The sequence below is a fragment of the Lacerta agilis genome, chromosome 14 (genome assembly GCF_009819535.1).
Source record: "Lacerta agilis isolate rLacAgi1 chromosome 14, rLacAgi1.pri, whole genome shotgun sequence".
Classification (NCBI taxonomy): domain Eukaryota; kingdom Metazoa; phylum Chordata; class Lepidosauria; order Squamata; family Lacertidae; genus Lacerta; species Lacerta agilis.
The window spans coordinates 31,806,699-31,871,403 of NC_046325.1; the positions used below are offsets into that span (position 1 = coordinate 31,806,699).

At 43.6% G+C, this 64,705-nt stretch overlaps 5 protein-coding genes across 6 annotated transcripts; all 5 read right to left on the reverse strand.

Annotated features, from left to right (window-relative positions):
- Positions 1–2,400: 2,400 nt before the first annotated feature.
- On the reverse strand, positions 2,401–5,134 carry HOXB4 (homeobox B4). The gene is made up of 2 exons (XM_033168991.1): positions 4,587–5,134; positions 2,401–2,779 (listed from the first exon to the last, which is right to left on the reverse strand). Exons 1-2 carry the CDS (start codon positions 5,005–5,007, stop codon positions 2,439–2,441), a joined length of 762 nt encoding a protein of 253 aa, XP_033024882.1. The 5' UTR covers positions 5,008–5,134; the 3' UTR covers positions 2,401–2,438.
- Positions 5,135–25,749: 20,615 nt separating this feature from the next.
- On the reverse strand, positions 25,750–28,837 carry HOXB5 (homeobox B5). Its single transcript, XM_033168990.1, has 2 exons — positions 27,722–28,837; positions 25,750–26,310 (listed from the first exon to the last, which is right to left on the reverse strand). Exons 1-2 carry the CDS (start codon positions 28,365–28,367, stop codon positions 26,063–26,065), a joined length of 894 nt encoding a protein of 297 aa, XP_033024881.1. The 5' UTR covers positions 28,368–28,837; the 3' UTR covers positions 25,750–26,062.
- Positions 28,838–31,634: 2,797 nt separating this feature from the next.
- Positions 31,635–35,551, reverse strand: HOXB6 (homeobox B6). Its single transcript, XM_033168994.1, is given in 3 exon segments — positions 31,635–31,987; positions 31,989–32,020; positions 34,234–35,551. Coding segments are annotated over 3 exon segments (681 nt in total). The 5' UTR covers positions 34,655–35,551; the 3' UTR covers positions 31,635–31,759.
- A 10,441-nt stretch (positions 35,552–45,992) lies between these two features.
- On the reverse strand, positions 45,993–51,442 carry HOXB7 (homeobox B7). The gene is given in 4 exon segments (XM_033168995.1): positions 45,993–46,303; positions 50,899–51,187; positions 51,190–51,251; positions 51,254–51,442. Coding segments are annotated over 4 exon segments (651 nt in total). The 5' UTR covers positions 51,300–51,442; the 3' UTR covers positions 45,993–46,049.
- A 3,262-nt stretch (positions 51,443–54,704) lies between these two features.
- HOXB8 (homeobox B8) lies at positions 54,705–56,708 on the reverse strand. Of its 2 annotated transcripts, none has more exons than XM_033168993.1 (2): positions 56,012–56,708; positions 54,705–55,077 (listed from the first exon to the last, which is right to left on the reverse strand). In XM_033168993.1, the coding sequence occupies exons 1-2, from the start codon at positions 56,436–56,438 to the stop codon at positions 54,773–54,775; spliced, it is 732 nt and encodes a 243-aa protein (XP_033024884.1). In that variant the 5' UTR covers positions 56,439–56,708; the 3' UTR covers positions 54,705–54,772. The 2 variants fall into 2 exon arrangements, with proteins under 2 accessions (XP_033024884.1, XP_033024883.1); XM_033168992.1 differs by having other exon boundaries at positions 54,705–55,080.
- Between the last annotated feature and the right edge of the window lie 7,997 nt (positions 56,709–64,705).

Here is a 64,705-nt window from a genome sequence, read left to right on the forward strand (position 1 = left end):
AGGTGAGCATGGCGGATTGGGCCATCGGTATTTACCCCATCGAGATATATGTTCTGATAGTACAATAAAGCAGTAACGTAATCCACGATTTGAGTAATGGATAGCAAGCGACCTAAGGGAAGGTTCCTGGAGTATTTTAACCTTCATGTGGAAATTACTTCCTGCGCACTGCTAAAAGCAAGACCCAGCAGGAGCTTCTCCTGCACGTGCTCCACTGAAATGAATAGGACCTCCATTGCAATGGAGCGTCTGCAGGAGAACATCCCGCTGGATTCTGCCCCAAGGTACAAACCGTGTTAAGACCGTAATAGGGACAGGAGTGGGGATTTTTAAAGAGAAAATTACTATTTTCTTTGCATGGTCTCTAATCCGTCTCCAAACACACACACACACACACACACACACACAATTTGTAACTTAGAACTGGAATGCTATTTCGTCCTAAACAGTATTTTCGATACTTTGTATGAGAAAGAAAATGAAAATTAATACAAGAGCTATGGAGCACAAAAGAAGTCATTTGTCTTCTTGATTATCTATTTGCTTGTCAGAGTTTGAGCTATTGCAGCGGCTGGCTCCTTTGTAATATAAAAATACACAGAAAACCTGCAAACACCGAGAAACATCTGTGCGAAAATTATGGTCATTAAATGCATTAAATACCTTGAAGAAGGTAGCTTTTCTCGGGACGGGGGGAGAAAATAAAAGACAGAGAAGAAACATCTCTTGGAAAACACACTGCTGCTTTATAGTCTCAATACCCAGGTAGAAATTTAACGATCAGACTACTATTTAGTTTGAACCAGTTTGGAAAGCAAAATGTAACCACATTAATGCATGCTTAGAGGAAATAAATCACCTCATATAAGGCTTAGCTGTAGTTAAGGAGGATATACCCTATGGTCAAGCATCTTTTGTTTCCATTAGGGGAGTGCAGGCTTGGAAACTGACAACAATAAAAACCTGGTCGAATCTAAAAGGGGTCTGCAAAAGTATCAGAACAAAGGAATAGTGTCGCGACTATTTCAGATACTCTGAAAGAAACGGACAACCGTATTCACCATAAATGCTTTATTTCGGGGTTGTTGGTTTTTTTTTCCACCGTGGCTGCTGCTATATACATGTTCTTATGGGTATCACACAAAACAACAAGAGGTAATTATACAGAACGAAAGGAGGGGAGTGTTATATCCCACCTCCCTGAAGTTCTCTGGAATCACACCATTTCGGAATGTCATATACTGTACAGTATAGGCGAGAGAATGAGGGGGGACAAGAGAAAGAGAAGGAAAGTGGGGGAGGGGGAGAGAGAGAGAGAGAGAAAGCGAGAGCAGAGAATACCCATATCCCTTTCCTCACGCCTTACTTCTCTGGGGAATTTCCTGAAAATTCATCTTTATCTTCACATTCATTTCAAAAACTGAAGCGAAGGCGCATCCTTATTTACAAAGGAACCCGCCCCCTCTACCCGTTCCATTTTCATGGCGGCTGGAACCCAGATGGCCTTATGCTATAATCAACTTTATAGAGTGAAATGCACTGCCCTTCTCCGCTTCCCAGGTCTTCCAGGTTAGATAATTAACCTGAAGTACTTCCCTGCCGCCTTTAAATTACATTGCTTCTTCCTTTTTTGTGTGTGTGTGTCCTTCCCCGATCCTCCCCCCCTCGCCGCCGCCGCGTGATGCCCTTCCTTACTTGCAATATTGCAATATTTATCATCCAGTAAAGTCCTTAGAGGGCTGTGAGAATTCTATTTTCCCTTTTCCAAGCCCTCTCCCATCTAGAGCTGTGTTAAGCAGATGCCAACAACACTTTTCTGTCGCCTTGTGGGTAAATGGCTGGGTTTAAACAGGGGTTTCTGGCTAGTAAGGTGGGTAGGGTGGAAGAAGGGGGTGTTGGAAAGGGGAGAAAGAGAGAGAGAGAGAGAGAGAGTCCAGTTCTCCTTAGGTGAAACCGGGCCTCATTTATTAAAGACGACTCTAGCTGTCGCGCTAATGGTTGGCATAAGGTCCTTCGTTTGTACGCGAGAGTAAACATGACAAATGGGCCCGAGTTTGGCTTGATTAAGGATGAAAAAGGGATCCATCTTAGCCAAATCTGAAAACCCCATCTCAGAGGAGCTACCCCCCAAATACAGCAACCCTGCTTTCCGGCCAAAGAACTAATCCCCCCTCCCCCGCAAAAAAACCCTCTTATCCTTCTTTGTTTCTTCTCCCCTCGTATAAATAGTGGTCCCAGTTCACCCACCCACTTATCCCCTCCCCCCCTAACGCCCCCATGTTTCTCCCCCAGGAACAGGAAAACTACCAGGCTTCCCTCCCTTTCACACATCAGTCCCTAAGCACACAGATCCGCGCGCGCGCACACACACACACACGCACGCGCGCACGCAAGCACACACACGCACACACTCGCGGGCCGCCACACTCAAAGGCCAGTTATAGGGTGGCGGTGTTTGGGGTGGCGGTGGGGTTTGGGGTTGGTCCATTGGTTCGGTCCTGGGCACCTCCTCCCGCGCCTTGCGCCGAGAGGCTGGCGGCAGAATTGGAACGGATCTTAGTATTGGGCAATTTGTGGTCCTTTTTCCATTTCATCCTCCTGTTTTGAAACCATATCTTGATCTGGCGCTCGGACAGGCAAAGCGAGTGGGCGATTTCCACCCTCCGCCTCCGGGTGAGGTAGCGGTTGTAGTGGAATTCCTTCTCCAGCTCCAAGACTTGCTGCCTGGTATATGCTGTTCTGGAACGCTTCGGCTCCCCTCCCGCGTAGTTGGGGTTGACTGAATGTAGAAACACAAAAGGAGGAGTGGGGCAGGGGAGAGAGAAAGAGAGCAGGAACAGGGAGGGGAGCAGGGTTGGGGGTGGGGGGAGGAGATGGTGGGGAGCGTTACTCTTCTTCTGCCCCTTTAAAACGAAACAAAAACCACGACCTCCTCTTGGAAAAAAAAGCTCCTGGAAGACGCCACAGCCCTTTACAAAACCAGTCCCCCAAACCACACCCCTCCCCCAGCGACGCTCTAAGAGTCTGGATCTTTGCCTCCTACTCGGAAAGGAGACCCCTTTTTGCTCCCATCTAAACGATCGTAGGAATGAGTCCCATCGAACTCAGTGGGACTGTAAGTTTCTAATATCTATCCACACAGGAGAGGATTAGAGGTTCCGTTGAGCTCAGCGGGGCTTACCTCTGGGTAAAGAGGCATAGGATTGGACTGCCCGAATGCCAGCCATTCCTGTGGGTGTATCCAGAGTTTACTTTTAGAACTTTGAGGGTTACACAAGGTTGATTCTGATCGCTTGAACGACTGTCTCCCTGTCTGACCTTTCCTAATACACCCCATTCACTGCCTAAATCTTCCCGTCTACCTTCCTGCTTCGCTGCATCTATGTTAAGCCTTACACAGCTCTTTAAAAAACAAAACAAAAAAACAACCATTACTGTATTCTATTAAAAGCCAGACTGTTCTACTGGTCCAGAGGTCGCCGAAGTCCTCCAAGCTTTCAAACAGCTGCGCTTAAACGGCAGTGTAGAGTAATCCCACTGGAATCATTGTGGTTACTCCAGAGTGTTAGATCACAGTGTTAGGTGAGAAAGGAAGAGAGTGATAGTGAGACGAGGAGGGGGGTTGCATTCAGCTATGAACCCTAACATCACATATCAGCCCTGCACTCCGTTTTACAGCCTCTGAGTGTTACTAGCTTGTGGGTAACTAAATGTGAAGAGAGGGAAGGAAGGCCGAATGCATATATATGCCTATCAGAACCCTAATAATGCATCAGAGCCTTGAGTGCGAAATAGATCTACAACTTGCTCTGCAGTTCAGTTCAGCCTTAATGCTTGGGCTGAACTAAATACAGTCAAATCTCTGTCGCTAAACAGGCATAAATTCAAATACACCGACTTAAGCGTCTTGAGGATCGAGCTAGCGAGCTGCCTAAGGCTCCTGCACGTGTACGAAGGAGTTGCCTGTGCACCTCAAAGTTCTATAAAGTTTGCCCCACATGTAAGACAAACAAACCCCTCGATCGTAAGACCTTCTTTTCCCCCTCTGGGAAGTCATTCCCATTGAAACCCACAAGACATCCTTCTCTGAAACGTTGCTCTGAAGGGACCATCTAAAAACAAACAACCCCCAACCCCCAGCCCCAAGCCTTGGAGAAAGGCAAAGTAGAAGTTTGCGGAAACTCTCTTCTTCAATACAATTTAAGCCGACAATGAAAATAAAAGACCCCGTACCTCCTTCAAACTTTTCCTGGGGAACGTTCTCCAGTGGAAGGAAAGGAAGAAAAGAATAAAGGACGGGGGTGGGGGGGGGGGAGGAAGGAAGGGAAAGAAGGAAAGAAAGAAAGAAACTGGAGGAGGATGTTAACAGGGACTTCAAAGGCAGTTGGCCAAGAAGAGCAATAAAAATTTATGGAGGATGTAATTATAGCGCTCTGCAAACAGGGAGACCATAAATCTCCAAGGGGAATGGTTCTTTTACAACGGGGGCAATAAGCTTTTCTCTCTCTCTCTCTCTCTTCTTCTTCCCAACAAGACTTTGAGGTGCAGGTTAGTATAAAGCGAACGGCACTTTAAGGTTCACTTACCCGTGCTAACATGAACCTTCTTCATCCAAGGATAAACTACCGGTTCTTTGCAAGAGGACGGGCTTTGGTTGAGAGAGTTTTGGCTACAGGAAGGCGGTGGGCTTGGCGTGATGGATTCGCAAGTGTGGTTTGGTTCGGAGAGATGGTTTTGAAGTCCAGCTGGAGCATGGACACGCTGACTCCTGGGAGATAGGACCGATGCTGGGTGCCCAGAGCCCTGACATGGAGGATAGGATGGTTGGTTACAGGCGGACCGCGCTGGGTACAACGCCTCGGGTTGGAAAGAGTTCTCCTCTCGCCTCTGGCCGCCGAAATATTCCGGAGAATGACTGGGAAGGTAATCGTGCTGGGAATATTCTTCGCATGGTGGGAATTTGGGGTCCACATAGTTGGAGTTGATCAAGAACGAACTCATGGCCATTAATTTTGGAATTGCAAAAGGGCGCGCGCGCGCCGGCACGCACACTCCCGCTCACTCACTCACACGCACACCCCAAAAAATATACTAAAATTTATTCCTATTTCTTTCGGGGCCCCCTCCCCTTCCCCCTTCTCCCTTCCTTCCCCTCCCCTTCTCACTCGTTTTCCTGTTTCGAAGAACCCTCCTACTTTTGCCGTCAACTGAACAAAGTTAGATGTCCATGTGACCCCAGGAACCAATGGAGAGGTTGCCTGGGATTCCCGGATAAGGAAATAATCAAGAAGGGGGAAAGGGGGAGGGAGGACGCTTTTAGCCTTTCCGTTGCCAGCACACAGTCAACTTGGAAGCAGGTTGTTTTAAAGTAAATTGGACTTAACTTTACATATAAATGCACTCAGAAACCTAGGTGGGACTCCGCAATGCGGAACAGTTATCATTATTTACTTTTTAAATATCAGGATTTACATAATTTCATATGCCGAAGAAATCTAACATCCCATAGCCAAGAAGGCACCACAAAATCTAAGTGCCCCCACCCGGTGCATTGACTGAATTAAAATCACTGTCGATACTGGCGAGCGTGCATGTGAGAGTGTACACACACGATTCCCCATGGCAGAGTTTGCCTCGAAGTAAAAAAGCAAAATAACAGTACATGTAGTCTGAACAAATAGGAGACTGGGAGGAAAGGAAATATTCTCCTTGGTTTGTGATGCATTAATCTTCTAGCTCCTGCCTAAATTTTGGTGATAGAGCCCGGCCGGTGGCAAAGATAGATAGAGCTCGTTTGAGATCGATAGAAACGTCATTAACTAATTCGGGTTACCCATCCCTTTAAAAGACAGGTTCTGGTTTAGACCGGTTCTCCCCTCCCCCCAGGAGGAGAAAATATATTTTAAAAAGCATGGGGACAGAGGAGCAGGGAGAGTTAGGGTTAGTCTACAATACGATGGATTAAAAAAAATCCAGCTGCATAAATAGCTTTTTAAAGAAGTATTGAAGTAAGGGAACATACCCTGCATTTTCCTGTCTATGTCCTAAATGTCCGTTTTCATTAAGACGCAATGTATCCACCCCTTTTGGAAGCCCTCGGGGCAGGGACCTGTCTCTTCTGAGTGCTGAGTGGCGCCTGCGCACAGATGGCACCAAACAGGTAATCTTTAGAGACCTGTTTTCTCTCAGCCCGATTTACAGAAAGGCACGGTTCTAGAGCAATTTCTGCAAGCATATGAACACAGAAAGGAAGAACTTCTGTTCTCTTCCTGTGATTTCCTGTTCCGCAGAAGATACCTGATGATTTGAATCAACCTGTCTGGATGCTTAAAAGATGGTGGGGGGGGGGCTGGGCGGGGGGACCCACTGCCATTAAAATAACACACCACCAACACGGAATAGTCTTTGAAGGGAAAGTCTTTTAACGATTTGCTTCGTCCTTTTCTCTCTCTTTCTTTTCCTCCTCCTTCGTCTTGAGGGATGCGTTCCGTAGCGTTTGTGTCAACTACATATTCCCCTAGATGCGAATTTGTGACGCAGCTTCTTTTACACAAATTCGGATCTACAGGGTACATACAGAAGACAGAGAGAGATATTCTCCTTTGACTTTGGCTAGAAGTCTTCCGCTCTGGCTTACAGCGAAGAGGAAAGGTGCTTGGCAATTGGGGCGAAATAAAATAAAATGAAAAAAACAACAACTACAACAACAAATAACCCGCTTTTCAGGAGGAAGGTATGCCTGCAAATATTTGCTTGCAACACACGTCGCAAAATCGCGTGGTTGTTAGCCCAACTCTGTCGCGTAATCCACTGTTGCATCTTCCTCCGCAGAAGGAATACTGTTGCAGAAAGGTAGTCCAGAAAAGTTGGGAGGGAAGGAAGGAAGGAAAGTCTGTTGGAGGATCTAAGCAGAAACAAAGTCACTCCCAATCCACTTCAGTGAGATTTATCGTTTAATTAGAACTAAAACGACCCTGTTCGCGCGATTTCGTTGTAATAAGGAATAACATTAGGCTTATTCCGTTAATTTGGTTGTCTAACATACATTTACCCAGGAATAAGTCCCACTGAACGCAATGGGGCTTAACTCTGAGTAGGCACGTATAGGATTTTATTGTAGGGAGGGAGATCTTAAAACAAATACAAATATAAACAGGAAAGCAGGGTGTGGCTTCCCCCCCCCCCCAACACACATAGGGCAATTCAATCCCTTTTCACCCTAGGGAGGAGGAATGGGGGAGGATCAAAGGAATTTCACTTCCGAAAAAAGGGGGATATAAAGCAATAAAATATGCAGTTTGTGTAAGTAATGAACCTTTTGCGGTAGGAAGTCGGGAGCAGCGCGGTTTTATGGGGTAGATAGCTGTTAAGGCTGCTGGTCTGGAAAAATGAGAAGCGTTGGAATTCGTGTTGCGATTTTTAAAAATTAAAAGAAAGGAAGCGGTCCCAATATTATTTTAGTGTAGGAATATGGAAACCTTCTGGTTACACATAATTCTTCATCATTATTGTTCATTATTTACTCAGCAGTTGGCACTGGACTACCTATGAGGTGTCTTCACGCTGGATGAAACTGTATCAGAGCAGAGCAATAGATTATGGCCCTATTAGTGAGTATAGTTCGTTTCTCCTATGTATCGAATATACTACCATAGGCAAAAGGTTATTGGTATTACTGTTTTGAACCGTTTAGCTGGGGAGCGAAGGAGGAGGAAACGCACGTGCTTCGAGACCAGCCTCCCACATGAGTCAAAAAATAGTTTGGGAAAAGTCAAAGCCGGCACTCAGACATTCTTGTTGTCCTCTTTCCACCCCAAACAACCAAACCCATGGCATGAAGGCTGCGTTAATTCATGTCTCTACACCCGCTTCCTACAACAGATGCTGGTTAGATAACAGACAAGGCGTTTGGGTTTTAATTCATAATGCCATATTAAGCCTATACCCCTGAGAGTCCATGCCACTGGAATGCAAATCTCCCAACTTCCAGGTAATGGACCGTGAGAGCACACCCTCCAGCACTGAAGGCATCAGTTTTGCAATACGGGCATCCCGAACCTGAATGTATTTACTTGGAAGTAAGAGCTGCTGATTTCCATAGGGCTTGCTTTCAAGTCAGTAAGGAGGTTCCCGGGATTCAGCCACCTCAACCCACCCCCACCTTCCATGAATTTCATCAGGTGCACCGTTTAATTCAACTAATATGTCGCAACCTATTTGTAAAGTGCGTCACCCCGGTCGGGCGGGGGGAACCCATAACTGCCCCGGTTGTTTTAGTGGGGCTAATATATTGTCGGGCGACAACACAGGAAATTCGGGATCGCAGCTGCAGATTTGTCTACTAAGAACAGAGACAAGTCTGACTTGAAAACACACAATACTCGGAATAATTTGTTTCAATGGGAATCATTACCAAATTTAGGACTAAGGGCACTTTTGCAGAGTTGCAGGCCAACTCCAGTGCGCGGAGAGAAAGAGAAAGAACTTTCCTTACACGAAGCCTAGGAGACTATACTAGTTATACACCTTTGAGACATCCGCTCTCCTCTTTCTCCTGACCTTGATCGCTTCCATTTTTCATTTTCCCCGCCCTCTCCTGTTTCATCTGTATTCCATCCAGTCTTGTCTCAAGACATGAGTTTTTCGGGAAAACGAATAGCTAGGCCTACTCTTTTATTTATATATATACATATATCTTTTTTTTAATTTAAAGCGCCACAGCCGCTTTTTTAGAATGCCTTGCGCAAATAGACAAAGGGGGGTTTCATCCTAGTATCACCAGCACCCCTAGCGTCTAGCAGAAATGTTCGATTCTTTCCACCCTCTCCAAAAGTCCCTCCCCGCACCACGCACACAGAGAGGCATGGACAACAGCCTGCTGTCCCCAAATCAAAAGATACCCCTCCCCCCCCCACACACACCCAACCATCCGTGTTTTGTTTTTTTTGGTTTTGGTCACTCTCGATTGCTCTAATAAAAACGTCTCAACTTTTCGGAAGTTTGCAAAGACAGATTTAGCCCAGGCGTTCTCTGCATTTCAAAGAGGCAAGTTAATGAAGCCCTAAAACGACAGTGTTTCCAAGCAGATGGGACCCACAATACATTGTTTGTATACTACAATAAAGTTCAAACAGATAGAAAAGGACGACTAGGCAATTGTTTGCCACAGAGGGTGCACACCTTTCGGACACTACGCGAGCATCCCAGTAATGTGTGTGTGTGTGTGTCCCCCTCCTCGCACAACATCAAACGGAAAGCACCTGCCAATATATGCAAATATTATTACTACTAAAAACTGTTATCTTCTGGCTACCTTCAGTATAATCATCGCGTGAATCCCGTTCCTCGCAAGGGGGGCTTGCGCAGGAGAACTTCCCTCTCCCCTCTATATTACTTTCAGGACCCCCCCCCCAATCTAGGTAACTGCTGCTCCTGCCTCAGCGTTCAAGGCTGCTTTTCTGCACGTTGACCAAGCAGATGAGCTCCAGTTTACTACGGATACACTTACTTCCGAGGAAATGCGTTAGGGATCGAGCCTCCCCCCCCCAATCACAGCACCCTTCTCTGGATTGAGAGCAAAAAAGCCTGGAGGTCTTCTCCTTCAACTCCTGTACCTCCTCTCCCCACACACTTTCCCCAAGGGTACAAAAACTGAAGCGTTTACAATCTCCCTCCCCTTGTTCGCGCAGTTAAAAATAATCATCCCGTGCAAGACAGGATACAAAATGCAGCAGCCTTTCCCAAGCGTCCAGCCACAACCACAATAAAAAGAACCCAAAACACCAACCGGAAAACTGGATCCTTCCGTCGTATCTCTCCTTCCTCCATGTCAAAGATTATTATTATTTTCCACGATAGAAAATCTCTTCCTTTTCCTTTCCTCCCCCTCCCACTGCGATTGCCTTTTAAAGCCTACGGAATAGCTGGCTACCAGCTTGCAGGGAGCCGTAGGCCTAACTGAGCGTTTTCGGTTCGGATACCCGCAAGTTTTCGTATTAATCTCCATACTTTGTCAGTCTTTGTTAAACAGCTAGGCGTGTCCCCAGCGCCTCCAACATTTTAATATTTGTTAGACGCGCTGACCTGAGTTTCACCCCACTCCGGGGCTCTCCCTCTTGCATTTTCTATAATACGCTTGCATAGTTCTCTCGGTCATATTGAATTTTACCCAGGTCATTACTTGGAGGGGTGGGGAAAATGCCACGGCAAGGAATTTTAATGCAGGCTTTCCTCTCTGTAGCGCCTGCGACTTTTTCAGTCTCTTTGTAAGTTGCTCTTTTGCCAGTAGATGCTTATGCAAAAGAGAAATGAGCGAGGACATATGCGCGCGCGTGTGCAGATAGATAGACAGATGAATTTACGAATATGTGCACGTCACTTGAGTCTGTTAATGCGTGCATCTAGATATGCATTAAATAAACACATGCATAAATTATTATTCGGCTGATGTGCCCCTTTTTTTGGCTTCGGGACCAAAACTTTTTTCATTCCAAATTAAAACTTAAACACACTTTCCTCACGCATTAATAGGATCTATTCCTCCCCCCCCCCGAAAAAAAGAAAAGAAACAAAACAACGACCACTGAATAAAACACAACACAGAGAAAAAATACGGGGATTCAAAGGGAGAAGGGGAAGGGAAAGAAGTACATGTACATGTTCCCAAATCCCTGTGCCTTTTCTCATCACGAGCAAAACTGCAGTTGAATGTCACCTACGCTTATGTAATATATTTCCCCCTCCCCTCCCCTAGTTAAAGTAATTCCGGAAGGAATTTTTTTTTTGAAAGAAACTCTACATTTGAAGCCACCAGAGGTGTTACCCTAACTCATCAAACGTCTAGCTTCAAGAATGTAATGGATTGTGAAGGCTTGAGCTTTCCAGGCCCGTAGCTGCCTATTGTTCGATGTATGTATTGTTCACCATCTATTCTACAGGTATGTGTGTGTGTTTGTGTATATATATACACATACATACAGTACACACACACACACACACACACACACGGTGTGCTGTAGAGCAGGTTGCCTGCTGCACTTGACAGAGGCATGGCATGAGAAGTCTATCGAAAAGTCAATTGGCATTAAATTATTTCTATTAATAACTCATTACATAGATTGTCTTGTAGGGGGCGGCGGACTTGTAGAAATAACCTCTCGCTCTCATTTTCGCCACGAAAGGGTTTTAAACCTCGTCCAATAACAGCTTATCCCCTTGTTCTCTCGGATTCTTTATCCCTGACGGCTCTTTCCTAGAGGGCTGGGCTATGGTGGCAAATTGACTCTTAAACGGGAGGATACACGGGGATCCGTACTGGGAGCAAAGGAAGCGTGTGCTTGTGTGAGCCATGGAAATTCATATCTACCGAGATGATTTTAACCTTCTGAAAACAAGCGGAGTTGTTACCCACTCATATTCCCCCTCCCTTATTATTGCACAAACCTGGAGCAGTGATGACTGCGCTTCAGAGATAACTGTATAATTAGAGAAGCCTAGAGATGGATCGCCCAAGTTACGCTTAAAATGTAACCCATTTGTAGTGATCTTTCATAAATACCAAGCAAAAAAAGCCTCCAGAGTTCGTTACAATTAACCTGTATTGCTTTATGGGAGAGTACGCACGCAAATACCCACCTTGAAATGCTAATATTATTGTTTTTTGCTTTTGCATTTCAACCCATTTGGGATTAGATTTCCGAATGGAGATATATGAAAACCAACCATTTCTATGCGACGCACCTCTCAAGAAATGCATTTTGGATGTAAAAATACCCTCTTGCTTAGGATCGGGTGTGCCTTTAAACACGGGGACCACAACCTCCTTAAACCTCCTACTCCAAATTAGGGACAACCCAGTTTACAACTCAGTAACTCTGTTTAAACCTCCATCCTAACCACTTTGGTTTGGACTCAGTCCGAAGCTTACGCCCAAGCAACTAAGGTAAGACAGCAACTTGTCACCCCTGGTTCTAAATATTTACACTTAAAACAATAGGGTCTTCTTGACCTTTAACAAGACTTTATATCCCGGATCCTGAACAGGCTTTATTGTAAACGAATCTCACTCTTTTCAGTGGGGCTTGCTTTTGATAGTCAACGTGTTTAGGATCTGCGCACAAATAAATTAGTTGGTAGCCAAATACGTGGTTCTGATTCATGGAGGTTCTGCAGTGAATCGCTCCTTTCCACCTACATCGTGCAACAAGGCGGGGGGAACTGTTCTTCATATAGAATCGACTGACGCTAAATCCAATTTAATCCGCTAAATGTTGAACAGGAGAATTAAAAGAAAGGAAGAACAGGATCTCAGGTGCTTCTGCAGTCTGCGTGTGTGTACTTTGAATGGTTTCATAAATTTCCCTTCCAACTGTACCATTATCTAACTGCTGACATCAACCCCTTCATTTGAAATTAAAATGATTTATTTATTTTACTGTCGACTTTATCCGGTCCGTTCTTTATTGTTGCCGAATATATTCTGCACCAATAATTCGAATGAGGAATGATCCCCAAACACACACCCATAAATTTAGAGGAGATGCATGTCCTAACACTCTTGCAACAGAGTTTTAGAAATTAAATCTGTCAGCCAATCGAATATTCGATTCCTCTCAGCCATTTGACCGAGCAATGTATTAATAAGTAGAAAACAGTTAATTACCACTGCATTGCAAAGCCTCTGTGAAGACACCGTTAAGACTCTTAACTTCAGTTATCTTCTTAATTTCAGTGGATCCTGAAGTAAGTGGACAATCCCTCCTAAATATGAGATGATTTGCAATCGACTAAACAAAAGGCACTTTTTATCGGAAGGAAAAGTAAACGTATTAAATGCTATTAATCAAATTCGGGAATATGGAATAGCCTCTCTTCGAATACTCTGATGCTGAAGGACAGTATATCATTATCTAAAGAAAATGAATATAATAAAGTGAATCAAACCCCAGATTCCAAATGCTTTAAAAACAAGCAAGCTCAGAACCCATCAGTATTGTGGAAGATCCAAGGTTAAGTAAGATACTATCCGACAATTTATTTTAAGACAATGTTGGTACTGCTTTCCAGTTTTAAGAGGCAAAGTCTCCACAGCAATTAATTCCCTAAAAGACAAAGTCATATTTATTAACCCATTAATCGCTGATAGTTAATCTGTAAAACTTTACAGAACACCCCAACAGGAAGTTGCACAGGAGAACTTCCGGGATGCTTCACATTTCCTATATTATTAGAGGATTAAGGCTGAAATTTATCCTGCGCAAGACCGAAATGAATGGGCGATGAGCAAAACCGAGGTAGTTAAAAAAAATCAACAGGGTTTGTTTGCATATGGGAAATGGATGCTGGACTCTGCCCTAAATCCCCTACAGTTTGGAGATTATGATAAAATCTTTTAGAAGCATTCTTTCACACATCCTATATTGTTTCCAATTCCTTTGTTTATTATTCATTTTAACCACGTGATACGTATTTTTATAGTTATTTGATTTCTGAAAAGCATACATCTTTACCCTGGGAACACCCCTCCAACTTTGGTTCAGTGTTTATTTTCCCCATGGGGATGTGTGGAAGATTACAAAGATTATTTTAATTAAAATATTATGTTATAAATGTTCGCTGTGTAGCAAGGATTTATTATGCTTTAATAATAATAATAATAATAATAATAATAATAATAATAATAATAATAAACCATGTTATTGAATTAATATATTATATCTCTTTAATTTATAGTATACATAGATGATCACAGCAGTTAAAGAGCTTGTGCAGAAAAAGAAACTGTTCTAAAGAATAAACGTGTTTATTCTAAATCTGTGCGAACTAGAAGGTTGTGATCCAGCAGGAAGCTCTTGTGCGCAAACGCCATTGTGGTGAATGGATGAAAGCTCTGCCCCGATCCTGCGTAGTGTCCATTCACTCTAATGGCCCTTACCCAGGAAGAACTGCCTGCAGCACTGAGTCCAAACTGTTCGGTACAGTAGTTAGTTAGAAAAAGAGAGGGAGAGAGAGAGAGAGAGAGAGAGAGAGAGAGAGAGAGAGAGAGATCCAAGGCACCCCCAACATCAAGCTCAAAATACTACCACCTCATCATCCCAGCTAACCTGCCTGCCCCCAGCCTCCCAGCTCCACCTTGTCTCCCTTTCATAGACAACAGCTTTGTAACATTTTGAGTCGTCTCTCTCTACACTTCCTAACTCTTACCTCGCGATCGTATTCTCTCATCTCTAGCCAGTAAACAAGCAAGGTCTCTTCCTCCCCTCCCCCCCCCCCACGCTACACCATCACCCCTCTCCCTCCCCCTCCCCTCCCCCTCTCCTCTTTAGCACTGACATCCAGTCTATCAGCCTCAAACACAAGACCCGGTCTCGCACCGCCTAAACTTTTGACCCTCGCCTTTTTGACCCCTCAGAGCTATAATGGCGTTCTATCCAATCTACCAGCGACCACATTCACCTCTCCTAGTCTTCAGAACCTGCACAGTCTTTCTTTCTTTCTTTCTTTCTTTCTTTCTTTCTTTCTTTCTTTCTTTCTTTCTTTCTTTCTTTCTTTCTTTCTCTCTCTCTCTCTCTCTCTCTCTCTTTCTCTCTCTCTCTTCTTTCTCCCCACATTTCACTCAGCATTTGCAACCCATGATCTCCAATCCCTATATCCACCCCCTCCTCCCAAACCACACTTTAAAAGGGTGCTGCGTGCGGGGGGTGGGGAGGGAACGGGAAGAAAAGGACAGCTGTGCTCGACGCCTTGAGAACCAGTTTTTTCTTTTATTTGCCCACTTGAGGGTTACCCGCTGCAATAGTTGAGCCCCCTGTTTTCGCCGTTTTAGTGCCGGGGAGCTGCACGGTTGCAGAAGGTGGCTCGCGGCTTCCCCCACCCCGCAGTGGGGAGGGCGGGGTTCGCCGTGCATTTGGGCGAAGCTTCCAGGGGGATAAATGAAGACTTCTTCAAAGACCTCGCCAGAAAGGCTCAGGAAGTAACCTTGGATAGCTGCGGTGGATTGGTCTGAAGCGGGCTCTGCTGGTTATACTGAGTTGTTACAAGCTTTTGAGATTTCCGCCCCCCCCCCACAATTCCAATCTCGCCACCCCACCCCCCTCTTTCGTACACCAATATAATACTATATAATACTTCGCAGAGTTTATTTTAAGGGAAGTTTGCCTTTTTTGTGCCTCCATCTGCGAAACAGCAGCAGGACCTTCATTAAACCGCGTTTTAATAAATCCCAGAAGATCAGGTACTGTTAGTTTGCACCCCAGCCAGGAACAACAACAACCCGAAATAAAAACTTGCGGAGTTGGGGCCCTTTAGAGTCCAGAGCTGAACTGGCTTAGGTTGCAATCCTACGCACAGTTGCGAGGCATTCCCATTGGGTTTCACTTGGGCTTAGTTTCTGGGGGCAACCACGGAACATGCAAGAACCCACTTCATGAGATGCAATACTTTGAGGTGGATTGAGCCACACTCAGGATAAACACTTAAATTACTAAAGTCCACTGAATTTAGTGGGTCTACTCTGAGTATGACAACCGTTGGGTAGCACCCAAGAGTTGCGCCTTTTTTGTAACGTAATTGCCTCCCCCGATTTATCAAAGCAGAATGAACATTTCATTCTCAATTTCACTGTTGTTGTTTTAAATAAAGCAGCCCAAGAGAGGAAGGCCATAATCATGGAAGGAAGATCTTCTAAATTTCTTTAAGACATCCACCCCTCACACACATATATGGATAAACTTGTGGCTGTGAGACGAAGTGATATACTTGGGAAAGAGTATTAAAACTGTTCAGGAGCTGTTGATTTCTTATGAGACACAAATCAAAACTGTCATCTACAAAGTTAACGTTTATTTCATGTGTGGAAGGAACAGAGGGCTATGACCTTTGGATGAAGAATATGCACGTGCTGATCAATTACCCTGTTAACAGATGTTGGTACTATCATGTCATCTGATCAAACCTTCATCTCCCAGAAACCAAGTCGGCAACGTGTTTCTATAGGTCAAATGATTTATTAGGGAGTAATAAATATATAATCTCATATAAACGATACCTCAGTCTTACTTCTTTCTTTTGTCCATCCATCCATCCATCCATCCATCCAACCAATCTAACAACCAACCAACACATTTATATAGCAATGCCAATGCAGTCAAAGCCTTTACAATGGTAAGGAAAAATAGAGGAGGAGGGAAGAAGAAAACAAGCAAACTCAAGCACTAGTTGGAATCAGCTCTACCACCTCTATTTGCTTGGGTATAGCTCCCATGAATATTTTAAAGCGTGTTTGAAGCAGTCAGGAAAGTGTTGGTATTCCTTTCCTCTTCTAACAAGACGTGTGCGGGTAAAACACCTATGAAAACTTGCTTCTCCACGTCATCTAGTCGGCTATATCTTCTCCCCTTAACACTTTCCCCCCGGGCAAAGTATTTTTCACTTCTCACCTTTTCAACAACATCCCAGACTATCATCGTTGTTCCCCTTTCTACAGACTGGAGGGAGACTAACGCTGAGTGACAGCGGCTTGCCAGGGGCTGCCCAGAAAACAATGTTTGAGATTAGATCCTGTCCAGGCCATGCCACCCATCCTCTCGACTATGTTCTTGTCTGCATGTACTTGGTCAAACCAGAATGGGTACTCGTTCGTTTGTTCTTAATTGCAGTTGTGTCTTTTTTGTCTTTTTTTTTTTGCTTTGTTTTACTTTAATTTCAAAAAAACCGAACGTGGTTCCGAATTGTGGAAATTTTGGAAGGAGAGCTTACAGAAGGCGTGGATGGTTGTGAAAGACCACTAAAACATAAGCCTTAAAATGAGACTCTCCCCAAGTACTTGAGGAAGAGTCACCCACTGCATTTTGATTTGGGGCGGGCAGGCGGGGCGCGGGGGTGGGGTGGGGGAGAAGAAGAGCTGGTTCTCCTATATAGATGCTGCTCTTTACCTCTCTGTCTGCTGACCTGGGAATGATCCCGAGTTCCTATGAATTATTGATGAGCTATAAGGACCGTCCCCCCCCTTCTTTCAGTATGCAAACCCCATTACACTGTTAAAATGGCGATTTAATCGTTTAGAATAGCTTTGCTTTGCTTCCTGCTCGCGCCCCCTCCCCCGCCCCTCAAGACAACTCATTTGTGCCCCCTTTTCATTTAATTTTCTTAATTAAAATCCTTTCACAGATTTTAATCCCTCTCCTTTTCTCTTCTGGTAAAGGAGAGAGAGAGAGAGAGAGAGAGAGAGAGAGAGAGAGAGAGAGAGAGAGAGAGAGAGAGAGAGAGAGAGAGATACAGTTAAAACAGCGAAACTGCTTTTTAAAACAAGCTGTTTTAAACAATCGTAAACCAGCCAGTTTCTATTATTTTTAAATCAAGAATAATAGGGGAGGCATTTTTCTTTGGTGTTTTAATCCAGATTACAGTGCTTTTGAAAAGAGGGGGGTGGGGCGGACAAACTCAAGACAATTCAGCAACCACTCCTGCACCATCAGATGATGCCTAGTTGGGCAAAGGGAGATATACTAATGAACATTATGTGGGTGGGTGGGAGTGTAGAAATAGCGAGACAGACAGAGACACCTATGGCATCCTACAGCCAAAGTTAAGATCACTTATGCAGTGCAATCTCGTATATGACTCCCACTGTGTTCAGTGGGGCTTACTCACAGGTTGGCATTGATAGGATTACACTTTAAGTCCCGTTGGTTTTATTGATGGAATGATGCAGGTGCCTGAATCTCTCCAGTTGAACTAAATGGCATTTTAAAGTGCTCAGGTTGGTGGAATCGAGGTCCTGTTTTATTTCTGCTTCTAGACGGTATTGTGCCTCTGGCCGGGCACCTTTTTCCTTTTTTTAAATTTAACGTCCCCTCATATATCCGAATTAAAACAGTTTTTAGCAACATAATGTGGGCTTAAACTCCTCATTCCCTCCATTAGTACCTCTGGAAGATCCATTCTGTTATTTGACTTGGCGGTACATGTAGAAGGCAGAAATCGGGAGCAAACATAAATTCTTATGCGATTGTCTGCATCCTTTTCTCTGCCTCTTGCTTTTCTAAGGGTGCAGTCCTAGACACACATACCTGAGAGTCCCACTGAACTCAGCCGGAACTACTTCTGAATATGTATGGATAGGGTTGCACTGCAAGAGAAGAGAGACTGTCTCCACCATTGCTATACAGTTTACTAAAGGAAAGGAAAATAACACACACCTGCTATCAAAGTCCTACTACATACTTTGCTACACATGCCATCAACCTATAAAATGTGAGTTCAGGGCCCAATTTTGGATAGGAGGAGTATTCCCAGCAGATGAGGGGGGGGGGAAATAAACCACTTCACTTTGTTCTTAAATATCCATTTGTCTACGGCCCTGATAAACAATAACCTTAGAATTGGGTATCACCACAGGCATGTGGAAAAGCTTGCAAGTTAAATGTATATATTTAACCAAACATCTGTGCAAAAGCTTGGAATGCCAAAAATTCTTCATGGTATAAGTGCCCGAATCTGCTCTCCTACAACACATTACATGACAATTGCTTCAAAGCAGGGCTGAGCTTCCTGCAAGCCACAAAGCAAATGTTTTAGAGACACTTCTCCACTCTATCCAGGAGTAAATGCTTTGTGGTCAGTTTAGTAAATCTTTTTCTTTAGCTATCTATATAAATATCTGTGCAGGTTATGCTCATGCATAGTGAGTAGATGGCTATAAAGTCGTGTGTGTGTGTGTGTGTGTGTGTGTGTGTGAAAGGGGGTATTCATACAATGGTTTATACACACACATGCGCCTGCAATGAATAGGGTGGACTGGTTATCATGAGGCCAACAGAGTTCAAGGGGAGTTTATCCATTGACTTCAAAGAACATTGGATCTGACCTTTTGTGGTCAAGAAGTCAACTATTGTCGCCTGACAAACGTACTACTTAGAGAGGTGTATATTGGCTGGTCTGGAGCAGATTGTCTCCTCCTCCCCAACACCCCCCCCTTCACAATTTGTGAGGATAGACTGGAAAGATTAATTGGGAAAGATTCGAACAGGATGCATAAAAGGCCCACTTCTGTTTTGGGAAGGTCTGGGATCTTTGGGGGAGGGGCCGGGAGGATGTGTGCGCGCGCAGTTTATTCTTTACAACTGCTAGTTACAAGTAGCAGACTACTACTACTACTACTCCTGAAATTCGCCATCGCTGACACAATAACTTTACTAGCAGAGGTGTTCAAAAAAGAAAGAAAATAAAAGCCATGGTCCTAAATACCACTGGACACTGTACCAGTATTGAATATTATTGAAACCAAAGTGTCTTAATTTTCTCTTCCTCCTGTTTGAAATGGATGATTTTCGACTCCTGCTACTACCCATCCCTGAATCTTGTTCAGCAGTAGCAACTTATCCACTGCGTGATATCATGAAAAGAGGGGGGGGGATTCAGGGAGAAACTTCAAAAGAGCAATATATATATAAATAAAATTCGGATTTGCAGAATTCGTGAAGAGAAAATAATAATAATAATAATAATAATAATAATAATAATAATAATAATAATAATAATACAAACTCCATTGTATAGAATTGTATAGAATATGATATTATCTGCAAGATATGATGTATATACGACATCGTATTATATTATATACATTGTATATAATGAAATTTCATTACTGCATATAATAATAATAATAATAATAATAATAATAATAATAATAATAATAATAATAATAAAACACGATAGGCAATTGGGGGTGAGTAGTATTTTCTGGTGAAACCCTCTTGTATCTAGGAAGAATTGCCTTCCTGTTTACTCTCCCATGAAGACTTTCTCAAGCCGTTGCTGGGGAAAGCAAACAAACTAAGAACAAGGAACAAGAATAGGAAGAAAAAGATAAGAGAGGAATTTCTACTTTTCCTTACCATAAACTCCCTTTAGAATACCCACTGGCCATAATAAACACTGGGGCTTGTGGAGAAAGGAAAGCAACTTTGAAAAGACACCAGGAGAAGAAAAGTGCGTTATAGAAGTGCACTTTTGACTTAACTCTGAATGCAGATGAACAGAGAATGTGCCCAGAAAACGTAAAGAATTTTGCCTCTTCTGTTGGGACAGTTCTAGCTTGCGGAAAGGATTTAAGGGGGGGGGAGTCAGGTTTAGGACTGCGGATCAGTGGCCAGGCTTAACAGATTCTGAGATGTTTCTACTTTCCCTTCTTTAGATGTTTTGGGCAGGACAGAAGCAAGGGAAACACCCGCCGGTCACCTTTATGAAGGGATGGCCTCCCTTGTGCCGTCTTTCTTTCGACGCACGGAATGCCCTTCCCATTAAAATGGAACCGGATGGAGTCAGCCCAACAAACACAACGGCCAGGATCAAACGAGGTGCTAGGGATGGGACGCTGGACCTAGTTCTTTTGAGACACCGCAGGTATCATCCTGACAGGATGCCCTTCTTGCATTGGCTGTGTGGGATACCAGTCCTGCAACGTAATCCTAGGCATGTTTCCTCTGAAGTGTGGCACACTGAGTTGCAAAGAGTCATACTCCCCCAATTTACCTAACCCCACTTACGTATTGAATTTGAGTTCAATAGGACTTTACTCAGGCATGGTTAAAACTGCATTGTCAGCCTGCATAGGATCGCAACCCTTCCTGCCACATATGCCTCAATACGCAAGTGAGAAATGTAGGTATGTAGGCGTGGGGATTAATCGTACAGGCAGATGAATCACAAACATGCAAACAGAAAAGTGTGTGCTGGATAGGAAGAAAGGGAGGTTTATGGAATGGAGAAACTCACGGATGGATGGTGGAAATTTCCTTAGCAATAAGGTCCTCTGTTTTCCGACCCTGGAAACCAGAGATCTCCATTCTCCCCATCCATAGGTATTATTCCTTCACTCCGTGCCCATAGTCTGGATTGTTGCCCAGTGTCAAGTGCCAATAAAACAATTGGCCGGAATGGAAAGCAATGTCGTTCATATATGTGTATCAACGCACATAACCAAACGTCGGCGTCCTTCCTGAAACCAGATACAGATTCGACGAGACTGCAGTATTTCATAGAACAGATAAGAGTGCATGACTGGCGCACAGCCTGCGAACTCTAACCTAAACGGGTAGCATTCCATTCTCTCTCATTCTGTGGAGATGTATCTATCTATCTTACAGGTGTGCATGCGTGTGTTAGCTTGCTTGTGGCAGCCCCTAAAGTTTGAATCATTTATTTCCTGTTCAAGAGCACGATCCAGTCAAGGTTAAAGTTCCATTTAATTCAATGGAATATATTTAAGCAACTCTTCAGTTGAATTATATGGGAGTAGGATGTGCTTAATGATAGGTGGGTCATAACTCCAAAGGGTTTTTCAGAACAAAGGTGTGTACTTTATTATGTAGTGAGAAACATTCGGAGTAAGGTTTTAAAGAATATGGTCTCCCCCCCCCCCATTCAAGCCAGCAAGCCACCATCACCAGGCACATTGCACAACTGCAGTCAAGTGTGTTCTCAGATCCTGTTCTCAGAGAAGGGCACAGAGTCAATAGGGGACAGTCTTCAGAAACAGTAGGAAGGATGGTCTAAATGTGATAGGAAGGGAGAAGCAGCAAAAGTGGTTCCTTTTATCCTGCACCGAAAGACATGTGTCTACCAAATGTTACACAGCCCTAAAGATCCTAGCTTCAAGCAATGGAGGGGGGAGGGAGGAAAGGGGGAGAATTTTCCACTTGGAAAATATTCCTCTACCCACAAAACCACCAGAGCTCATCCAGCAGGGTTACTTACTTAAAGTCTATTTCAATGAATAGCGCTCTTGCCTAGGCCCCATTCATTTAAATGGAACTTGTGAGAGATAATTCAGGTTGGAAAATAGTTGCTTCGCACCAGCTCATTTTTGAAAGCGGGTGGGGAAATATGCAAAAAAACAACAACCCCCAAAACCCCCAATGCCTGCAAATCAGTTAGAAACTGCTCTGCTTATGGAAAAGCAAGGCCTCTTTGAATCTCTGATTTACTAGTAATTTCCATCAAAATGAAGAGGAGCGAGGTAGAATAAAGAAGAAGGGCTGGTGGTGAGGCTGCAGCAGAGTCAACATCTCATTTCATCAGTCCGAATGTGTTTGTGGTTTATTTGTTTGTTTGTTTTTAAACGCCAACACACAATTTGCATTCCAGTTCTATGCTAGTTTATTCGGAGGTAACCCCACAAAGCTCAGTGGGACATACCCCAGATAGAAGTGTGCATAGGTTTGCATAGGAGAAGACTGCATATCCCATTGAAGTCTATGGAATGCAGCTGTCATTTTGAAGCCCTGAGGCTCCCTCTTATCTAAGTCCAGGACTGAAGATCATATACAGCCCCTTATTCCTGAACGTGAGAAGCAAGCAAGCTTCAAAACTTAAACAAGGGTTGTCCCGCTGCTTCCCTGTGTTTAAAAATATTTCAGTTGTTTGATCCAACAACAGCAGTAAATAGAAGTTTATAAAGCAATTTGGCATAATCGTGTTAAAGTCCAGAGTCAAACAGTTTTAGGTCAAGTGCTGGATGTTTATGCTTAAAGCATCCTCAAGACAAGAGGATTTTTTTACATTCATTGATCAGCATTTGGATTAGGCCCCATCTGGAAAGCCTCTGCTACCTTTATGATGAACCTTTCCTATTTGGACGGAAGACACGGGAAGTTTTAAACATTTATGGGGCATGGAGCAGTATCTCTTCCTCTCCCCCCTCAAAAAAAAAACTCATTTCCCTTTTCAAAAGGCGCCTTGCTTCGGACAGAGAAGAGTCCATAAGTGGGCGAGATGGAAACCTGCCCCATTTAACAAACCGCAGTCCCTTCCACCTTTATATCAGCAAAGCAACTAGCCTGTGCACATTGACTTGGAAGTAACCCCCACTAGATTCACGGTGCTTACTTCCGGGGGGGGGATATGCATAACAGAGAGTTGGACAAGACACGGGAACGCACCACATAGGACACTATCCACGGGAAAGTACATGCTCTTTGGTCTTCGTTTCCACCAGGCTTGCGCAGGAGAACTTCCCAGGCCATGGTTAGCAGCAACATGTGGAAAACTACAAGTATACCGAGGAAGCGAAGGAAGATACCTTGTAAAATAATAGGTTGTGGGGGTTGGGAGGCCAAAGGAAATCTCCCGAATGACAGAAATACTGAAGAATGGGGAGGGGGAGGTAAATTGTAAACGTCCAACGTTCTGACGGTAAATTATTCAGGATTACACACACACACACACACACACACACACGTTAAAAAGCAAGAGTGTCTCTCAAAGTCTACATTTTGCTTTCCCAGCGTGCGCACACACACGACACACACACGCAGACAGAACAGCCTCTGTTGAAAGCAAGGCGTCGAAATCAATCCTACTGATTCTGATAGGAATCACTTCTAAGTAAGTGTGCTTAAGACTTGGACATCAATACACGCCCAATACCTGAATACACCCGCAAAGTGCTTTACAAGAGCTACCAAGGACCTCAGCGAAGTTGTCATACATAACCCCCTCTCTCCCTCGAGCAAAATCCTTGGAGCACTCCGCAGTGACATCGCCATTTCATCGAGATGGAACGCTTCATCCTATTTCCTCTTCTTCTGCTAACCTTATGTACAGAAGCAAGTTGGAAAGAGAGACGGAAATCCCTCCCCCCTCCAGCCCCCCCCCCCCGCCCAATCTCTAGCAATCTAGCCTTTTAAAAGTCATTTAACCAGATAGTATTTCAAGAGAAACTTACTTTAAGCTTAGCAGTTTCTAAGTCCTCTGGAGTAAACACTGAACCATCAATGCTTCCTATTCCAGCAATGGAGAAGCCTTTATCTAGCCTGGAAAAGTGATCTCCCATTCCTGCCCCTCTCCAAGCCAAAGCAGGCAGTTAAAATGTCACTTAACATTCTGGAGAATGTGAAATATATTGTACATTGTCAACTCCCCAAAACCATAAAACTAACTTTATGGACCTCACGTGACTTTTGAGAGCCAGTGAGGGGTATCTGGCTGAGGTCTGGGCGATTTTTACGATCTAACTTCTAGATAAAACCCTATCCATTTGACATCTTAATGTCACAGCCACTTTTGGTATACTTACTTACTTTGCTATGGGTAAAATATATGTGTGTGTGTGAGAGAGACTCTGTGTATTCAAGGGAAGGCGAGAAAATGGGTTGTTTTGGAAATGACAACTCACATCCCAGTCCTCTCAAAACCACTTAAGAAGTAACCAAAGAGTTTGGGGTAAGTTCACAAGACCGATTTTAATTCGTACAAGAGAGTCAGCGAGAGAGAGAACGCTGTAAATTATAATTTAAGGAGATCAGCAGCTATTTATTTCCTCTTTTCAACAAACAGAATTTACTGATAGCGCTTTGGTTGAAGGGAAGGAAGGGAAGGAAGAATCCCAGGCTAGTAATAAGGAAAGGTCGGCGCAAAGACGTTGTTTAAATTATGCGTAATGAAAACAATTCTAAAGTTAAGGCAACTGTGCATTTCTGTGTTGTTGAGTTTAAGACTCTGTGCGAGAGTGTGTGTGTACTTGTATGTGAAGGAATATAGCAGTATTATTAATAAGAATATAAAACAGCTAATAGCGTATTAGCTCTGCAGCTCAGAGGGCATTTGTTTCATGTTATGACCACTTCACTTCCTCTCCCAAATGTTTGGTTTATGGACTTGATGGCTGCTATTCTCAGCACGGTTACTTGGAAGTAAAGGCCACTGAAATAAATGGGGGTCTTATTGCCAAGTAAACGTGGTCAGGGTCGGAGTGTAAAAGGCAGGAAGCAAAGTTTGAGAACATAACAACTGGCTTGTTTTCTTTCTTTCTTTCTTTTCCTTTGGGTTGTGTGTTTCCTGTTTAGCAACAGCACCGACTGAAACGAGGCGATTTTGTACCCTTCCCTCGTAAGGTTGGGGAAATGCCCTCGAGGAGAACCTGGCAGATGGGCCATACGGGTTGTGAAGACACTTTCTGTGGTGGTGGTGGTGGTTGTTTTTTTCCAAGTTTGTATTTCGCTTGGGAGTAACTTTAGGGCCGAGATTTTCCATCGCCGTGGTATAAAGAATCACAAAAGATGGTGTGTGTTTTTTTCTGGTCAGGAGAAACGTTTATTTGACTTCAAGTTAAGGCTACAAACGGATACGAAAAGCTTCTTGGCAAAGATGGGAACAGGCAGCTAACATGACAAATGCCATTTCAGACACACAGAACACTGAATTCACCCTGCCCACTAAAACTTCCTATTAGTCACTGCAGAAGTATTTCTAGTATTTACAAACATTTTCAACATACTATGGTTGGTCCAATCGTATACCCTTTTTAAGTGAACTTCACTCACATTTATTTAAAAAAAGAAGTTTCAGAACTGGCCTAGGATCAAAACAAGGCCAGGAAATATGAACCAAATCACAGACTTGACAATTTCAAAGACAGAAAGATACATGAGCTTATATATAGATATATTGTATTTTTTTTTCTTTTTTTTTAAAAAAAGTTTGTTGTGGTTGATGTTTTTAATTTTTTTCCTCTGACATTGAAGTACAGTACAGGATAGCCCGACTGGAGAAGAAGGAAAGGAGGAAAGATCTCCTCCCAAAGCCTAAACTTTTTAAAGGACCCATCTTTCCTTCTCCGCAGTGGTTTATAAATAAGTTATAACATTTAAAGAGCACGTTGAAAAACAAAAAACAAAAAAACATGCTAGCTTTTTCCAGAAAGCGTCATTTATAGCACAGACACAAACATTTAGAACACCTAAAGCATTAAAGAAGCCTCTGGAAATAACTTTATTTTATTTATTTTAATTTAGAGGGGGGAAATCGCAGCAAAGGACACAGTCCTGGAATAACAGTACCACCGAAGTTGTTTAATAACAATAATTATAATAAATCAACCAACAGCATGCTGAATGGAAAGTGCTTCACTTTACAGTACTCCAAACTTAAAAAAAAAGAGACTGGTTGTTGCTTTTTTTTTAGTTTTAGTTTTAAACTTTCTCACTTTCTTTCTTTCTTTTCTTCTCCCCCCCACCCCGCCCCACACTTCTATTTCTTACTATTCCCCCCTTGATATAATTTAAGGCTGGAAAGCGCTGCCACCAGACGCTAAACTCATACTTTTGAGTTTGTTATCTTTCTTCCACTTCATTCGCCTGTTTTGGAACCAGATTTTTATCTGTCTTTCGGAGAGACACAAAGCGTGGGCTATTTCTATTCGCCTTCTGCGGGTGAGGTAGCGATTAAAGTGAAACTCCTTCTCCAGTTCCAGGGTCTGGTAGCGAGTGTACGCCGTCCGCGCTCGTTTACCATCCGGTCCAGTCATATCTGGGTAATAATACATGGACAACATTTTGGGTTCTGTTCGGCTTTGTCTTTATTACGTTGCCAGAGAGATTATTCGACAAGTTTCCTGCTTAGCTGGAAAAGGTCACCCCAGCTTGCTTGCAAAATCACTCCCCAACCACCTTAGCACCTTCCCTTTATTCCCTTCTCCGTGACTTCATTTTGATTCTATAGCTCCAAACCTGAATTCCACCCATTAAAAAAAAAAAGTGCCACTATCACGATGTGTGTGTCCCCCCCTCCTCTCCTGCGGGGCATCCTTTTCCTTGACCCTATAATAAGTTTAGACATTTTCACGACTCCAGCGTCTGCAGGTTTACTCGGGAGTAAACCCCACTGGCTTCAGTAATGCCTGCTTCTAGGGAAGGGGTGGGCAGGATGGCAGCCTGACTCTGAGGCTCCAATCCTTAATAGTATCTCCCTGTCTCTTTCTGCTTATACTGTACTGTATACCAATATAATCAAAATGTGGAAACATACACAGGCGAGCAGAGAGGAAGGCAGGCGAGTGCCTACCAGTTTGGTCGTACGTTCCCGTTCCTCCCCTTTGCCCTGGAACTGACTTGCCCACCCCTTGACACTAGCTAGCTACACTTCGCTGGAAGCAACTTCCACACTGAAATCCTTGGGGCTTCCTTTCTTCACCCAAATGCATTTAGCATCGGCGTGTTAAGCGAGTCGATATTCCCTCACCCTTCTAACTCTGCCGCTCAGATCCTCCTTGGCAACGTCCATTCGTTTTTACCGTGGGGGAGGGGAGGGGGAAAGAGTTTGCCATTATCCCACATTGTCACAACAGACACTATAATGTGGGGTGGCGGTGGCGGCAAGAGGAGATGCTTGACAGACCCATCTGTGCCCACAAACAGCACTGTTTTTCTTCTTCCCCACAAGCAGTCTACCCATTCCCTTCCTCCTACCTTTTCAACTCCTGGTATTTTAAAAGCCCATTATGACTGCTCTTATTCTCACGTCTCTGAATATTATAATATGGTTACTTCTAGGACTAGGTCCTGTCACCCAGATACCATGTCTGCGTTATCTATGTCTGCGTTATTTTTTTTATTTTTTTTAAAGAGGGAAACATATTCAGAAAACCTCTCCTAAATCAGACTCCCCCTTTTAAATTAAATTAATAATAAAAAATATTAAAGGCACTTTCTGATGGGAAGCAGAAAGGGAAGCCATAGAAAGACACACCAAGGCTGTCTTCCCAGGCGATTGTGTTCCATTTCCATCTCCCATCTCCCATCCCCCATTCCCTGTCTGCCCTGCCAACAACATAATTCATATATATTCCTATATATAAAGAGAGAGAGAGAGAGAGAGAGAGAGAGAGAGAAGTAGATAGATAGAAAGATGCAACAGCGAAATTTTAAAAGGGAGCATGTACCATGGCTAATATGAAGTTTTCGCATCCAGGGGAATATCTGTGGGCTCTGTCCTTCTGTGGCTGGCGTGGACGTGGCGATGGGCTCTGCCTGAGCTCTGACGCCGTTGCTGTTGACTTGGGAGCCGCTCTCTTCTGTTCCCGAAGACGCGCTGGTTTCGTCTATCTCTGTGAAACTGGTGGCGTTGGCCGTGCCGACCGAAGCTGCCTGGTCGGCGGGGGAAGACGAGGCTGCTTTGCCTCCATGGCTCTCGCCGTTGCTGCTGCTGCTGCCGCCGCCGCCTCCGCCGCCGCCGTTGTTGTTGTTGTTGTTGTTGCTGGTGCTGCTGCTGGTGCTGGTGCAAGGGAGGGACTCGGGAGAGGACAAGGAGCAGCTCGACGCCTGCCTGAACCTGCTCTCCGGCGCGGCTTGGGCAGGGAAGGCGCGGGAGCTCTCCCCAACCGTTGCAAAGTGGCTGGAGGAGGAGGTTGAACGGCTGATGCTCAGATCCATCCCATTGTAGTTGTATCCACCATAAGAGCCGGCGTGCATGTTGCCTGGATCTCTATAAGATCCGTTCATGGAACTGCCGGTCCCATAATTTAACAGCTGATAGTCTGGGGCATTAGGATAGCGTCCTGAGAACGAGTTTACAAAGTAAGAACTCATTTGGGTTGTATTTTGGAGGGCTTGATTTGTGGGGCTCGTGGTCGTTATAACCCCTGTGCTTGAGGATTTATGATGTATTAATGAATTATAGCGATGCACTGTACTTCGTTTTTGCTATGTATGCGGCCAAATATGGGGGTGGGGTGGGGGGTGCGTTTGGGAATCACGTGCTTTTGTTGACCAGTCGTAAATTCTCACTGATGACCTCAAGAGGCAATTCATGCTCTATGGTTACAAATAATGACGATCCGAGAATCGTTAGGCCCATGTCAATGCGCGGCTTCCAAAAGGGGGAGGAAAGAAGGGGGGGAGGAATCAGAAAGCAGAGGTGGCTCCTTGTTGGCGGACTGCGCCACCTACTGGGCAAAGGAAGAGTTAGCCGGCATGGAGGATAAGCTCACCCAGGTTTTTTAAAAATAAATAAATAAAAGAAAGAGTAACGCGCTCTGATTCCGTGCCTACCTTTTACAGAAATAAAATACTTCCACCTCTACACGCCCCAAAAGTGTCCTTTCGGAATCTTTATTTCTCTTTTTCAATCCTGTTATTTCTGAAGATAACACTTCCCCCTAATACAGCCCCGTTTGCCTCCTTCCACGCTTGTGCGCTTTTGTGTATTAAAACATTGCTATTATTATGACTACTGGTGGTAATTGCTGCTGTGATAATAAATTATAACCCCAATGCCTTTATTGTGTTGGTGTCAGAAAAGGTGCCGCACCAGAGAGTCCATCCTAATTTAAACACAAACGCCTGCTCCTCTTTTTCCGTTCCGCCTTTCCCTCCCTTGCTTTCTTCCCATTATATGCATGTTTACTCAGAAGTAAGCCCCTCTAGGTTCAGTGGAGCTTACCTCCAGGTAAGTGTGCATAGTATTGCAGCCTAATCCTATCTGAAGGATACGTGCCTCTCAAAACCAGCACCTACCTGTGTTCATAACTGAGTGCTTTTCACTTATTTGCACTGCACTTGGTTCACATAATCAGGAGTACTGCTGTTGCTATTGTTGTTGCTATTATTATTACATCTCAGTACCTCTGCTGCGTAGATATTAGAAAGGAAAGACTGTCCACTTTAAAAATTAGGGGATTCTGTGTATTTATTCATGTAACTGGTGATATCCTGAGTGACATATCGCCCATAACATGAACAGTTACAATAGAATGCTGTCCCCACTTAGAAGGGCAATCCAATTCATACCTACACAGAAAGAAGTCCCATTGTATTCAGTAGGGCTTACTCTCAGGTAAGTGGGTGTCGGGTTACAGCCTAAAAATTTGAAATCACAGTTGGTTTGAAGTGAACCCTGCAAAAATAAATAAATAAATGGGCCAGATTTACGAAAGCCTTTGCTTTCTCCAGCATTTCCGAAATGTTTTTCCCCACTCTTTGTTTTTTCCCCTCAAAGAACGCTCAGGAATTTCGAGAAGTCAGCCTGGAATCCATTGGAAATTATGAGCCATATTCAAAGTGACATATAACTATAATAATTACGGCCAATGAAAAGAGTAGCAATAAGGATAAGTGTCCTGCAGCTGCGAGGCTTCTGCTTCAATTGATTTTTTTTTAATGTCTGCCATTAACACCATAATTTGGGGTGGTGGTGGTTTTGAGGTGTTGAGGTACCTGTGAATTTGGGGTGACCAAAGCTGTAAGATAATAATCAAAGATCCTTTATTTATTTTTTTTGGGGGTGTAAATAATATAAGGAAACTTGGTTGCAGAATAACAGCAAGAGTCAGAAAGAGTTGCAGACCGCTTGCTTCCACAGATCGAAAGAGACAATGACAATTAGCGAAGAGCTGCATTTCAAAGCTTCCTTAAGTAATCTTGGAGCTCTTTGGAAACTGTTCTTTGTCTAACCATGGCAAGCATGTCGCCATGCAATAAAATAATATAAAGAAACGTTGGAAGGAGGCACATGGGGTGGGCAGAGAGAGGTGTATACATAATGCTGCTCGAAAGAGATTAAGCGGGTATTCCAATCATTCGTTAAGTTTCCTGCTGGAATATTCCTTTCAGCTTCGTGCTCACAAAAAAGTGCGAACTGCTTGTGGTTCCACCTTTTTAATATAATTTTTGAGTTATGTGTAAATCGTAGTTGTGGGGTGTTTGAGCAGGCGGTGGCGGGAGAACGAACTGAAAGGAAGTGGGCCAAATGTTTGAAGGCAGCTATACAAATGTTAGATATCTTCTAGCAGATGTATGATTGGGGAGGGGGCACAGTTATGCCTGCTCCTTTGATTTATTATATATGCTGTGAGCTCCCCCCCTCTTCATAACTCTTTTGTGCTGTAACAATAAAATATATCCATATTAAAGTTAAATGTCAACTCCAAGATATTCTTGGTGAAAAGGTCTTTCATTTAAGATTAGGCTGAGGAGTATGGAAGTGGGAGGTGTGAGGAGCCGAATCTATCTTTCAGCGCTAACTTCTGTAAAGCTTAAAAATTGCTTGGCTGTTCAGGTTAGGGAGAGAACTTCTATCAAACAGCAGGGCTTTTTATTGTTCCCTTTCCCCCCTAACAAGCCTACAGCTTCTGTAGGTAGACCAATTCCTCAGGAAAGAAGTCTCTCTCTCTCTCTCTCTCTCTCTTCTCCTCCTCTCTCTCTCTCTCTCTGTGGGTGTGTGTGTGTGTGTGTTTGTTGTGTGGTGAGTGTGAGTGTGGAGAGGGGAGGAGGACGCAACCCCTAAAAAATAGGAACGTGCCAAGTGTTTTTCTCAACTGTTTGTTTGCTGTTTATTAGAGAACTTCCATCTCCATAACTAACACAAACTCAAACACCAACACTGTACAAAAAACGTAATAAAATAAACAAACAAAACACCCCTCCCTATTTTTTTTATTCACCATATTTTTTAGGTAGCAATTGTCCTTTTCAATAGATCTTTCTTTAAAAAAAAAAAGCAACAGAACCCTTAAATGTCAAAGAACCTAGTTTAACTCTTTTCTTTTTTAAAAAAGCAACATATAAGTAAAATCGTGCATGAGACTTTTGTTTTACAAAATGAAGACAATCAACCAACCCCAAAATCTGACACATATATTGCAGCACCTCCATTTAAATACAAGAGTTAGCAAGATCCTAAGAAGGACACCCTAAAAAAAATTCCGTTTGTTGTGCGGGGGCAGGAAGAGGAAGGACCAATAGAAAGAAGGGGTGAAATAAACTGGACTAGAAGCTGATTATGACACGACAGATTACGGATGCGAGTGAGGGTGCATGAGAGAAGATGGTCCAACACCTCCATACCGTCTTGGGTATTTTACAAAAAAAAAAAAGTGGTGTCTCCGCTGTGCCTTATATTTTTGCCCTTTTGGGCGCCCTCACAACCGTTGGCATTTTCGCTGTCTTCCTTCTCTCTCCCTCCTTCCTCTGCAATCTCTCTCTCATTCCGTTGTTTTTTCTTCTTCTTCCTCGGCACTCAGCTGAGTGGAGTTGAGTAGCTTGTTTTCCTTTTTCCACTTCATCCTTCGGTTCTGGAACCAGATCTTGATCTGGCGTTCCGTCAGGCAGAGCGCGTGGGCGATTTCGATCCGGCGGCGCCTGGTCAGGTAACGGTTAAAGTGGAATTCTTTCTCCAGCTCCAGGGTCTGGTAACGGGTGTAGGTCTGTCTCTCCTCGCCTGCCACTCGGCCCGAAAGAGGAACCTATGACGGGAGGAAACAAGGGTTGCTTGAAAAGGACGTTGGATATTTATTGGGAGTTTCAAATATGCATGACAATGGCTACTAGGCTAACCAGTTTGTGTGTGTGTGTGTGTGTGTGTGTGTGTGTGTGTGAGAGAGAGAGAGAGAGAGAGAGAGAGAGAGAGAGAGAGAGAGAGAGAAGGTGTTCACTTCCCTTCTCCTTGTGCCCCCCCCATCCCAGTCCTCCAATCTCTCCGATCGAAAGGCCCTCTTTGTACACATAAACTTCCAGAAGGACAGGAAATTAAAAGAATGAAGGAATGAAGATGCATACAAGAACACAGAAACTCAGTTTGGGTTGCCTTCACTTGATGCTTTCGAAATGTCTTCCAAAATAACCCTGCACTCCATTTGGGTTGCAGTTGTGTGGGGACATTGTCCCCATGCATAAGCATATTCTCTGGAGAGGCCCAACCGTGCTCCCAACAGGCTGATCTTCAAAACTTGCAGCCTGGCCAAGCAACATATGAAATCCTTTCGAAATAAAATAATGATAATAAACACCTCGAAGAAGAGATCTGTGTAACTCGAAAGCTTGCCGTTCCTGTTCTATGCAGCCTAGTTCCTCCATCAGAAAAGGTCCACCCCCCTTCCCCCATCCACCCTTGCGTTTCCCTGCCTTGTGTACTCTAGTGCCCCCACTGAGCGGAGTTCATGGAGGGCTAAGGCTGCGGTCCTATGGATACTGCCTTGGGAGTAAACCCCAGTGGGCTCCGCGAGATTTTACTTTTGGAATAATGCTATTTGGGAGCGCAACGCGTTACTCTTAGAGCCTGTGGTCCTCCAAAGCCAACCTAAAAGCTTGGAAGGAAAACCCCACCGAAGAGAAGCAGTAAGACTTTCTGGAAAGTAAATGAGCTCAGGATCGAGGTGCCACTGTGAAGTAATGGCGCATAGAAATCAATGAGACTTAGCTTCCCAGCTAATGTGTTTTTAGGGTCGCAGTGGAAAGGCTTGCAGGATTTTGTCCTGAGAGAGTTGCTAAGGCGTTTGCCTCCCCTTTACGCACTTATTTCAGGACAGAATTCATGGGAGGTTATGAATTCCCTTTCTATCCTTACTTCAGTTTACTTCTGGGACAGTTCCTTTCTGTTATGTAAAACTTGCAAGGTACTGGGCCCTCCTCCTCCTCCTCCTCTCCTCTCCCCTCTCTCTCTTTTCTCTTCTCCCTCCCCCCCACCCCCACCCCCGTATTTTATCGTAACTGGAATAGATTCCAGAGTTTCAGCAATAAGGTAAGTTTATTGATTTCTCTCCCCCCCCCCAACATCAGCCCACTCCGGAATTTTTGAGATCGACAACGTATAATACGTGTAAACACAGAGAAGGGAGGAGGAGAGGTTGCTGTTTCTATCTCATTTTCAAGAATGTGTTTTCATGGAAAATGTAGCACCTGGAGGGCCGTGGTCGATCGCAGAAGGAGGGGTGGGGGTGGGGAAGAGAGACAGTATGGGAATGAGTGAGTGAGTGAAGGAGAAACTATCTGCAACTCCTCTCCAGACAGGCATTTCATTATGCGTGAGTTTCATTAAAAATGTAGCTCTCTCCTTTCAAATATTTAAGCCCTTCCGACATTATTCAACTGGCTGGGTTATAGAAATACACTCTCTGGGATATGAATCGGCCAAGGTGTGTGTGTTGTGTGTGGGGGGGAGATATGAGAAGGGGGCTAAAACCAAGTCCATTAAAATCAATGTGGGGGGGGGGACTTCAGTGTGATATGGATTGCATCGTGCGTGTGTGCTTGTGTGTGTGTGTGTGTGTGTGTGTAAGTACACCAGACACGTCTCTAAATCACTCCTCCTGAGTGACAGCCAACATTGCCTTCCACAAGACAGAGCCAGTCAATCAATAATCTCCGTACCTCCCCAGATAACAGAAAGTTGGCTAAAGAAACGAACTCACTGAAGGGAACCTCGTGCAAAGAATATAAATGTATACACACACGCGCGCACACTCACATACACTCAAACCTTCGTTATGGAAGTTATGATCTAAGTAGGATAAAAGTTTGAGGAAAGTTTCTGCTTCCCGCTGTCTGGAAGCTGAGACGAGAAGGGCAGCTTTTCCTGAGATGAGGTGAAAGGGAACCCTCCCTACCTATCTATCCGTCTGTCTGTCTGTCTGTCTGTCTAGCCATCCTTACAGAGAACAGTGAGAAAAGAGGAACTTACTGTTGCAGGAGTTCATCCTCTGCATCCAGGGGTACACTGGCGTGGAGCACTTCTGATCTTCGCTCTCCCCGAAAGCGTGTTTGTTCTGGGAGCAATCTGACTTCCGGACTTGCTCCTGGCCGAACGGAACAGGGTCCTCTAAACTCGAAAGAGAACAGGCTGTCTCTTTCTCTCTGTAAAAACCAGATGTCCCGTAATCGCAGGCTGGGCTCCGGTTGTAAGCTCCGTTGGCTTGCTGGTAGTAAGGCGCGCCCGGGTAACCTTTATCCGGGACCCCCCCACCCCCAGTTCCGTAAGTGGCAGGGTAGTGCCTTAAAGGGTCCGCATACCCCGTAGAATATAAGGGGAGCTGTCCCAGAAACGGTTCTTGACCCCCGGCTAAGCTCACCGGAAAAGTAGAGTTGACAAAATAAGAACTCATTGGAAATAATAATAATAATAATAATAATAATAATAATAATAATAATAATAATAATAAAGCAGAGGAACAGCGTCTGTTCTTTCCCTTGGTCTTTATGATTTGTTGCGTTTTATAGTCCAAGCGGTTTAGCTATTAGCAGTATATGGGAGATTGGGTTTTAGCTGAAGGGGGATGGCCGCGTGCCAACCAGGGACATAAGGAAAGAGAACCATCTGATCACGCGCTGACCAATAGCAGAAGTCGAAGACTGCGAAATCGCACCCTAGAGGGGTTAGCTTTGCACAGGGGACCCCCCTAGAACAAACCAGCGAAAGCATCTCTGCCACCAACACCATCACTTTTGAACAACAGATACGCGCGCCCCCTCCACCCCCACATAACACAGATAGACACCCTCCCTCTTAATCACATACTAATGATGGGGGGGGGGAGAGAGAAGAGATCGATTAAAATTTTTGGACTTTCCTTTGGCTGTTGTTTTCTTTTTCTTTTAAAGAAGAAAATAAATAAATAAATGCAGGAGGAGGAGGAGGAAGAGGGTGGAAAGACAAGAAGAATAAAACAAACGAGAACTGATTCTATCATTGCTGCTGTCGTGGACACGAGGGAAAAGGGAAAAAAAAATGAATTCGTTTCATCTGGAAAAGTTTGGTAATTTCCAGCGTGTTTTGGTTGGGGAAAGAGGTTATTATCCCCCCCCACTCCCACCCCCACCCTTTGGGTTTTTACAGGAATATAGCGGGGAGGGGGAGGGGAGCTAAAATTCATATAGAAGCATATGTAGGAAGAAGAGGAACGCTAGATTAAAAAGTTCGACCGATCTTGGTATACTTTTGGAGAGGGTTATAGGGCTGTTCATTATGGAGCGTCTTAAAATATAATAACTTTAAGCCACCTCCCGGGAAGGGATGGAGAAAAATTGTTTTGTGTCTCCCTCTATAAAGGATCCTAATGAATTGAATGGCGTGTGTTTTGTGTGTGTGTGTTTGTGTGTGTGTGTGTGTGAGTGAGAGAGAGAGAGAGAGAGAGAGAGAGAGAGTTTACACACTCACACTCGTATTTTGTCACGAGGGTCCTTCCTAATCAAACCCTTTACTTTTAAGTTCCTGCGGTACCGTATATAAAGTCCGGAAGATGAATGGGTGGGAATGGAGCTGAGCTAGAACGATATTCCCGCATATCTCTCAAGAACGGTGCCCTCTTGCGTTTTTGTGGTTAAGGCCGGGTCTTTGGACAGTTTAGAGTTAAGGGCAGCGGTTGGTCTGACGGCCAAGAACACTCCTTATTGATCACCAGGCATCGGGGAGAAAAATATTTAAGGCAGCTGGGAATGGTCATCTGGTAGATGGTGCCCGTGTTGTCGATAGAGGTGAGCCGGCAGAAAATGATGTCTGTGTCTACTTTGTGCGTTGGAGTTTTGTTTTTTTATTTTCAATTCGGCATATGTTTAAACTCAAGGATAAATGAAACTCGCTCAGAATTCGGTGCCATTCTGATATTGTGTTTTTAAACTAATGAATGAAAGAACGAGTAGGCTGGAAGAGTTGCCCAAATGGCTGAAGTTTGGGCATTTCTCTTGATGGCTTCTTCCCATGCTAACCTTTCTGCATGGCGAACCACCAGTTCGTCCTACCTTCAGATTGGTACAGTAATGGCATATAATTTAATCCTAACTCCCCACCACCACCACTTTGTTTTGTTATTATTTTGAATGTGAACAACTGTTTATTTCAAGAAATATTTTTAAATGCTCCAACTTCGTATTTCATAAGGGAACTGTAATTTGCCAGTTTCTCTCATGTTCGCTGCCAATTACTGTCATCTCATAACTCTGTCTCCGAGCTGTCCAGTTACCAGCTTCTGGTAACCGCCAGGCACTCCCCCCCCCAAAAAAAAACCACAACAACAACCATACGTGCTCCCCCCCACTTTTCACGTCCATGCAAACGCAAATAAAACAAACCTCTCCAGTTTATCCCAACTTCTGATTATCCGAATGTAGAGGTCAGCACTGCAATTTGGACAAATGAAAGTTGTAATCCATCCACCTATCTATCACTCCTCTATTGCAGACGCTGTAATCTGCTCGCAGGAATTATCCGCCACACATATACACTCAATTGCTCTCAGATCAGATTTACATGGCAACGTGATCCCTTCAGAATGGCCAATGTGAATTTGCTCCGCCGAGGGTTTAGCATTCGTGAAATGGTACCGGATTACGATTTAATGTGTTGGACGTCTCGGCTTTTAATGACAAGGAAGCCCGTACGGTTTTAACACTCCCTGAGAATGTAAGGAAATAACAGGCAAAGGAAGTGGGTGGTGGTTGTGGGTTTTTTTAAGCTCTCTCTTACAAATACATTTCCCCTGTAGGTTCTCCTCCCTCAATTTGTGTACAGAGTGCATCCGAACTGTAAATAGAACCGCTTTATTGGCGTGGAAAAGCAGAGGGGAACGGGAACAGAGCAGGAAAAGTGGATCTAAGCAGCAGCCCCCCTCCCCTCTTATTTGAAAAAAAGAGCACGACCTTTAAAACTCTTGTTTAGAAACATGCATATATCACATGTGAATTAGAATGCATGGATTAAGATGTGAAGTTTGGCTACTTGATGGTTAAATAAGTGAGTAAATATGCTACTTGTATTTAACTTTTTATAATATTACTTTGGAAAGTGCTATGATCAGTTGGGTTTGGAGAGGAGTATCCGGAATCCCATTTATAATATGATGCAAATCTATTTTTTATGCCTCTTTGTGACTTTCCTCTTACATATCCGTGCAATTCGGAGCATCTCTAATGTTTATTTTGCAAAAACTTTATTTTCTCTTTTTTATATAGAAGGTCATTAATTGAAACTCGTCTCCTAATAATGAATTACTCATCGTTCAAATGCTTCCCTCCCTTGCAAGGAAAGGACTGCTCTTCAATTTAACTGATGAACATTAATTTAAGAGCTTTTAATGATTCATTTGTAAAGAATGAATCACTCTCTAAAAATGACTTTTAAAGGGGAAGGTGGCTTGGAAATAGTATAACAGGTCTTAAGGGTATGGAATCAAAAGGAAGTTTGGGGATTTTATGAGGGAATATTGTGTATAAGTCAACAACTTCGGTCTTATGTAGTGAGTTGTCTTGATTCGTGAAAGTATTTGGGGTCATAGTGGGTAATGGGATAATGTTTTATTTAACTTTAGCTTGGGTATTTCTAAAAAAATAAAAAATATTTGGGTAATAAATCTTTGTTCTTGCGTGTGAACCATTCTGCCTGTAAGCAGCAACGAAGAGAATGTGTTGTTGTTTACTTGTTGTTGTTGTTGTTTGGGCTATGGCACTATTAGAGTTTTAATCGTGGTTCTGTAGGAAGGTTTCTACACTGGGCCTCCAGTTTTCAATGTTACGCTCGGAAAACCACCCAAAAGCCTTCTATAACCCAAATAAACTCTCCTCTGTAGCCTGTTGTTGCTGGAGAGACCTAACATACTTTCTCTTAGCTTGGAGGATCCATCTTGACCAAAGTGTGGCATAACTCAAATGGCAGAGAATAAATAAAGATTAAAGGGGCTTATTTACAACGTGTGTAGTTGGTGCTCTGTAGCTGAGGGGGGGGCATGGTCCAGGTTCCTGCTTCCCACCCCACCATTTCCTCTCCGCTCATTCCTGCCTCTTCTGCATAGTACTAGCCAACTTTACAAAGCAGAAGGGGGGAAAGTGGGGGGGGAGAGAGAGAGACAGATAAATGAGGGGATTAAAACAACACCCAAATATTTCTCTGGGCAGACACCAGGCCTCGGAATGGCTTGTTGGGAGGCAGAAGTGCAGAAGTTTAAGCGATGTGATAGCAGCCCAGAAATCTGCAACCTAGGCAAACCGAGAAATTCCTCTTAACTAGAAAAGAAAAGGAGGAGTATCTGGCTGTTCTATTTAACGTGGAGGTTGTAATTCAGCAGCATAGAGAAGTGCGAAGCCAGCAGGACTTTTGGGCAGGAGACTTAAATTGGTACCATAAACTGAAGACTGGCCTTTAAACACTAGCACAGATACACACAGAACTGAATAGCCTCCTGCTTTTATTCAGGATCATAAAACTATTCACAGGAGAGAGCCTTCCTTTTGTCACATATATAGCCCTACTGCAATTCCATCTAAGTGATGTTTTCCTACAGTGTTGCCATGTAGAAGACAATGAACTCTGAAGGTATACACACACACACACACACACACACACTCCCGCCTCTCGCTCTTTCCAAGCACGCAGCCATTTGAAACTTAATTTCCAGTCATTTACGTTTAATTTACCTAACTTCCCCTGCAGTGTATAATAATTTTGTTAATGGGATCACATAGGACTAAAAAGAGGGAGGGGGCACCCGTCATTGTTTTTATCAAAAGAGTTTAGGTAATAATTAACAAAAATGGGAAATGAGTCTTTGGGGTAAAGTTTTTAATGTGTTATTAAAAAACACACCAAAACAACCAACCACACACAAAACGACCGCCATATTGCTTGATTTGCTTGCCCTCCAAAAGTAAAGGTAGTAAGGAATAATGAGAAATAGCATTTTAACAGATTTTTAAACAACAAAGCCAGATAGGAATGTGGAGGTCAGCTGGCTGTATTTGGGGTGGGGCGGGGTGGGGCGTCAGGATTAAAGGAATATGGGCACAATCTTCCAGAAAGTTCTCTGGCGCAGAAGCCCAATTTATGCCAACGACGTTTCCGTAGCAGATCCTCTGGGAGGTTTGCGTTCTGTGTTAGTTGAAGCAAAGGTAGTTCTAGAATACGACCCCTCAGTTTCTGATAGTATCTGATAGATGTGAAGAGAATAATTTTCTTTCTAAACGCACTGCAACATGAGATATCCTTCATTTTCGGTTACATATATATATATATATATATATATATATATATATATATATATATATATATACACCAGCTTCAGTTCACCACTCGATATTTGATCATGCGAGCAGAAGTAACGACAAACATAAATAACTTCAAACAGAGAAATAATCAGAAGCAACTGTGATAGGAATGATCACTTATTTTAAGACGCCGAGAAAAGTACCAAATTTTATCAACTTACCAAAACTAAAGATCTAGCTCCTCCTGTTAAATAAGGTTCAGTGGGTTTTCTGCACACAGAGACACACAAACCCCCATCATCTCGCAATGTTAATGCTAAAATCCGAAAGCTGTGAAAGTATTTCACACGACTTAAAACACGAAAACAAGCCTAGTCTACTATGATGAGCCAGCTATATACCCGGAGAGATGGATGGGAATTATCTCCACCTCCGTTTCCAGAATGTGTAAGGCATGTCCAATCCATTACATGACAAAAACATATTAACTGTAGAAAATGAAAATCTTGGTCTAGTTAAACTAGTTTTCATGGGAAATTAATCATTGTAAAACATGGAAACAAAAACCGAATCGTTCCTCTGTTGGACGGTAGATGGCAGCAAACAGCATAGAATGAGCAAGCTGAGAGGCTGCAAAGCCAATTCCTAAGACAAAATACGTAAAGAGAAATCGCTGCTTTGATTTGGGGGGGGGGGTTACAGGAAGGGGAGGGAGATAAACAACTTGGTAGTGTTTAACCGATTGGAATTCATTAATTAGTGGCTTTATATAAATGGGCACAATCCACCGGGAAGCTCCCCTTAACAAGCCCCCTTTGAGCTAAAAGAGAGATAAGCAGGAGCTCTAAAGGTAGGAAGCAGAGGTTGAGTTACAAACGGCAGCTCATCTAATAAGACTAATAAGACCTATTGGGTAAAAAAGACCAAAAAAAATTCGAGTCTCAAATATTTAAAGTGGGTAGAAAGGAGGGACGCAGGAAAGGGGAAAGAGCATGCAAAATGACGACTGAGCAAACATAGTTATGTATGAAAAGAATGAATGAATTTTATCCACAACTTTTCAACTTTCTCTATGATTTTCACCCTAGCTGTGATATGCTTCCAACGAAATTATACTCAGAAACAAACAAACAAACAAAAAGGTTAACATGCTAGAAAATGTGCACATTTAAAAATAAATAAATCACAAGCGTTACCTAACTGCACAATACGAAATTTACCAGGAGACTGACCGGTTGTGAATGCAACACTCGTATTTCAAATAATAATAATAACAACCAGGTTTCTTTTCTTTCTTTCTTTTAAGCACAAACATGAACACAGTACTGGTAACCACAGTAAAAAGGGTATGAAATATTTCAAAATATCCTGTCTCTCAGCCCCCATCCCAATTTCCAAAACAGGTGTAGCAATTGTAGTGTATACGATCCCCTCCTTTTATGCAACACATTCTCAGTTACCTAAACACAGGAAAAACCAGTGTTTAAAACGCCGAAGGAACACACACAATATATATTAAACACATACAAACTATTATTTTTAATACTCACATATACCGTTTGTTTGTTTTAGAAAGATCATATAACAGTGTATCGCAGTCTCCTCTTCTCGTAATATTTTATTTTATGGGTTTTCGAATCTAACCCCTCTTATTATAAAATAAAGGCACTGCGTATTACTATTTTTCGTTATTAATTTTTTTATTATTATCTTTGTCTTTCCTCTGTCCCCTCCCCGCTCTCCCACCCACCCACCCGCTTCCATTGTGCAGAACAGCTCCTTCGAAGAAAAATCGCCTATGTCGTCTCCATACACCCTGGAGGGGAAGGATCTCGTCGATCTGGCCTCTGTGCAAAACTTCCTAAATTGAGTGGATGTACTCAATGACAAGCAAGTCTGGTTAGATCGTTCTTCGTGGGGAGAGGAATAGGTTTAAAGGAGTAGGGAAATAATTAAGGGTGGGTGGGTTGTTATTTTTCTATTTTAAAGTATTGACTATGCAGCTACCTTCAGCTATTCTCCTTAGACCTCCAGTCCGGTGACATAAATATTTCAAATCTTATTTAGCAGCAACTGCACTCCCTCCACCTCTCTCTTTTCTTCCCTCTTTACCTTACAGAAATGTACATTTATTAATATCTATTTCCCTACTGTGCATTCTTTCTTTCCCTGCAACCCCGTAGCCTTATTTAAGACAGAAAGGGAAAGGCATAACCGTATGTGCAACCTTTTTTTTTTTTAAAAAAAAGAAAAGAATAAAAAAAGAATTAAGATAAACTCGAATAAAATATAAATACATTCACTTACCTTTTGGCGCCCGTCGTTCTGTGGATTAAGGGAGGAGGAGGAAGAAGAGGTGGAGAGGAGGAGGGAGGGGGACAGGATTGCGTTTGCTTTTAATGTGTAAGCTGACAAATATTGTCCCAACCTGATAGCCGTCCATTGCGACTTCGGAGAGCTTTTCCTTTGCCGAGTCCTTTCGCACAGAAAATGGAGTAACTTCCCTCTGTGAAAAATGGCACAACCTCCATCCGGTACAGATTCTCCCTCTCCCTCTCCATCACTAGGCATAAACACAAAAATAAAAATTTAAAAAAAAAATCACTACGGAAATTTAACACAGAGGATTAGGAAAGGAAGAGGGAGGATCGATAATATTAGCAATCTGAACTCATTCCTAGATGTGTGTGTGCGTGCGTGTGTAATGTGTGTGCGTGCGCTTCCCCTTCTCCTCTATTTTAGCCCTATCGAGCTTATACATGAAAGTAAAAAAAAAAAAAATGTAAAAAGAGGCGAGAGTCCTACAGAGGACAGTGATCCGACCCAAGGTACAGCGGCCAAAAGAATGGTAGAATAACCACATGGGAAATCATAAAAAGTTCATGTTCACGGTTAGCAGTCCACATGACCAGCTCTGGCCAATCGCAGAACCCAGCCACTCATAAAGTTCTATCACAAAGTTGTAAATTTTCATAAAACAACAAGGAATTTATTGCATTTCTTCATGACTGCTTTAACAGCAGTTTTTCTCAGCCGCCATCTTTTCTTTAAAAAAAAAACCCCAAAGAGAAGAATATGCAAAGATTCTGCGCCCCCCCCTCCACATTCCCGGCAGGGGGTCTTGCACAAGCCTTTATATACGAAAGGTTAAAGGAACCTACTTTTGAAAGACTAAAGAATTGCAAGTGCATTTCAGACCTCGGACAACATCCTTGAGCTGCAGGTTTCTGCAATTGTGTTATTTACCTGTAGTCTTTAATGACGAAGGGGATGCTCCACCTCCGGTTTATTTTTAATGTGGGGTTTTTTTGTGGAGTGGGGGAGGTCGGAATATGTGGCTCTATAGTTCAATCTGGTTGTTGTTGATATTGTTGCTTTCCTTTTAACGCTGTTCGATTCCCCTTGCGGGAATTGCCCAAGAAATTAAAATGTTGACTCTCTTCCCCTCCATACTCCCAATCGAAGTTTAAAATAATTGAAGGTCCCAAGTAGTATCCGAGAGAGAGATGTATGGACACGTACATATACCAGCTTGTATCTATGTGTGTATGCATGCATATATATATACATGTATATGCATATACGTATATGTGTTTGTGTGTGTAGGGCGTTTCTGTATAGGTGTGTGCGGAAGTATGCATGCTTACGCGCATCTATAGAAAAGGAAGAGAAAAAAACAGGCAGGCGTATATGCACAGGCGCACTAGTGCATTCGGAAACGTCCACTACCGCAGTGGTACATGCCACGAAAACAATAGTACTGGTCCAATGCAGCAAAATCTGGCGAGGTGGGCGGTTGGGCTGTTCTAGAACACGCTTCTGCCGCCGCAAAAGGTGTCTTTTGCAGTAATCTGCATTGCTAGAGAAGCAAATATATACATTTTTGTGGGGATACCGACCTTTTTATTTTAAGGACGGGGATGCTGCAAATATGACCTGTTTTAAAGGAGACACCCAAACACACACGCGCGCGCATGCACAAACACATACGTTCGTGCGATTGTGCATATCCCTATATAAACCACCCAGCCATGGCGTAAACCTATGCTAATTCTAACTACGCGTGTATTGTGTTTGTCCATATAGTAAATATTGCACGCACATACTCTTAAACACATATATTACTTATTTGTGTGTATGTTTATCTCTCTGTGTGTTTGTTCTATGGATAGGTAATTAGATATAGGCAGAGAGAGAGAGAGAGAGAGATGATAGAATTATATTTCTGCTTCTTCAAACTCTCAGAACGCCGTTTGGAGCGACTAGGAAGCATTTTCCCTGGAATATCTTTCTGGAAAAAATACGGTTAGCATAGCAGAAAACTTCCTGTTTATTTGAAAAAATATTTGTATTTCTGGTGGGGAAATACACTCTTGTGGAAGGATTTTTAAAATCAAAATATAACTAAAACACACACGCGTGTGCGCGCGTTTGTAAATGGTTTGCAGTTCAATTTTATTTGTGGGGAAAAGAAGAACGAACGAAGGAAAAAACAATTCAAAAATTCTATGTATTTTGTCCATTTTATTTTAAATTCTTTGTCGCAACGGCAGGTCTCTCTTTATATTATTAACCTATCTATATATATTATATATATTCTCATTGTTGGCTGTATTGTTAGCGGTCTTGAGTATCCTGGGTTGAAAGGGGGGTATAATTTTATTTTATTTTTTAAAAAAGAGTGAATACACCCATGTACAACACATCCCTGACTGAGCACTGAAAAATCCCAACTGCTCGATTCTGTGAAAGTGTAACGTGTAAAACAGAAGGACGTGTTGAAAGGGCCCCAAATTGGTTAATATGGTTTTTGCCTTGTTTATTTTCCTACATTTAATTGCTTCCATTTAATTTTATATTTGCTTTGATGTTGAGCGTTACTTGACTCCAATGATGGAAGCGACGTTTTCCCATAATTAAAAAACGCCGAATAAGTCGATAAAAACGCAAAACAAGGAAGCACACCCAATGCTACTGGAAAGGCGGCTTCGCTTTTTCAAATCGAGGGAGTCTTAAGTTGTTGTTGATGCCGTTATTTCTTCTTTTCCTGTTTATTTGGAGTCTGGAAAGATCAAAGCTGGAAGGGTGGTCCACCGATGTAATCATCAAATAGACGCAACTCTTCTTACATTCTTAGTCACGGTTCTTTCCCCTAGCACAGTTGTTAACGTTGTATGGCCAACACAGAGTTGTACATTATTACGGTAGAATTAAGATATGTCTGTGTGTATATGTGCGTGCTTGCGTGTGTGTATGTGTGTGTGTGTGTGTGTGTGTGCATGCGCATGCACACACATATCTGAATATATATATATATACACACACCGCACGTTGAAGGAAATAAAAAAGATGCCATGAAGATAGTTTGCAAATAGAAATTCCCCCCTTTTCTTTTACGTTTTAAGATTTGCTCACTCAGGCCACAATCCATAGGAAGGTCTCCTGCGCAAGTGGAACAAGGAAGGGGTTGCGTATGACAAAGGACTTCTACAAGAACCACCGCCCCCCTCCCATGGATTCTGCTCACAGGGAGCAACTGACTCCATCCACGCAGCCCCCCCAAATGAAGAAAAACCCATTAATGGACACGACTTCAGTAAGGTTATTTCTTTTTTAATGATTCTTTTCCCTCTCTCTACGCATAGTAATCACATAATACGAATAAAAAGGCTTGGCCAACTATTAAATTATTTGCTATCTATCATATACATCAGTTTTACTCAGCACAATATTAATTTTCAGATCCTCTAGTAACGGCAATAAGGAAGTGGTCCATTGTCCAACATGTAAAAATATACCTACACCAACCAAAAAAAATAAAAATAAAAAAAACAAGCAAAAGGAAAATAAAAGGAAAATAAAAATACAGCACCGGTAACCAGACGTAGAGGCACAAATCTACGAAGAGGAGAGGGGAGAATAGAAAGGGAGAAATCTCTTAGAATTATGTACAACAGTCGTCTTAATGTTAAGCGTTGTGTTCCCTTCATACGTTTTCTAAGAAAAAGTGCTAACCACGTCCACATTTTCACTTCATATACCATTTTCTTAATAAAAAAAAAGTTACATTAGGGAAGGGGAAAAGGCCCTCCCTTTTCTTTAAACAGGAAGATTTACAAATACTTGGGACTATATGAATACCCACACAGGGGAACAAAACATTATATTTGCTTCTAAAGAGACATTTAATAGGTAGATTTATTATTCATTTTTGTTGTACAAAAAACAAAGCAGAGAAATGTTAATATAGGTAGTTTTCCAAGTGTCGAGAAACAGAATAAACCATTCTTTTTCATGTTTTCAGTTTTGCTTAGATGTTTTCGTTTCTTGTTTAATGTACAGTCTTTATTGGTTCACTTTTAAAATTCCGTTTCTTCCTTTTTTCTGGACAGTACAGTTCAGTTTTTGCTGAAGCTTCTTCTCACCAACATCTCCTCCCTCTCTCTCTCTCACACCACACACACACTCTCTCTTTTTCTTTCTCTTTCCACTCTCACTCTCTTCCCTCTCCCCCGCCTTCTTCCCCCTTCACTCTTCTTCATCTTCTTCAGCATCTGGTTTTTCTGGGACGTTTGATCCGGGGCCTGCGGGTTTGTTTTCCTTTTTCCACTTCATGCGCCTGTTCTGGAACCAGATTTTGATCTGTCTTTCTGTAAGACATAAAGCGTGGGCTATCTCGATGCGTCGCCTTCTGGTCAAGTAACGGTTGTAGTGGAATTCCTTCTCCAGCTCCAGCGTCTGATACCTGGTGTAGGTCTGGCGTCCCCTCTTCCGGTCAGTCCCTGTGAAACAATAAATGAGAATCTCGTCAGATCCCTTTCGCTCGCTGCTTCTTTTGTGATTCTCTTTTCTTAATGTGTATATCCCTACCGGATTCACTGCCCACTTGTACTGGTCAAGTCAATTCAAATTAAATTAAGTCTGCCTTGTTATAACAAGAAGCTTGTTTGTTGTTTGTTTGTTTGTTTGTTTTAAAATAAAGGTTGGATTTAGTTTAACTCAGGAAGGAATGTATCATAATCCACAAAAGATTGTCCACGTTAAATTTGTTCCTAACTCCAATCACCTTGAAGCAAACCCCTTTAAATTCAACAGGACAAGGTTAGGCTTGCAACCTTAGTCTGTACGCTGCGATCTCCTATACAGGCTAACCTGGGAGTAAGTCACACTGAACTCAATGAGGTTTAACTACGAGTAGACATGCATAGGATTGCGCACAGGATGACACCTCAAGAATAAGTTATTTTTGCCTGTGCAGACTAGCAGGCAATTCCGCTCGAAATAAAAGGAAGAGGAACATTACATACTATGGGTATTACCAGGATGCCTCCTCCCAAAGGCTTTATTGTAGCCTTTTAAATTTGCAGTTCTACATTCTCAAGAAGATATATGAGCTGCGAAGACTGAGCTTGTCCCATGTTTACTCGGAAGTAAGTCTCATTGAGTGTAATGGAACCTCTCCTCGGGTAAACGATGCCTAGGACTTCAAGCGTAATGGATTTAGGCGTTTGCTACTGCTTCACATTTTGTCCAAGCAAAACCCGATGTTTTAAATGTCCAGGTACTGTATATCTCTCACACACCTCAACCCCCCACCAATACTTGAGATTTATGCGTGTGGGGAAAGTATTTTTTACCAAAAGGTGCGTTATTTCCCTTCTCCAAAAGTGTGAGATTAATCATGCAGCAAATATTGGAATGGCTTTAAATTCCTTGGAAACATCTCCAGTATTAATGTCCACATCTGGTAAGCTTCTTCAAGTCAGTAATGCTAATGCGCGGGTAATGTTACTTCCTTCCTTCCTTGTGTTTTATTTCTCTCCGAGTGTCTAGAAAAATTGGTCTCCCCTCCATTAGGGAATTCGGAAGCTGGACAAAGTATGTGGACATGGGAACTCCTCAAAGGAAGAGGCGTGCATGTCACCGACCACAACTATTTTACACGGGCCTCCAAAGAATCTGGATTTAAACCAGGAATCAATTTCCTGTCATTTCTTAGAGTCCGCTTGTGGGTACGATCCCGTAACCGAATCGATACTCCTGCTTTTGAGCAGATAGATTTTTCTGTCCAGCCAAAGGAGGCTACATCATTCATCTGAAACTTTCTGGAGGTTTGAGAAGTGTTTGCTGTTTTACAAAAAAAAGGGGGGGGAGCGACGGGGCGGCGGCGATAGTCTTCTGTTCAAGAAAAGAGTCGTAGAAGAGTCCGCCTGACTGAAAAGGCGGGGGGGATAAGATGTCTGTGGAATGTGGGTTGTAAAATCTGTTGAAGGGAGCACCATAAACCTCTTGAATAGGGCAACCAAGACACATTCTCTTTTCGCCAACGGAATCGGCCAGATCCAACCCAACAGCAGACAAGAAAGACGGAAGGTGGGGGTGGAGAAGAAGAGGGAGGCGGGCGGGGGAAGAACCTTCTCCAGCTGGATCTAAGGTCTGGGAACTGGCAAAGAAGCCACCCTTAGCAACGATACCGCGTCGTCTTCTACAGACGGCAATCAGAGCTTCGGAGTCTTTCTCAGCACCTAACCAACCCACAGGACACTCTGCCCCCTCCTCCCTGCCCACCCACCCACCCAACTCGTCAAATGAAGTGGGGAGAAAGTAGAGGGTTATTCTAAACCGTGTCTCCCACAAACCGTGTCTCCCACAACTCCACTCCAGACGCGCGCGCGCACACACAAAAATTGCGCTTTGATATATCATCTGTATACCACAGTTTATGGATCAGGTAATAAGGGAGGAGAAACCAACCTATTAGGCTAGGTCTTTGAGAACTTTGCTTTGATGTTCCTCTCTCCTTCCCACTCTTCGGCCCCCCCCCCACGTCTGCTTTGCTGCAATCTGCATATAGTCCCGGCCTGGAATGTTTGCTCTCGCCCTCCTAAGAGTACTAAAAAGCTGCGTCGCAGACGATGTGTCTTTAAAGATAACTCCTTTATCACACGATCAGAGGACTTGCCTGGCAAATCGCAGGGGATGTGGACGGGGTGGGCGAGAGGAAGGGTTGGTAGAGTTCCTTCAGTGATTTCCACTACCCAGGGCTTGTAACCTAACTGCCCTACATTTTGCAGCAGATATATTTCTACCTGTTCATCTTCTACCTATTTGTGTGTGTTGCCATGCAATTAAATAATAATAAAGGATTTAGCAACTGGCCACTGGCAAAATACTCTTCATTGCCCTGCGCCCTCCCTCACATTGCCCTTTTTTTCTATACAATTAGTCGTACCATAACACATTTGCTCTCAGCGTGTCTGGAGGACGGGGAAGTGTTGTGGAGGTTTTCCAGAAGTCTCTCCCCACATTTCCCAGCTACCTATAAGCGCGTGTGGTCAGCCTTGGAGAAAGAGCAAACACGGAACTGGCTAGCAAGAACCCCAGTGGGCACGGGCATCCTGTTAATAACAACGCTGGTAACAAAATGAAAACATTACAATTTGCTCAGTTGCTAGAAGGCCAGCAGAAGTCTTTCCTACACCTGCAATCCCTTTCATATCATGTGGGTGTGTGGGGGGGGTAGCTCAATAGCCCCAACTTCCGATGTTTTACCACTGCTACCCCAATCCTGCTTTTTCCGGGTAATTTAAGACACAAGAGTCTACAGGCTTAAGTGAGGCTTAAACACTGCATTTCTCATTCTGATTAATTTTCCCTGGAAACATTAAGCCTGAAGAAGCGTTTCTGTGCAACTCGAAACCTTCATCCAGCAAAGTGATTGTGGTGGTCCTATTAAAATATTCATTTATCTGGTCCCGTAGCAGGATTTGGTGTCAATTAGAGCTGGTTGTGGAGGTAGGCATCACTAAGAAGCCTTAGCAAACAAGAAAAGCAGGGGATGTTTATCTGGCCCTTCTGTCGCTCTCGTAATAAGATGGGCACTGGCACCATTCAATAGGCTTATGGGCATCTAATATGCGTAAGCAGGTTTGTGCACCAAACCACCATTTTGCGGTGGGTTCACCCCCTCCCCTCTCTGTTTTGTAAGGTGCCTTGGCAAATTTGGAGGGAAAACAAATGTACCACGTTGGCTTTAAGAATAATGCCAAGAGCAGACAAGAGAGAAAGACAGACAGATTGATTACAGGGTTGGTTCTTGTCAATGATTCACACACAATTGGGGTTGGTGGAAGGGGGGGGGAAGCTGGATGTAAACAAGCCCGAGGTATTTGTCCCTCCTGCTACAGAAACAATTGCGACCCCACCAGAGCCACAATGTAAACAAGCCACTTACAGTGCCGTCCAATACACCCCTACCCAGAAGTAAGTCTCCGTGAGTTCAGTAAGACTTACTACCAAATCAGTTGGGTATATAGGACTGCAGCTTTTTTTTTCCACGCTTCGCTCTTAAGTGCCACCAAGCAAATTTGAGGAGGGCAGATATATTGCACCAGCCCCCGCCTCTCCGCTTTCTCCTTTATCACTCCATTCCCTTCCGATTTCCTCTTCCAGAAGCAGTAATTTAATTCCCCGGGGGCCCCCCGCAGGTTTGATGAAGAGCGAGGGAAAGAGAACGGGCGACATGTTTGCTGGCAACTCCAGTTCCGAAGGAATGTCGACTTAGCAGCGGTGTTGAGCAAATTAAGCGAAACTCTTAATATCGCGGAACGAGGACAACAACCGCACAATCTCCTCTGTCTTGCCCGGACCTACTCGATTCCTGCCTCCCTCCCTTGCGTCTTTCTCTTCCTGGGGTCGTTGTCCAATGTCCGTCCTCTTCAGGAGAGACCCACTGAAATGAATGGACGTGACGAACACATGCCGTTCATTCCAAGGGTCTACCTGAAGTAAGGGCTAACGTTGTATACAGCTTTTCCCCCCCCCCCCAGCAAAACCAAACGACAGCCCACCACAACGCCCTGAGCGTATTCCATGGAAACTTATTCCCAACGTTTCCTTTCTTTGGAACCGCTGCAGGAATTAATAAACATATGAATATATGGCGCGGGGAGGGGGGGAGACTATGAAGGGTGGGTTTCCTTTTCTCTCCCCACACTTTTTTATTATTATCGCTACAGCTCTGTAATCCCAACACGCTACCTTTCTTCGCGTAGAGGAAGACCCGCAGCAGGAGCAGCCGAGCTAATAAATATTTAAGCTGCTTATTTGTTTGTTTGTGTGTGTATGTATGTATGTATGGAAGGATTGCTTCCTTGAGGGGGGTCGCTCAGAGAGAAAGAGAGAGGAGAAGAGAGAGATTCCTTCCTTGGAGGCAAACGTCATAAAAGGAGAGCTCAGCACCATCCTCTTCCCTCCCCCCCCCCCGTCCGCCACATCCCCAAACACAACTTCCCCTCCCACCCAAATCATTTAGCATATTTCCACCCCCAGGTTTTCTCGTCCCCTCTCCCACCCACCACCCTCAGAGGACTCTCACCTGTGCTTCTCATCCAAGGATATATCAGCAAGTTGTTTTCGTGCCGCAAGTCCGCGTCTCTCTGGTCGCTTTTGTTGCAGTTGGACTTGGACGCGTCTCCCGGACACATCATGGAGAGGTTTGCTCGAAAGGGGAAAAGTGCCTGTGAAAGAGGCGGCTTCCAGCCGGTTAGCTGCTGGAATACCATTGCGGGGGCTTGGGGGTGCATGCCTCCCCCGTTGGGGTACAGACCAGGCATGGAAGCAGCGAAAGAGGCCGTGGAACTCGAGCCATAACCGTTGCGCTGGGCCATTGGCACGCGAATGCGCAAGAATTTTGCTCAGGAAACACTCCGGAGGGGAAAACCGAATTGCGGCCTGATATTTAGAAAATAAAGCATTCGCATAATACAATGAACTCATAATCTGGCGCGGGTGATTTGTAGGCCGGGACGTTTTAGTGTCGGTTTTACGAGGTACCGTGATATATTACGGATATTAGACTCCAGATTTACACAAAAAGGACCCCCTTTTTCCTCCCTTGGCCATGTGACTCGAGTCCACGTGCCTCGGCAGAGCCAATCCGCGCCTAGCTTCCTCCCCTCCCCTCCAACGCTCCCTACCCCCCCCATCCTTCACTCCCAAGCTGTGTCCCCCCTCCTTGTAATATGGAAAAGGAAGAGGAGGAAAAAAACACAGTATGGAGCACTGGTTGGGATTATAAAATACGATGCATTATTGATGATAGGATACAAAACCTCCCAAGATAGAAGCGGGAAGGAGACGAAATGTGCACAACGAGTCAATAAGCCACCGGTTATATCAGTTGCTCAAGTAAGACTAGCAGGAAAAGCGGGCGCAGTGGTCGGTGGACGGGGGGGGGGGCGGTAGGGTTAAGAGAGAACAGAAAAGAAGAATATATGAAGAGACCTGCAAGGTGGGGGGGGGGGAAGGGGGAAGAGATGGGAAAAGGAAAGGAGGCAGAAAAATACAGTGAAAAAGGAAGATGAAAGAAGGAGGAGGGGGTAGGGAGGACCCATTTTGTCGGTAAAAACAGCTAGCGGGAAGTTCTCCCGGGCAAGCTTCAAGGCAATGAATGGGAAGTCTACATGGGTTGCCTTCATTCCAATGAGGCTAGCATAGGAGACCCCTCTTGCGAGGATACTAGCCTACCTTCTTTCTTTCTTCTATAAAGAAGCAGGTAAAAGTAGGAACTGTCCTTTTTGATCACGGGTAGACTACTTTCCTCTCCCCGTCCCCAGTCCCCCCTGCCCCTCTCTCTCCCACACACAAACACACTCTCCCACACATCCTTTCACACTCTCTCATACAGACAAACTCTCTCTGTTTCTCTCTCTCTCTTCTCGCACACACATACACGATAAAAGGCAGACTAGGTATATAGCCCTCCCCTATCCCACGACCTCGGGGCGGGTTTCTCTAGATATACTATACAGTTTCCATTAACACACACTCTCTCTCCCTCCCCTCCCCCCACTCTCTCTCACACACGGACTCACCATCTGACTGCTGCCAACAAATCGGCCCCCCACCGCAGTGATACTTAATATTTATCTTTTGACCGCTCCCCCCCCCCCCACAAGCTTGCCTATTCCCCCTTCTAAACGCCGTTCAGTTATGCATGTAATTTATTCCACTGCCACAGGCGTTGGGTCTCGGAGCTGGCTTTGCTTTTTTCTGGTGGCGGAGGAAGAGGAGGAGGGGGGAAAGAAGGGGAGGGAGGAGGAAAGATTACAACAGATCTCTATTTAAGCGTGTCAGCTCTTCTGCTGGACTCAATTACAGTGAGAAGGAAAATGTGACCAGCTGGTTACTCTGCTTTCTGCTGGGGAAGCAAGGAAGGCTTCCAAAAGAAAGGGGGAGGGGGAGGGAGAAATGGAAAGGCACACTTTTCATTGAAACTTATCAAAGCCTTCTATGACAAATAAGAGTAAAGATGGCCTTGCAGTTAAGAGATTGGCAGAGGTCCTTCTTTTCAAGGTTAAGTTGCAAAAGGGGGGGGGCAATAGGAAGGTTGTATACATCATGCTTACGCTCATCATGGGAGGGGGCCGAGGGCAGCCAAACTGACAACGTGCCACAGACTCCGAGAGACCCAGAGAGGGGAAGGGGGCGAATGGACACCATAGGAACAAGGGAGCTGGGATCCAGCGGTGACAGAACACACACACACACACACACTTAGAAGTTTCCTGGCACAGAAAGCCTCCATCAAACCTCCCCATCATCACAGGGCATGAAATACATGCCTGCAGTACTTTTCAAAAGGACAACCAAGTCTTCCCCTTCGCTTTCCCCCTGGTTCGCAAGCCCTTGCTCCGCTTCACGTGCAATGTTCTCCAAAAGCCACGAGCTCCTTCGGGGTGTCTCTCCAAAGGCTTCTTTGGGTGACAGTAGGAATGGCTTGGCTGCATTTGAGTAGGGTTTTTTTGGGGGGGTTTTACTGGGTTTTTTAACTTTCTCTCCAAGACGTCCCAGAGGAAATTTTAAGGCAGGGTGAAGAAAAGAACAATGTCACGGGGGAAATTGTGGCTTGTAAACTTTATTGTAACTCCTTTCTTCCGCCGCTTCCAGCTTCGACAATAGAACAAAGTGAAGAGAGAACAACAAAATATAGCATTAGTTTCCCCGCCCTCCCCATAAAGTAATTCACGGATACAGTATACATTCTCTTTTTTTCCACAGTAAACCTAAGGGGGAAGAAAGAAACCCAAAAAAAACCCAGGGAGAGGGGAAATACTTTTTTTACAACTTCTTCCACTGTGTGCATGCTAACTAAAAGGAAAAGGGGAGGGGGGACTTCTCTATTTAATTTTTATTTTCTTTTTTCTCCCTTTTTTTTAAAGATACACTTAAAAAGACAAACGCAGAAACAAAGCCAAAAAACGGGACCCAAAAATAGGAAGGGAGGAAATGAACCACAGGAAAAAAAGAGACGACTACAGCATAAATAGGCAGTTTCATGTTGTCGGGTGTGTGTTTTCAGAGCTACCTCCTGAAGAGTTTAACCACAACAAGAGAGGGGGGGAGAGAGTGGGGGGAGCAGGAGGGAGGGAGGGAGGGAGGGAGGGAGGGAGGGAGGGAGGGAGGGAGGGAGAAGAGATGAGAGATGTTGATTTAAAAGTGCACTATGTATCATTTTCACATAATTTCTATATATTTATATTTATATATATATAATATGAGTGGGCGAGACGGAGCAAAAGAGAGGGGAAAGTAAAAAAAAAGGAAGGAAGGAAGGAAGGAAGGAAGGAAGGAAGGAAGGCAAAGAAGAAAGGAAGTCTTCCCAAAGTGCAGTATATCATTTGTACATCGTTTCCACAGCACTGAGAAGTGTGTGTCTCCTAATGAGGGAGCGAAGGAAGGATGGGGAGGCGGGCTGAGAGAGAGAGAGAGAGAGGGAGAGAGAGGGAGAGGGAGAGGGAGGGAGAGAGAGAGAGAGAGAGAGAGAGAGAGAGAGAGAGAGAGAGAGAGAGAGACGGGGGTGAAGGGAAGGAAATCCTTTTCACAGTCATGGTTAACAGAAGCTATTGCATTACACTATTACTAATTCTTAACTGGCAAGAAAACGCAAAAAAGAGCAACAAGGCTAAAAAGACTCCAAGAATCTGTCTTCTTTTTCTTTCTTTTTTAAATATAGATATAGTTCATTGTGGGTATCAAAGGACAACCAGAAGAAGAGGACGCTCACAGCTATATTGTTTTACAGCAATAAAAGAGGAGTCCCCCCCTCCCCTAAGCAGTGTTGAGATTCCCCCCAGCCCACCCCAACCACCTCTCACGTTAACTGGCATTAATGGAAGGACGAAAGGTTGGGGCTTTTTCTTTATTTCTTTTTTTTTTTCCTGGGGCTTGCCTGTCCACTCTTCCAGCTCCTACTTCTTGTCCCCCGTCTGTGCTTCTCCGGCCTCCTCCGCGTCCTGCGCCCGTTCCATTTTCTGTTTCTCCAGCTCCTCCTGTTCGCATTTGCTGCTGGGGAACTTATCCTTGTTGTTCTCCTTTTTCCACTTCATCCTCCTGTTCTGAAACCAGATCTTCACCTGCCTCTCGGTTAGTCCCAGAGCGTGCGACACCTCGATCCTCCGCTTGCGGGTCAGGTAAGGATTAAAAAGGAATTCCTTCTCCAGCTCCAGGGTCTGGTAGCGGCTGTACGTCTGCCTGCCTCTCCTCCGTCCGGCGGCTGCTGGGGTGTTGCGAGAGGGAGGTGGGAGGGGGAGAGACAGAGGGAGAAGGAGAGAGGCAGAGAGAGAGAGAAAAGGGAGGTTGAGAGAAGACACATAAAACTGCTTTGGGGCAGAGAGAGCAGGAGAGAGGAGGGATGCACACACACACACACACACACACACACACAAAGGCAGAGAGGAACAGCCCTTCTCTAACGTTGCAAGGGGGAGGGTAATTATCCGGGGAAGGGTGGAGGGAGACATCGAGGACCACATATGCGCTCAAGCCCCCCCCCCCCGCTCTTGCAATACCAGCCTGCTTTCTTGAAAGGAAATATTGCTCCCAACACTCCCCCCCTCTCTCCCCCTAACCGGGTCATTTTCTGGCGAACACCCACACACCCTCCCGCCCCCCGAGCAGCATCTTAGTTTACTTGCAAGAACCCTCTTTTGCCAGCTCCTTTATACAGTGTGTGTGTGTGTGTGTGTGTAAATGCCACCACCGTCTCCTACACCCCATCAGCTCTCCAGAGGGTTAAAAGATAACAACTAAGGGCCCGGGAGGGAGGGAGGAAAGGGAGGAGGGAGGAGGTGAAGGAGAGACACAAAAAGGGGGTCTCGGAGGTTGTAAAAGTACCATAAACTTTAGGGAAGGCTTCTCACACACTGAAATAAAGAGGGGGGGGGGAGTCCAGTTCTCCCCATTCAGGAGAAAAAGGCTCCCCTTTCAGGGTGATTAAGCGATAAAGCAATTGAGAGGTGCAAAAGTTTACGCTCATAAAACAGTAAAAAGTAACCGAGGGTTGGGGGCGAGGGGAGGGGAGTTGGGAGAGGGAGGAAGATCGTGGAAGAGGTGGGCAAAAAGGAGGGATAACTAGTTTTATGGGTTCAGGAAATGCCTCGGCCGTGGCTGGGCGGCGGCGGCGGGCCCTTTCTATGATGCCTCCTCACCTTGCGGTCTCATCCACGGGAAGAGCTGCGTGGGAGACGGGCTCTGCTCCGAGTTGTCCGCCTCCTCTCCCAGGCCGGCGGAGGCGAGCTTGCAGTCGGGATACTGCACCAGGTCGGACTCCTGGGCGCTGAAGATGCTTTGTCTCTGCAACGGGTCATAGCCGTAGAAGTTGCTGGGGTCCCCGTGGCACGCTACGGCGCAGGGATTCTGTTGGTAAGGGGAGCTGGAGAGAGACGATGCTCCGTGGTAGAACTCCTGGATCTGGGTGGGGTGCTGGAAGGTGCCCCCGGTGCTCGGCCCGTACACCACCGTCGGTCTCCCTCCGAGCTCCTGGGCGAAGCCACAGTCGTAGAAGTTGGGGCGCAAGGAGTCCCCGGTTTTGTACTTGGAGAAGAGGGAGTTGACGAAATAGGAGCTCATTGTCATATAAATAGCTTGTTTTAAATAGGTAAAGATGCAGGTAACAAGGTGAGGGTCTATCAAAAAGCCACAGGATATTTAGCCACGGAATCAGATGGAAGCGATGAGATGCTAACCCACGAGTCTTTGTGGTTTCCAGGGATACATACAGATATACATAGATTAAAAGAAAGAAGGGGGGAAAAATCCCGAGGATTGAATCAAAACTCTTTGCCACAGTACATGGTATCGGATTCCTCTTTTTTATTGTTGTTGTTGCTTTTGTTGTTGTTGTGATTGTTATTATTATTATTATTCCTTTCTCTCTTTCTCGCTCTCGCTCTGTCTTTCTCTCTCGCTCTTCTCCTTTTTCTTCTTTCCCCCCTCCTTCTTCTTCAGCCCCCCCTTTAAAAAAAAATCGGCACTTAAAAAGAGTTCTCGCTTTACATTTCCAAGGAGAGGTGCCAGTTCATAAACAGTTTTCCGTGATTTACTTCGGAGCAAATGAGTTTGTTCATATTTCCCAGTGTCTTTTCTGGATCATTTGCATCTATTACGGAACCGTCATCCTATTGGTTTCCACGTACTCCACACGGACTCTGAACAGCCTGCGAGCAGAAAGGAGAGTGAGACAGAGGAGGAAAGAGAGAGAGAGAGAGAGAGCGAGGGGGAGAGAGAGAGAGAGAGAGAGAGGGCGCGCACAAGAGAGAAAGAGAGAGAGCGAGAGAGCGAGGGAGCGAGGGAGCGAGGGGGGTGGGGTGGGGTAAATATAGAGATTAAATATGCTAAACTATCTACGTTAATGAGATATCTCTCGCCTCACGACAAATCATCTACCTAAGCCCACCCAAAAGATTGATATTTGGGGAGGGTTGGAAAATTAAAGAGAGGCTTCGCTCCCATCGTTAATTTCGATTTTTTAAATTTTTTTTTATTTTATTTTAACGAGGCAGTTTTAGCCTTTGGAAAATGTCAGGGTTGCTTTGGAAAACTGTAAAAAGAGGCCGGATTTAATTGCTACCCGTTTTTTTCTAAAAGCCTCCTATAAATGTAATTGGTATTTTAATACCAAGTTATCAAATCGTACGGCGTCCTGTAGCCTCAACATATTTTAAAACAAACGAGGTAGTCAGATTTAACATTTTAATGATCAATTTCCTTATTATTGATAAAGGTTTAACTATCAGCACGAAAAGAAAGAAATGGCCCATTTGTTTAAAAAAAAAACTCCCCCCAGAAAAAGAGGGGGCCGTAAACTGTTTAACAAACTATAAAGCGCAATAAAATAAAATAAAAAACAAAAACAAAACAACAACTAAATAAATAAATAAATAAAAACGCGCACACCCGGAGATGTTCTTGCTGGTTATATCGCACTACATAAAAAGCTGTTAAAGGGTTTTTACGAGTTCTTTCCCCTACTGCTATAAAAACCCAGGCTTCGATTGGCGCCTAAACTCCATTATCGCAAGATGTTGGGGTGTCAATACTGAATTAAAATGATTATAGTTTTTCATATATAACATTGACTTTTCGGCTCTCTCTACTATTCCTCCCCCCCTCTACCCTCCTGTTCTCCCTCCTCCTCCTCCTCCTCCTCCCTCCCTCTCTTCCTCTCCTTCCACATAGAAGAAGATGCGATGTTGCGTCTCTTATCACCTCCAAAACGCCACATTTATGAGCATTCATAATAGCCCATTCTCAGCACCGTCACCCCACCTCCCACCCCCAGAAAACTTAGAACACCAGGTGCTTTTAACACTGGAAAGAGGGTGTGCGTTGAGAGGTGTGTGGGGTGAGGTTGAAAAGGGGGTGGAAGATTGGGGGGGGTATTTCTATTTTATACTGACGTTTGTTAAAGTTGCTTTCAGCTTTTAACATGCTAACTCGACAATTTCTCTCGATATAAGCACACAGGGGGTAAATTCTAGGAACCCTTTAACGTAGTCAGCAACTATTATGAAGACGTTTCCTCAGATCATAAGACACCGGAGCTTCCTCTCGGACCCCCACCTCCGAAAAACCTCTGTCCTAACCATCACCGCCTCTCCAGATAGGAGCATCCCCATAAGCTTCCTCCTCTCCCCCCTCCCGCCACCCCACATGAAGTTCATTTCTGCAACACACTTAAGCTGAGATACCCCACTTCTTGGGGTATTTGAACCAATCTTCTCTTGCCCTGGGTCCATCTAAATTCTTCCACCAACCCACTACCCACGCCATCATCCCAGCAGCCCTATTTTGTTTACACCTCAAAGGAGAAAACAGACATCTCAGATCTGAAACTTAAAAAGCCCCCCCCCAGAACACCCCCCCGAAACATTTCGAAACCTAATAGAATCCCTTTAAACTTTAAAAGGTTTGATGTTGAAAACAATATTCAAAGCTGTACCATTCGAAAGAGGTAACTCCGACTATGGTCCTGTATCTAAACTGAGGGAGAAAGAAAGAAAGAAAGAAAGAAAGAAAGAAAGAAAGAAAGAAAGAAAGAAAGAAAGAAAGACAGGGCATTTAAAGCTTATCCAGGCTTGTTTGTTTTAAAGTAAAATCGATTTTGCTTTATTTCGTAAAAGAGGAATTTGATCCAAATCTATAATCCCACGCAATTGGAGCGTTAACTGCTTCAGATTCCTTAAATGTAAGCTTTTCTTTCTCTCTCTCTCTCTCGCTCTCTCTTTTTAAAAAGGTTTTATTTATTTATTTATATTCTCTTTTACTACCCACTAAGCATAACAAATGAGTTTTTAAAGAAAGTTTGATTATAACAACCCATAGATTCACGAATTAAAATAACAAAATAAGAACAGGATCTTCCTTCCCTTCCCTTCCACTATTGTAAACGATTTAACGTTTGAGTTCCTAGGCAAGCCTACTCAGAAGTCAGCACCACTGAGTGCAATGGGGTTTCCTCTCAGGTAAGCGCATACGGGATTCCAGCTTTATAGCACAATCCTGTGCATGTTTGCTCAGGAGTAAACCCCACTGTGTCCAGTGGGGATTATTCCCTAGTGAGTGGAGATTGCTGCCCAAAAGTTTAAATCATGTCTCTAAGAAGATTTCGGAAGGAGCGGGGTTGATTTCTCCCATCACCATTGCCTGAAGATGAGTGTGTCTGTATAAATTTGCAAACAGTAGGATTTGCTGACATCTTAACAAAAAACAAAAAACTAGCCTCCTTCGTGATAGACAAGTGTAGCATCCTCGTGTATGACTAGTAACCTGGAAATGCATAACTACAAACATGTGAAAAGTCCAGCTATTAGCGTTCTCTCTCTCTCTCTCTCTCTCTCTCTCTCTCTCTCTCTCTCTCTCTCTCTCTCTCTCTGTGTGTGTGTGTGTGTACACACACACACATAGATACGCATACGCATTCAAGACGAGAGGGATTGGCGAGTGGAGTGCTAAATTGTCTTGGAAGTTAACGCTTTTACCAAGCGCAGTAGAGTTTAGTGCACGATGTCCAACAAAGCGCCGCCAATGGATCTAGAAGCAGTCGCTTGCATTATATCACCGGCATACTGTACGAGGGACCTCTGATGAAAAGAAAATATTTTTATTATGGTGGGGGAGAAAACCACAAGAGAAAGTGAGAACATAATTTACAAATACCCAGCGGAGGGAAGATTTATTAGCAAACCTTCCCCCAAAATACATCACTTCTCATTACTTTATAGCTCCATGAGTTGTTGTTGTTTGTTTGTTTTTAAAAGAGGCTTCCTATTAATTTGCACAAACTACTTATGGCTAAAGGATTGCAGCTTTTATACAGCGAGGACTTTCGCCTTTGGGGTGGAATGGGTGATTTGCAAGGGAGGGGTGGCATTTCATTTTCTTGTTCTCCCCACCACCTTTTGGATTTGTACTGTTGTAAAATTAGGCTCTGAGCCCTTTAACAAAACTGTGTATCGAATGTCACCAATCTGCTGCATTCTTCTTCAAAATACGTCTACAAAAGCTGTAAACTTTCGTTAGAAAGCCTTTATTAAAATGATTACGTTCCTAATATTCCTTTTTCTGGTCATGTTATTTCTGTCTAACAAATGAAGTATTTTATATCCAATAATGCCCCCTTGCATTTTCATTTGAGGCTTTTGGGGAGTTGGGGCAGCGAAACAGATCTGAAAGTATTTTGGTTTTTTTAAGCGAATAATTTGATGGTGTTCGTGCTCTTAGACCAAGAAAATATTTATAAAGGGTCACGTGAAAGGGTAAATTTATCCCGGTTTTCAGTTCATTTTAAGCACACACCTCTTCTTATTTATATATTTACAAACACACACATACATAGGAATATGTGTGGTCAGGGTTCACAAAATGTCTGGGTGAGCGCACTAAGAAAACAAGTGATTGAATAATCCTATAAGGTATTGGGGGATACCTGCGATTGTCTGAATTGTCTCCGTCATATAATGTACTACAGAGGTTCCCATTAAAGTATAATGGGGTCCTTGTGGAATGAATGGACATTTCCTGCCCTCTCCCAAAATTTGTGATCCATCTGCTTTCTTTCTTGCAAAATACATTGTTTGTTTTGTTTTGGAAACTGTAATAAAAGCACCATAACCTTTTAATGGCCCTAAAACAGTGGAGGAGCTAAACAACACCCTCTAAGGTTATATTCCTGTGCTCTTAAACGTTTGCTTGCTTGCTTGCTTGACCACACACTCACATAGCCTCTTCAGACCAGGATCCGGTCACCCAGCGCACACATACTGCGTGAAATGGACATGAATGGGAACTGTGCTGGAGCTGTTCCGTAGTTTACCAGTTCCTCTTCATTGCAAAGGGGCTTGCGCAGGAGAACTTCCTGCTGCATTCGTGCAGCGAGCTTTTAAAATCTTTGTGGATGGAATCTCTCTTCCAATGGACTGAACATATAAGAACCTTCTCGAGAAGAAACCTCAAAAATCACCATAATTAACCCTATATTTCATGCTGGAGGATTTATTCACAAAGGTTTTGAGCAGCAATTCTGTTTATTGTTCCTAATGAAATCAAGGTGTTGCGGACTCAAGAGGGAAAGAAATCCAATAAGCTGCTGCTCGGTGATTTCTAAAAGTGGAGTAACAGCGCCATCTAACGACCATTTCAAGTAAGGCGCTTTTAGAAAAGTACCAGCCAATAATAAGGGAAGGTGGGAGATGAAGATTTGGTGTGTGTCTGTGCGCGCGCGTGCTTTTATGGATCTCTTTTTTCTTTTTTCTGTCTCTCCCCCTTTGTGTGCGTTTTAAAGTCTTGTCGAACACGATTAATCATTTCTAAAATCATAAGATCCCTTGTATATTTGTGATTGGGAAGAAGACGCCCCCATCCCTACCTCAAGCTTTGCTGTATAGCAGTAGCTACTTCCCAGCCGGTCGTTTTCAGAGCAATAAAAGACAGGGGCTGGGATTTCGCTTTTGGGAAGGAAAAAAAAAATCCACCATTGTTTCAAAACCCGAGACTAAACAATTGAAGTATCCTGCACTGGATGTGGGAAAGCTCGGGTTGTAAATAGATTAAAAAGAGTGGAGAAAGGCTTTCTAAACCCAGACGTCTCGCCAGAACTTTGGTGTGTGTGTGTGTGTATTTATATATGATGGTGTGTGTTTGTGTGTATTTGTTGTGAGTTTATGATCCAGGATGCTGGCAGCTTGGAAGTGATAAGAAGCGCCACACAAAGGGCGAAGGGATCCAGAACGCTGGATTTTAACAGAATTCACAAGAGGGGGATAAATTATGTAGACTTTTCTTTCTTTCTTTCTTTCTTTCTTTCTTTCTTTCTTTCTTTCTTTCTTTCTTTCTCTCTCTCTCTCAACATTCATTTTTTATTTATTTAAGAAGTGCCCCCAATTTCTGGGTAAACAAGGCACAAATGTCTGTCTACTTCTTCCATCTCCCTCACCTCCTCTCTCTCAAGACATTCTAGTAATTTAGGAGCTTCTGAAAGTTTTCTACTCTTGTTTGCTTTACAGTTGCTTAGTTCCTTAACCTTCAGAAATTTATACCCTATAAAGTTTTATGGCGGTCATATTCTTTTATTGCAGCCCTACCGCGCAGACTTTTCTTCTCTCGCTCTCTCTTTTATGACAAGCCCCTCTCCCACTTCTATTCCACTTAGATCCAGCGATCATTTCCCCCTTCTCTTTCCAGAGCTTGAAAAGATTTTTTTTTTTACAATTCCCCCCCCCCCAAAAAAATAAAAATAAGAAATCATCACCATGATCAAAACAGAGCGTTTATGTTTATTTTTTACATCAGCCAACTTTACATTTCAAGGTTCGTGTTATAAGAAAATGGTTGTTGGTTTGCTTTCTGGCCTCATTATTTGGATTTTTTTGGTCGTGGGTAATTGAAAAGCACTATTAAAAAAACAGCACATGGATATTCCTTTCCCAGTTGGTAATGGTTCTAATTGAAATATGTAGGACAAGTCACTTTGGGGAAGGATCATTACATGAAAGCTTATTGGCCGTGTGAATGAGTTGTAAGGCAAGATATGTTTATCAGAGATGCATCATATTTCTTATTTTCTTTTCTATTTCTTTTAAACTCCAATGTAAGTTGGGAGATCCTGGATCTACGTCTTCCCAGTCCTGAAAAAGAACCTTCGCCTCACCATCATTGGATTGCATGTAGAAGCCTCTCAAATTGCAATGTGTAAACATAATATTAACTCACTCACATACTTCCCCCCCCTTTCCCTCATTCACCCATCCATCCATCCATTCATTCATCCGTCCCTCCGTCCATTCTTTTTCTTGGCTTTAAAAAGTAATAATAACGACTCTTTTCGCCACAAATGGAAAGACGGAGAACCGCTTTATTTCTGTTTTGCTGAATGGGTTTATAGATGCAACCGATTTCACACGGGAAGAAAACAAAAACGCGCCGAAATTGAATCATTATCAGCTTTTCTTAGTGACGTAAAAAAGGGGAGCCACTGACCAAACGAAAACAAAACAATACAAAACTATCTTTATAACACACCCTTAATAGCCAGTAAAGAAAACAAACAAACAAACAGACAGACAGACACAGTTGCAAATATTCTGAAGTTCTAGAATAAGCAGTATAACACAATGAGATATAGGTAGTGGGGGGTTTCCCTTCCCTAAAATCGGTTTTTATTTTGAGGCATTAAACAGCCGTGGAAAATACATTTTGAACCGATGGAACAGAAGAAACATCAGAAGGTTTTTCCAAACATTTTCTCTCACTCTTAAGAACAGAGTTTCCTCTAACGAAATCAACTAGTTTTATTTATTTTTAAATTTTAATTCTGTTTAATCCATGCTTTAGCAAAAATGCGGTTTTTAAAAACTTCTCTTGTCTTCGCTAATAAGGTCTAGGAATGAGCCTATGGCTAAAATGAGTGAATATGCTAATACATTTATAGAGAAGGCTTTCTTTACAAAATGTGAATGTTAGCGTTGAAAGGGGGTTCAGGGCGATTTTGAAAGATGCTCTCTGCCTCCTGTCTGGTTTCAGATTCACTTAGTGCACCAGCGAGTTAAAAAACCGAAACAGACAAAACCGCAGAATTCTACCCAACCCCAGCTGGCTCAAAATACACTCCAATGATGAGAATACTATCTAAAACAAAACAAAACAACACCTCCGATTTTATATTTAGTAGGAAGGGGGGCGGAATCAGGACGCTTCCTTGGAAATTCCATTAGGGAACTGGTTTTATAAGATAAGGTGAAGTTTGACTAATTTAAGCCACTGGGACCCTCTAAAGTTTAACCTTTATAAAAAGGAATTCGCTTATAGTTTGTCTCCTCGAAGATCACTCCTGCAAGCTCCCCACCCTCCAATAACTTATATAGGACGGGAGGACTCTAAGAGAAAGTGATAGGAAACCCTCCCCGCCCAACAAAAACCCCCTTTTATTTTAAAAATGCAGATTTTATTTTCTTTGACGCTGAACTAAAAACCCTAAAATATTATTTCCTTCCCGCCTCAGGAAAAGCCTGCAAACCAGGCCACGCTATGTCGAAAGATCAAAATATGTCTATCAAATCTCTAAAGCACAACCGCTTATCAGCAGGCAAAAATGGTATAAAAGTCCTATATAATATTCTATGAAATTAGATTTCTCTGCTGGGACTGTTTTGTCTCGAAAGATTCCGAAAGACAGACATTAATTTATTCTCTCTCTCCCCACTCAATTTCCCATCCCCATTGTTTTACTAGGAAAACTTTTCCACCACATAAAGGTGTCCTTTCTAGAAGTGGTAAATCAGAAGGGGGTGGGGGTTATACGAAGGCTTGAAGGGGGGGCGTGTTTCTATATGTATATTTTTCGCCAG

Excerpts from the sequence above, each read along its gene's own strand:
- HOXB8 (XM_033168992.1), bottom strand. The coding sequence starts at position 56,438 with ATGACAATGAGCTCCTATTTCGTCAACTCCCTCTTCTCCAAGTACAAA. Across the intron at positions 55,081-56,011 it reads CCCGTGGATGAGACCGCAAG|CAGCCGCCGGACGGAGGAGA; the intron begins GTGAGGAGGCAT and ends GCAACACCCCAG.
- HOXB5 (XM_033168990.1), bottom strand. The coding sequence starts at position 28,367 with ATGAGTTCTTACTTTGTAAACTCGTTCTCAGGACGCTATCCTAATGCC. Across the intron at positions 26,311-27,721 it reads AAAACTTCATATTAGCCATG|ATATGACTGGACCGGATGGT; the intron begins GTACATGCTCCC and ends ATTATTACCCAG.
- HOXB4 (XM_033168991.1), bottom strand. The coding sequence starts at position 5,007 with ATGGCCATGAGTTCGTTCTTGATCAACTCCAACTATGTGGACCCCAAA. Across the intron at positions 2,780-4,586 it reads GAAGGTTCATGTTAGCACGG|TCAACCCCAACTACGCGGGA; the intron begins GTAAGTGAACCT and ends TTCTACATTCAG.